Source organism: Chenopodium album, chromosome 24 (assembly GCF_948465745.1).
Source record: "Chenopodium album chromosome 24, dcCheAlbu1.1, whole genome shotgun sequence".
In the NCBI taxonomy this organism is placed as follows: domain Eukaryota; kingdom Viridiplantae; phylum Streptophyta; class Magnoliopsida; order Caryophyllales; family Amaranthaceae; genus Chenopodium; species Chenopodium album.
The window spans coordinates 29,578,514-29,650,602 of record NC_137857.1 but is presented as its reverse complement, the minus strand read 5'-3'; the positions used below and the strand labels follow the sequence as shown (position 1 = coordinate 29,650,602).

The 72,089-nt window shown below is 34.2% G+C and overlaps 2 protein-coding genes and 1 long non-coding RNA gene across 4 annotated transcripts; 1 reads left to right on the top strand and 2 right to left on the bottom strand.

Moving 5' to 3' along the window:
* The first annotated feature begins 1,093 nt into the window (after positions 1 to 1,093).
* LOC145610357 (uncharacterized) lies at positions 1,094 to 5,731 on the top strand. Of its 2 annotated transcripts, XR_014106272.1 has the most exons (5): positions 1,094 to 1,283; positions 2,349 to 2,396; positions 2,699 to 2,783; positions 3,517 to 3,660; positions 5,537 to 5,731. It is a non-coding gene; the product is annotated as an uncharacterized LOC145610357 (long non-coding RNA). The 2 variants fall into 2 exon arrangements; XR_014106273.1 differs by lacking the exon at positions 2,699 to 2,783.
* A 19,660-nt stretch (positions 5,732 to 25,391) lies between these two features.
* LOC145610787 (cysteine-rich receptor-like protein kinase 8) lies at positions 25,392 to 36,867 on the bottom strand. The gene is made up of 7 exons (XM_081666079.1): positions 36,081 to 36,867; positions 35,792 to 35,917; positions 33,742 to 33,863; positions 30,506 to 30,716; positions 29,326 to 29,563; positions 25,788 to 25,938; positions 25,392 to 25,658 (listed from the first exon to the last, which is right to left on the bottom strand). Exons 1-7 carry the CDS (start codon positions 36,865 to 36,867, stop codon positions 25,392 to 25,394), a joined length of 1,902 nt encoding a protein of 633 aa, XP_081522205.1.
* A 10,421-nt stretch (positions 36,868 to 47,288) lies between these two features.
* Positions 47,289 to 67,328, bottom strand: LOC145610354 (cysteine-rich receptor-like protein kinase 8). The gene is made up of 7 exons (XM_081665692.1): positions 66,103 to 67,328; positions 56,395 to 56,529; positions 56,177 to 56,298; positions 55,303 to 55,513; positions 51,094 to 51,331; positions 47,995 to 48,139; positions 47,289 to 47,869 (listed from the first exon to the last, which is right to left on the bottom strand). Exons 1-7 carry the CDS (start codon positions 66,911 to 66,913, stop codon positions 47,516 to 47,518), a joined length of 2,016 nt encoding a protein of 671 aa, XP_081521818.1. The 5' UTR covers positions 66,914 to 67,328; the 3' UTR covers positions 47,289 to 47,515.
* Positions 67,329 to 72,089: the final 4,761 nt, after the last annotated feature.

Sequence of the window (72,089 nt, the reverse complement as noted above, 5' to 3'; positions counted from 1 at the left end):
TTAGCCTACCTAGCCTAAGAGTCTTCATTATTTGACTCTTATCAAATAATATTTTTCCACACCGTTAGCCTTTGCAGCTTAACTTAATTAGTGTCACTTTCACACACATCACATATACATGACCAAATAGACTTCCAATTAGGAACCCTTTGTCATGAAGTCTTAACATAACGTTGAAGCATGCTTTGTCATATCACACATCACTCATCACTTATAATCATCATTGTATCAAAGTATGAAGTTCTTAGCCCCTGTGCCTAAGTTACCTAAATGCTCTCATAATCGAGTCAACTAAAATAGCTTAGGATGAATTAATACTTGCACCTTGAGGGATAGTATCAAATGCGTAGACTTGACTAAGCTCATTCAACATGCACCATCAAACACTTCGATTCTTTTTCGCGTCTTTCTTTTTCGGGAGAAATTCGGTACCCTCCACAAAAATGACGAATTTTTTTTTCTTTTTTGCATTTTCGAGTTGCACACTACACTAGTCATGTACATTGACTCATGTCGTGTCAATTCACCTTGGGTCAACCTTAAGTCACTCAGTCACATTGAGTTAACCTCAAGTCAATCATTCACCTTAGGTCAACCCTAAGAAACACATCAAGCCTTAGGTCAACCCTAAGAAAAACACAAGCAAAGTCTTTTGGCAATTCTTTTGATTTTTACAGGATACAACCATATCATCAAAGCTCTTTTGTTCAGCGACGCGTGGGCATTCTATCAAGCTCTTTTGTTCAGAGACGCGTGGACATATCATCAAAGCTCATTTGTTCAGAGACGCGTGGACATATCATCAAAGCTCTTTTGTTCAGAGACGCGTGGACATATCACTACTACAAAATGAGTCTTTTCTCGACGCTTCAGCTTCGACGCTTAGGCAAGGGCGTCAAGTGGTAAATACAATATGCGTGTTTTTTCGACGCCTATATTGAATTTCGATGCAAATAAGCGTCGAGAACTACACGTGCAGGGCTCGTGAGTTTATTTGGCTTTACTCACGGTTTCAAAGCTTCGGAAATAATAAAACCGCCCATAGTACTAAACTTGAAAACCCTCTTTACTTCTCTGAGCTCTCATATCTTAACCCTAACTATTCATCTCACCTTCATCTTACAAAATTTTGCAAAGTGATTCAGAAAATCATAGATTTCAATGTCAGATCTTCAATTCGTTCCCTTTGCACCGCTCATCTGTAATTTTGCTTAACTAATTTTCTCTTCCCGCCGGCCTTCATTGGTGTTTAATTTCGTCTTCTCTTTGCCGATAAAATTGAGGTACATCCTTTCCTTTTGGGCTTCAGTTTTTCTTCGAATCGAATCCTATAGCTTGTTTATAGAGTTTATTTTACAATAATTTCACAAAAATTTGGTCTGAAATGGGTATGATTCATGAGCAATTAATATTTTATGGTTTGTTTATACATATTATTGAGTTCGATTTAGTGCTACTGTTCAAATAAAATTTTGGAAAAATTTGGAAAAATTAGCCTTCTTTTATTCTATGTTTGAGCGAAGCACCCTTTTGAGTTGGCTGCTCACCTGCTATTACTTAAGAACACTTTTTTTTTAATTGTGTTTGAATATTTTCAGGTTCTTATTTTATAGTTTTAAGGTAAAAATCTTATTTAAATTTTTTTCTCTTTCAAAATTCTAAGAGTCTACAAATTTATATGAATTTGCATTAATTTTTTCTGATAATAATTTGAAATCAAATTGGCAATAATAAAGGGTTTTTAGTATGTTTTTGAATCATGAGAGGTTAGGGGATGACTTTGAAACAAATGCCAAATATTTCTTAGAAGTTATTTAAGCCGAGTCAGCGGATTGTGTAGAAAGTATTGTCTTGCTAAAATGCTATATAGACGTGATGAACAAGGACTTAAGGAAGAAGAATATCATAATTTCAGGCTAGTTTACTAAGCCAATTAATGTGGGAGCCTTTCATGTGGAAAAACATGAGCTTACTGTTTCTTACAAGCCAACCCAAAATTGCAACATATAGTGTGAGCCTTCTATTACATTACGGAGTATAAGATAAGGGATTCAAATATTTTTTCTCGATTAATGTAAGATGGTCTTCTCTGTGAGCAGTAAGTGGATTAAGAATTATTAAATATAGTTGTAAAGAGATGCATTAGCTTTGTTCTTAGCTAGCTCTATGTCTCGTTCTCTCCTTTTTTTTTTCTTTTATTATCTCAATTCTTATATTGATGCTGTGTGATTTATGTGTAGGATACATTGTGGCAAACTTTGTGTAGTATGCAGTTTCGTTGTTTTGATACTTGATGTAATGTTTTAGATTTTTCATTGTGCTATAGTGATGTACATTTTCTCTCATAGGTGATGATACCAAGGGGCTGCACCTCATGTGTCGTTACAAATTTGAAGGTATGTAGCTCTGCATTACTCTTTATTTTTCTTGAAATTTGAGTTCCCTTTTTTTGTGAAAATTTTGTGTAACAATATTGATAAAGGGATAGATGGAAGATATTGTTTATACATTTTTTCCCCTAAAAGTTACATTATATAGCCTCTGTATCTTAGCTTAGCTTGCATTATTAAACTTTCATTTATTGGACTTTTATTTTAGCTAGTTAATGTTTTAATAATGTAGCAACTCTATGTCACATTTTATGTAAAATACTATGAGAGGTGATTACAAGTCAAACATAACAATTTTCTTCTTAAAGCACTTGTTGGACAGTTCGTCAAGGGAATAGATCTTCATTTCTTCTAAAGAAAACATCTGAATTCTTAGAAATGGCAAACCACCAGGTAACAAAGTCGTATTTCTCTTTTTAACATGTGTTGTGTTTAGATGCTAGAGTCCCTATTTATATTTGATGAATTATAACTATGCATGGTACGTATTGAATTGAGTAATTGCTTTATTAAGCTGATGAAAAATAGACTAACCTAGAACTAAATTGAATCTTGGTTTTCTGAAATCTTTGTGGCTTTGTGCTAAAGTCATAATGAGACACAATATCTTTATAAACCATGAGCAATCTCAAACTTGCTTAAGAAACATGATATCTTTGTTCATTGGTAATATTTGTTTTCCGCATTATAATTTCCTGCACATTCATTAGAAGGTGGTTTGAGATGTGTCCTTTTATAGACATTTGCTTGTTTTGCTCTATGGATGTAAATGTTATTGTAGACAAAACTCTTATAATTGCATGGCTCATATTGATGGTTCTACCGAATCATTAAAAGCTGGTTTGAGCTGTGTCATTTTATTGACATTTGCTTACTTTGCTCTATGGTTGTAAACATTATTGTGGACCAAAAGACTTATAATTGCATGGTTCATATTGATGGCTCATTAGTTTTAATCAAATTCAACTCATCATTGGTTGTTGCTTTTACCTAGCAAATGTTACTTGTCATTTTGTTGGTTTTAATATATTTTACAATTTAATAATTAATTCTTCCTCTATATCTATGCATCAAATATAGTGTTAAAGTTCTTTTGGTTTGCTTTCTTCCATTCTTTTTTTTAAAGGCGTACTAGGGACTGTGATTAAGAGATTTTGAAGAAGTTTTTTCTTCACTTGATCTCCCTGATGCTCTTGTCTTGCTGACATAGTATAGCAGCCACATTGGCAGCGCCATGGCTGGTTGCTTGGCAACAGGTTGGGTGTTGCAGGTACATATATGCTATTGCTTTTATTATTAATTGTTGTTTTGTTTTTAGTCTTGTTTGATGTTGCTGCTGTTATTGTTTAATGCTGCTGCTGCACGCATTGAGGTGTTGTTGCAAACTCGCTACTGCCTTCCTTTGTTGACTGAGATGCTGCCCCATCTATTTTCATGGATGTGTTTATGTCCTATCTTGTTTGTGTGTGTGTGTGTGTGTATGTGTTTGTGTGTGTGTTCGTTGTTGTGATTGTGTCCTATCTTGTGTTATTTAGACTTAAATAAATAAAAGAAATCATTTTTGTGAGCTTATAAAACTACTAGGATTCTACTTTGACAAAGCTAAGTTAGTCAAGGGAATGCATCTCCATGTCTTCTAAACAAAGCATCTGAATTCTTAGGAAAGGCAAAACATCAGGTAACTGAAATCAGAGCTGAAATCCAAAACTGAATTCAAATATGAAGTTCAGAACTGAATTCAGAACTGAATCCAGAATTGAATTCAGAACTGAATTCAGAATTGATTTTTTGGAAGTTTGAATTAAGAATTAAATTCAGAACTGAATCCAAAATTGATTTCAGAACTGAATCCATTTATACTGCTTGTCTGCCCTGCTCCCCTGCTGCTTGCTGTCCTGCTCCCCTACCTAAGCTGAATGCCTGAGATGTCTACGACTTATCTTCCATCTTTTGCTGCTATATCATGCTGCTATATTTGAGTCTAAAACCATGATATAAAGCATGATGGAATGGAATATTTTTTTTTTTTGTAGTTCTATACTAATGAATGTGTGGGATTTCTTTGCTAAGGTTGAGCAATGATTGAGGCTGCTTTAGATATTGTGAGCCGCTCTGATAATGTTCATAGAATAGATCAGCAATATAATGAGATTTGGGGATTCATTTACTACATAAGAAATAGCTCTTGAGTTTTTAAGGGAGAATGAATACTTTACCTAAAGAACCTGAATCCAACATAATGGTTTTGTCCTGTTTTTTCTCAACACGTACTAGCTAACATGTCAACTTCCAATCTGTTTCCCTTTGTTTAGCTAACATGTCAGCTTCCAATATGTTAGCTAACCTGTCATCATCAGGGGGAAATCATTGATGTTTCTTTCTTGGCAGTTTGATTTTTTTAAAAATAAAACGCACATATGGTTTTCAATTAATGATTGATTATACTCTTATGATATGAGTGATTAGCATTTTCAAGTCCTATAAGGTCATCTTTGTGCACATGTTATTTGATAGTATCTTATCTCGATAGATGATTAGGATCCCCTTCTTATATTTCTTCAGGCACTAGTATAATTACTAAGCAAAAATGTGAACTTCACTTAAAATGTTGAGTGTTTTTCCTGTGTTCTGATAATAAGTGTTGAAAGCATAAGTAGCATGAGCAAATACATTATCAGGCTTATAGCAAGGCTCGCCTGCAATAAAGGGGAACAATCCTCTTGTCAATTCCATCTCTTGCAGTACAATAAGTCTGGTTTGTAGTATTATTAGACAAAACAGACCCATACTGATATAGACTGGCTTCCCATTTGCATCGAATAATCCCCAATTCTTTTTTGAGGTGGCCTCATCCTTTGGCATCCCCCTTAGACTGCCAGCCTAATGTTGTGTGTGGGTGTGCTTGTGTGTGTGTGTGTGTGTGTGTGTGTAAGATTGTTGTTATACGACTGCCATCCTGACGTTTATAAGATTCCTGTTGTAAGTATTGGCATTCTCAAAGACGTTTGTGTAATGCTTGTGTGTGAAATTCAAAAATGCTTGTGAGTGTGTATGAAATTTAGAGCTTGTATGTGTGTGTGTGTGTATAAGCCTATATTGTGTAAAGTACTAATTTATACTTTTTATTTTTTATTTTTTTTTTGAAGATTGGAAAAGGCAATGTATGTGCAACAAGAGAATAGGCCGGGACACTTGAGCATCAAAACAAGTGACTAAATCGTTTATAACACCGTCATCTATCTATTTTGGTTTTTAGTCTTAATTATATTAGTGATGTATTTATTTAGGGATCGGACAAGCTACTATAATATGCGACTTTTTTTTATTATTATTTTTATTAATTGTGTTGATGTTTTCTTTTATAAATTTGGTAATTAATTACGCACTCTTATTATTGTTTTTTTTTAATCTGATCTAGTTATATACGTAGTAGAATATTTGTTTATTTTAATTTTAATGTTATTAATTTAATTTATGATAAACTTAAATAACTATAATGTATATATGATGGTAATATTTTAATAAAAGGAAAAAATTCTTAAAAAAAATTCTAGACGCTTTTTAATGTCTACATATTTGTACATTTTCAAATTTCAAAGAGTTTCCCGCCATACCATAGGCTGACACGAATAAACGCAAGACAACAAAAAGCGTCGCTAAATTTGATTATGTGGACAGCAAATAGCGTCGCTAAAAAACTACACACATTTGGGATAATGCGCGAAATACGTAATTTTCGACGCTTCGTATATTAGTTTGGACACTAAAAAGCATCGAGAATCACGACGCTTTTTTGTGTCTTTGAATAATTTTCGACTCACGGATTTTTGACGCTTTTTTGCAGCGTCGAGAAATAATTTTTCGACGCTTTTTAGCGTCGAAAAAAGGCCTAAAAAGCGTCCAGAAAACACGTTTTTTGTAGTAGTAAAGCTCTTTTGTTCAGAGACGCGTGGACATATCATCAAAGCTCTTTTATTCAGAGACGCGTGGACATATCATCAAAGCTCTTTTGTTCAGAGACGCGTGGACATATCATCAAAGCTCCATTGTTCAGAGACGCGTGGACATATCATCAAAGCTCTTTTGTTCAGAGACGCGTGGACATACCATCAAAGCTCTTTTGTTCAGAGACGCGTGGGCATTCTATCAAGCTCTTTTGTTCAGAGACGCGTGGGAATTCTATCAAGCTCCATTGTTCAGAGACGAGTGAACATTCCTCAAAAAAGACTCCATTGTTCAGAGACGAGTGAACAATCCTCAAAAAAGAAAGCTCCATTGTTCAGAGACGAGTGAACATCAACAACAGCAAGATGACGTTCTCTAGCTTGTAGAAGGTCGTCAAAATGCAACAAAACGGTTACCCCAAAGACGTGTGCTCGACGGTGCAAGATACGCGTTTCTTAACTCTTTTATCTGTTTTAACTAATGATTAGTTTGCAGGTATCGGCGTTATAAGAAAGATTTGGAATCGCAGAACGTTCTAAATCATTCTCCGTCTCTATTGATACTTTGACTCTCGTTTTTCGAAACATAAGTTTCTTCAAACTCAGTCAAAGTGGGGGCTTCTGTAGACACCCATTTGTGTCTCCCCAAAACCAAACCCAGTGATGAATACCTGTCACGTCAAACCATAATCGAATGAGGTGAAAGTGTGGAAAAGTCAAGTGTTGCAGTTAGTTTTTATTAAATTCTCTTCTCTCTGTTTTCGAAAACCATTTCTATTTTATGAAAACGTCCAATTAAGTTTATTTTGGTCCATGATAAGGGTCCAATAATGGTGTAGTTGGATGGGTCTTTAAAATACCTTTCCAACGATATATTATAAGCCCAATTCCGATGAATAATGAGGAAGTTATGGCCAAAATACTAAACTGGGCCCAAACCGGATTTTACCTACGACCCAATGATCATGAGGAGGGTCCAAAGGTTTAATCCTTTTCCTAAACTAATTAGGATTGATTAAAATCTTCTATAAGTTTCTAAAATATCTTAATTATCCTTTTTTGAAAAGATAAGATCATGTAATTTGATTTGAAGATAAACTTTCCTTTTTTAAAACTTTCCTAATTCTATTCGGATTTAAAGATGTTCAAAGATAGTCAGATATTATTTTCGTGCCTTATATTTTTTATCCAAATTTTATATGGTTTCATAGATCTTGAAATTATCTTTCCAATGATATATTATAATATTAAATCCGAGCTATAACGAAAAAGATATTAAAGATATACGAAACTCTATCCAAAACTGACACCGTCCTAATATTTCGGACATATCTTTTTATCTACAAAAGATTTTGATCTGATTCTAATTGCATTAGAATGTAGACTTCAAGATATTTCCAAAGACATATTATATGACTTATTTGGACTTTTAGATCAAAAGATATGATTAAAACAAAATCCGCAAAAAATTGTCTTGTCGCGAAACGACAGGCTTGTCGCCTGGCGACAGACTCTGTCGCCTGGCGACAAGATAAATCTTTGGCGACAAGGTCGGTTTGATTAGACAGAGTGGAGTTTTATTCCTTATCAAATTCTATGATTTTCCGGACTGTTTTCTTATAAATAGGGTCCGAACTCTGTTTTTATTCATCAACTCTCATCATCAACAATCAATTCTCTCAATCAACTACTATCAATTCTCATCCTTAATTCTCTCTTTTCTCTCTTGAGCAATATTTGCTTTATTTCTCTCTCTCTTTCTAAACTAGCTTTTTATAAAATACAATATTCCGCATTCACTAGATTTAGAGTCTCTTAGCCAAGTTCGAAGTTGCCTTCACCCTAGACGTACAAGGTTGATATTTTCTAAGGGTTTGGTCCAAAACTAGTCAAAACTTTATTTGATTTGATTTCAATTTAATTCTTTAATTATTCTTTATTATTTTCATTGAAGTTTACTAACTTGTGTATTTTGTTATTAGAAAAAGGTACAAGGCTTCAAAGTAAGTAGATTAGCTTACTCCCTATTTTATTAACAATGTAGATTGCATGTTTATTGTTTTATTATTCCTAGTATCATGTTAGGATGTTCAATTCCTAGTATCATGTAAGGATGTTATTTTATGCTTTCTAGTATCATGTTTAGGGTGCCTTTATCCTTTCTAATATCATTTTATCATGTTAGTGCCATGATAGGTTTAAAGCTTTGATCTTTATCATTTAGTGACATGCTAGGATTTGTTATTAATCTTATTAGTATCATGCCTAGGATCTTGCTATTATTATCAAGCTTTATTATGCCTTTATCATTATTTATTGTTTATTATTGTGTTGCTTGATTATTGTTATTGCTTGATCACACCTTTTATGATTGTTAAAGGGAATTTGTACTTGAAATCACGCTTAATAAGATAATTATTAATTTGGTTTAGGCTAATGTGATTTTAACTCAAGTGATCGCCAATAATAGATTTGTTTGTGCATGAATATTCAACCAACATAGATAAACAGGGTAGGTTTAATATAATGTTTGTATGTTATTCGAAAAGCGCACATGAATACGACCAGAACAAAGTAGAGGCCTATTTTATAGGGCGGGTCCTTTCTTTTGTAGATTGGATTCGTACCCTCATCCCCGAACCCTGTTTGGTTCAAGACCTTATGGAGTAGTTGATGGTCCTTTTGGATTGTCTTTTTGGGTTTACAAGTTCCTAAAACTTGTTGGCGACTCTTTTTGCTCTTTGTCTTTCCCTTTGGAACGCCACCGTACTTTAGTGTATGATCACAGTGGGGTTCAAGTTTTGGGTTATCATAATGCTTGAAATATTTCCTACACTAGGGTGATTGTCCAACGACCGATTTATCCCTCTACCAGCATACTTTTTCTGCCACCTGAAATTCCTTATTTGTTTCGAGCTACTATCTAGCCCCAAAAAGTTTTTTAAAACCCCCAAGTCTTTCATCTTGAAACAGTTTCCCAAATATGCCTTAAAATTAAACATAGCAAACTTGCCTATATGACACTCAAATCAAATAAACTAGCACATTTAACTGGATTTTCCCTTTCGTCAAAGTAAATAGGGAATAATCAAAATATGATGTTCAAAGCCAAAATTCTTCATCGTTGCTAATTTTGCGAACCAAACAATGGGGAGCTTGTTTGAAGTCGTACAATGATTTATTCTTCCTATACACACTACTTTACAAGAATTATTTTTGTCAAAGCTAGAGGGAATTTTCATCCATACCTCTTCCTTCAAGTCGCCATGTAGAAACGCGTTGTGAACGTCCTTTGATGAACTTTCCCCTTTTTCAATGCTGTCACTAGAAAGAATGTTCGAACTCTCACCATTTTTGCCACAAAGCAAACGTTTCATTGTAGTCAAGACCTTAAACCTGATGACCACCAAATATCAATACTCTAGCTTTCAATCTCAACAAGTTTTCATGCTCATCATTTTTCTTTGTAGACCCATTTACTCCCGAGCTCCTTTTTCCTAGGTGGAAAATTTTCTAGCACCCACGTACCCTATTCTTTGAGTGCCTGAATTTCATCGGACATCGACTTTCTCCATCCCTCAAGCTTCATAGCTGCTTTAAGAAATTTCGGTTCATTGCTACCATTAATTGCTATAATATATAATATATTTTTTATGTTTCACGGCAACTAGTGAGAATAAATAAAATGTGTTATAGGGTAAACGATACCAAAGGAAAACAGTGCAGATGAACTTTGTGGCGTGGTGGACTTTTATGCGAAATGGCATATGTCACAAAATCACGAATGTTGATAGAGGGAAACTTTTGACATTTTCCTTTTCCTATAACATCAACATTTTCTGCTTGGTCGAACACATCAACATCACTTGGAGTATTATGAGCTACCCCCGCAATATTGCCTGCTTGATGCTGGTAGGAGATGGACCAGCGCCTCATTGGAAACCTAGCGGCCAGATCGGATGGGTTTGTTGTCTTGCTATAGCTGATACACGAGCTCGCACTGGATGCCCAGCGAGCATTTCTGTGTTGTTGACAATCTCTACCGCAGCCTAGTTGTGGTGTTCCTCCTCACCATACAATTAAAATATGATAATTAAATAATAAATCACAATAAGAAAATAACAGGGCCGTCTTGGAGATTTTGGAGGCCTGTTATGAAATATAATTTGTGGCCCTTGTATATCTTAAAATTCGTAGTAACATAAAATTTTTTAGGCTAAAAATGAAGATTTGAGTTAAAAAATGATATTATTTAATTATTATAGATAAATTGTTTAGCCTAATAAAAAATTAAATTAATAATTATTAGATACTTAGATGCGTTAGTACTGTATCATTGAAATTTTGATAAAAGTTAATCAAAATTTGCTTACAAAAGGAGAAATAAAAAAATTGTTACATAATTATCTTTAATCCTTTCTAGAGCTGTCAAAAACCGACCCGAATTGGTGAATCCGAACCGTTTCAAATTGTTTCGAAAAGGAACCGAACAGTTAAGAACCCAATATTTTAAAACTATAAACCAACTCGAACCGATTTTTCTAAACCTGAAACTAAACCGATCCGAATGTTTGAGAACCATTAATGAGTTATACCCATTATCAAGCCGAATTGAAATAACCCGAAACCAAGAACAACCTGAACCGAGTACTTTCGAAACCGATAGCACTACTAAAAATTGGCCAAATTGCCACTACTAGAAAAAGGCCCAATTCCGACGGAATTTTTCCGTCGAAAACACCTTGAAATCCGTCGGAAAAGGTGTTTCCGACGGAATTCCGTCGGAAAAGGTTGTCGGAAATGCCTTCGTAGGAAATACCACCTTTTCCGACGAAAATTCCGTCGAAAGACAATTTCTGGTACCTGCGAATTCCGTCGGAAACTATTTTCGGAAAATTAAAAAAAAATACGCCGTACCACCACCGGCACGGCGTATCACCACCTCCAACCACCCAAAAAGGCCTGTCAACCCCAACCAAAACAACCTTCTCAAACCCTAACTTTACCCACTGCGACCACCGCCACTACAGACCACCACCACCGCCACCCACTAACCCAGATCCAAACCCCCCAAATTCAGACCCAAACCCCCCAAACCCAGACCCGACCTAAAACACCCAAACCCCTAACCCAGATCCAAACCCCCCAAATTCAGACCCAAACCCCCCAAACCCAAACCCGACCTAAAACAACCAAACCCCTAACCCTTAGCCTTGGCGGCACCCACCACCACCTCCCTTGACCCACCCATAAACTGACCCTAAAACCACCAACGAGCCACCAGAACCACCAAATTTAAAAAAAAAAACTTTAAAACAAAATAAAGAACATTAAAAACATCAAATCATACCTTTAATTATGAAATTAGCTTCGAATTTCACCAAATTTAGGTTAATAAGGCTTAATTCGACAATAAAAACTCTAGATCTAGAGTTTTGATTGTCGAATTTAACCTTAAAAACCGTATAAAATCAAAAATACATTGCCGACGGAATTTTCCGTCGGAAAGCTTATATATTCCGACGGAATTATAATCCGTCGGAAATCTCCGACGGATCTTTATAATCCGTCGTAAATGTCCGACGGAATAAAAATCCGTCGGAATTTCCTATGTTTCTGACGGAATTAGGTGTCCGTCGGAACCAATCCGTCGGAATTAGGCCTATTTCTAGTAGTGACAGAGAGAAGAGGCTGAAAACGAGAATGGAGAAGGAAAACGAGAGAGAAGGATGGAGAAGGAGGGAGAAGAGAACAGGAGAGGAGAACAGGAGGAGAGAGGAGAGGAGAACGAGAGGAGAGAGAACGACAGAAAGGAGAACAGAGGGAGAATGAAGAGGAAAAAGGATAAGGAGAGGAGAGAGGAGGAAAAGAGGCGTAAAATGATGGTAGGGTTTTTAGAATTTGGGTTTATTTTTTTAAAAAAAAATATATATTCCGACGGAAAATTCCGTCGGAAATTTCCGACGGATTTAAAATCCGTCGAAAAATATCTTTTCCAACGGAATTTTCCGTCAGAACGCACATATATTGCGACGAATTAATATTCCGTCGGAAATTTGCGACGGATTTGCGACGAAATTGTTGAATTCGCCGGAAATTTCCGACGAATTAAAAATCCGTCGGAAATTTTGACTTTTCCGACGGAATAATGTGTCCGTCGGAACCAATCCGTCGCTATTTGCCTGTTTTCTATTAGTGTGCGACCGGCGCAAACGGTCGCAAAAAATAGTGAAAACGGTCGCAAAACATAATTGCGAGCGTCAACGGGGACGGTCGCAACATGGCGGTCGTTATTATGATGGTCGCAAAAAAAATATTTTATGACCGTTTGACGGTCGCAAATTCTTAACGGCCGTTTTGACTATTTTCAACGACCGTTAAAAAAACGGTCGCAAATATTAAAAATTGCGACCGCCTTATGAAACGGTCGCAAATATCGAATTTAGCGACCGTCATAAGCCGTCGCTAAAATTATTAAAAAACAAAAACAAAAGAAAAAGACCCACCCACCTACCTTTAGCCCAGATCCACCCAAACCAGATCCCACCCAAACCAGTAAACCACCACCACTACTCACCCTAAACAACCACTAGCCTGCGTCTACTGCCCTCTACGCACCATCACCGTCGCCCACCAATACCCAGCACCACCCACCCATCCTTAACCCAGAAAAACAGTTAAAAAAATACCAAAAAAAAAGCAAAAATAAAACATTATCAAACAATCAAACAATTTCGAACAAAAATCCAAAAACGACATAATTCGAACAAATTTATCAAAACAATTTAACCCACAAATAAAATGCACAAAAATTAAACCAAAAAAATCGCCCTATAATTCAACCCATAATTATACCCAAAAAAATAAACCCACAACAATTAAACCCACAATTTCGAACAAAAAATTCGACAAAAAAATCAAACAAAAACGAAATAAAACCCTCATAAATCGAACCTAAATTCGAGAAGTTAAAGCTCAAAATCAAACCAAAAATCTATAAAATTCGAACAAATTCGAACAGAATTAACAAAAACTCGAAATAAAACCAAAATCAAAGGAATTCGAACAGAAACGCAAACAAAAATCGATAACAAAATCAAAACAAACATGGAAATTCGAACGGAAAACGAATTCAACCACAAAATTCAAAAATAAACAAAATTTCAGAAAATTAAACATACCTTTCATAATATATCTTCCTCTTTAGGTCAATATGGTCAAATTCGACCAAGATGTGGAATTTTTTAGGTCGAATTTGACCATAAGGTGGCTGCTCTATTTCGGGTTAGTGAAGAGAGGAGATGCAAGAGAAAGAGAAAAAGATGAGGAGAAGAGGATGAGTGAGAAGAGGGGCGTTCACTGGGAGGTGGAAAGAGGAAAGAGAAGAGAGAGATAGGAGAAGGGTGTGAGAAAAAGAGAGGAGAAGAGGATGTGTGAGGAGAGAGAGAGGATAGAGGATGCGTGAGTAAAAGAGGACAGCTGCTTCTAATACTAGGGTTTGGGTGATCTTGTTTTATACCCTTTTTTTTAATTTGAAAAAGCACTTTTGCGACCGTTATGGCGGTCGTAATGTTGCGACCGTTTCTCAAACGGTCGTAATTAAAGCATTTTTGCGACCGCTACTAACGGTCGTAACAGAATTAATTTAATTTTGAATAAATTTTCACATGAATTTTATTTTTAAAATATATTTCAGTACCTTTACGACCGTTTTATAACCCAAAAACGGTCGCAAATTTGCGACCGCTATAAAAACGGTCGCAAATATCAATTTTTGCTACCGTTTTGATGACGGTCGTAGAAAAACAGTCGCAATTTGACCAAATTTTAGTAGTGTAGCAACCCGACTCATTGTAAACTGAAACCGTTTAAACCCGACAAAAACTGATAAACCCAAATTGCTTACAACCTGTAATTGGTTAGGACCGAACCATTTATAACCCGCAAAAAGTTATGAACGAACAATGTACAACCCCTAATCGGTTATTACCAAACCGTTTATAACTTATAAGTCCGTAACCCGTTATGACGGTAATGTTGATGTTGGTATTAAATATTACCAAACCGTTTTTTTTTTTCCTATTAAATATTTTCTCGATAGTAAAACAAAAGGGTTACGAAATATTTATATTGAATAGGTTTGGAATTTTGATGTCATTGAAACTCTAATGCTAAAATATTATCATCCTTTTACGAGTAATGGCTTATGGAATACTGTATTGTATTAAAAAAATAATTAAAAAATAAAAAAATAAAAAAAAAAAACTGAATCAAAAGCTAAATCTAGATTTGTTATTATTAGTTGATCTCGAAAATCATTATACAAAAAAGGGACATAAAGCTAAACAACTAATTAATCCTCCATATGATCTATTGGAATAAATAATTAAAGAATGTTAAGGATATACTAGAAGATATAAGTTAACGAATCCCATTTAAAACTGGCAAAATCAGTTGACAAACCAACTTGACCTAAATCGATTACAACCCAACCCAATTGGGACCCGATATGTTTTGACCCAAAACCCGCTTTAAACTAACAAACCCCGTTTTTAAACCGATCGAATTTTACCTGAATCGATTATGACCCGAACTAACTATAACCTGACCCGATCGATTAGAATCCGTCCCGAAAAGAAACTATGATAAAAATAAACCAAATCGAATCGAGTCGAAATTATTTAAAATCGACCCTATAATAATTCCAACCCATTAAAAGCCGACCTGTTACAAACCGAAAAACGAAAAATTGAACCCAAATCCGAACCAAAAACCCGATTGACACGCCCTAATCCTTTCATAATTCAACGAACCTTATAAAGTAGAAAAATAAAAAATTTATAAAATGTTAGATAGTTAGATGTATCGATATTGTGTCATTGTAAATCGTAAAAATTAAACAAATTTTGCCCGATAAAAGGGGAAAAAAAAAAAAGGGAAAAAAAAAGACGCAAATTTGCACTAGAGATGAAACCAACTATAAGAGTAGTATTTGTTGTCAATTGTAAATATTCTAGCCTAATATTTGTTGTCAATTGTAAAAATTCTAGCCTAATTTATAGCCTTGTTTATAGCCTTAATTAGTGGCTTATGTACATTAGGCTAATCCGTGAATATTTCATTCCATATTGCTGTGATTATATACAAGTTACTATGACATTAGGCTAATCCGTGAATATTTCATTCCATATTGCTGTGATTATATACAAGTTACAAGCTTCACATAAGCCACTAATTAAGGCTATAAACAAGGCTATAAATTAGGCTAGAATAATTATCTTAACACACCCCCTTAGTCAAAGCGGGAGGAGGACGGACGCTTAGACTATCTCTGAAATTTTCAAAAAGTACTCGTGGTAGTCCTTTCGTGAATATGTCTGCAATTTGGTGTCGGGAAGGAACATGTAGAACCCGAACTTCACCCCTAGCTACCTTTTCACGAAAAAATAGAATGTCCATCTCAATGTGCTTGGTACGCTGATGATGTACCGGATTACCCGAATGGTAAATAGCACTCACATTGTCACAATAAACCAATGTAGCCTTCTTAATTGGACAAAGTAACTCAAGCAATAAGTTTCGTAGCCAACAAGACTCCGAAACAACATTGGTAACACCCCTGTACTCTGCCTCTGCACTAGACTTTGAAAGAGTAGCCTGGCGTTTTGATGACCAGGAAATCAAATTATCACCAAATATACACAATATCCAGAGGTTGATCGTCTCGTATCGGAACACCCACCCCAATCAACATCTGTATAGGATATGAGTGTAGAAACAGAAGAAGGATAAAGATACAAACCATGATCAAGAGTACCTTGGATGTACCGGATTATCCGCTTCAGATCAGACATGTGAATATCCTTCGGATCATGCATGTGTTAGCAAACCTGTTGACCGCATATGAGATATCCGGCCTCGTAAAAGTGAGGTACTGTAGAGCCCCAGCAAGGCTACGGTACAATGTGGGGTCGGAAAAAGGAGAGCCGGAAGAGCTATCTTTCGACTTCACCTCAACAGGTGTAGCCGGGGGCTTACATAAAGACATACCTGCTCGCTCAATAATTTCCTCCACATACTTGCGTTGTGACAAAAATAATCCACCTTTATGTCTTGTCACTGCTATGCCAAGAAAATAATTAAGATGACCCGAGTCCTTCATAGCAAATTCCGAGCTAAGAATGGACATAATAGAACGCCGCAGAGTATCAGAAGAAGCAGTAAGAATAATGTCATCAACAAATAAAAGCAAATAAGCCACATATTTCCTCTGACGATAAATAAATAGGTAATTGTCACTCTTACTATTAGTGAAACCAAAAGAAGCAACGAAATATGCAAACCTCTTATACCACGCCCGAGGTGCCTGCTTAATTAAGACCATATAAAGATCCCCGCAATAAACACACATAATCAGGGTGAGATTTATCACAGTACCCAAGGGGTTGATGCATATAGACCGTCTCCTGAAGCTCACCATATAGAAAAGCGTTCTTAACATCAAGTTGATGCATCGACCAAGCTTTAGACAAAGCAAGACTAAGAACAGTATAGATAGTAGTATTTACAATTGACCAAATAATTATCTTAACAGTATTGTTGAAATTTACTATGAATTCTTAATACGTAGTTTAATACTTTTTTTGATAAAAAATATCAAAATTTTGGATTACATGTATATATATATATACATATATATATATACATATATATATGCGAAAGATTAAACTATTACTCCAAAATTTTCTTGAGATACTAAAATTTGAATTATAATTCCGTTGCTTAGTTAGATTGAACTAAATAAGGGGAAAACGATTTGAATTTCCATACGTAATTGAAGTATCTTGGAAAGGAGGGGATTTTAATTGAATTGATTGATAAAAATTTGGTAAAGAATAAAAATCCAGTGTTAAATTTAGGAAAGAACAAGGAAAATTAGGGAGCTAAAGAGGGAAAGATGAATCTGGGACAAATCAATAGCGTGTGAAACGAAGTTGAATGAAAAGTATATATATTAAAACAGTGCGTTTCTAGTGTGGCTAGGCGCACGGTGAGGCAAGGTGCCACATTAGTAACCCCCTAAGGTAACCCCTGTCTAGTAACCCCCGAAATAATCCCTGAAGTAACCCTCTAGTAATCCTTGAAGTAACCCTGTCTAATAACCCTCGAAGTAAAATATTTCAATTTCAATTAAAAACCCAAAAACTCGAGCAATAATTGACAAAATTATGAGCATAATTTACACAAACAAACACTTAGCACCTACATCATCCTCAAAATTACATTGATATGATGCTTGTAAATACAACAAAGAAAATGATACCATTATAACTTCATAATTACACAAACTCGAGGAAGACGACGAATTCGGAGTTGAAGGATCTACAACGATAACAAGACCTGCCATAATCACTTCATCTTCTTCCTCCTATTCTTCTGTACCTCCAAGCTACGAACCCTAAAAAACAAATTCAGGAAATTGGGGAATTTATTGAAGAACAAAAGAAAAGAGGAGAGAGAGAATCTGGAAATTGGGGAATTAATTGAAGAACAGAAGAAGATGGAAAACTAAAACTAAAAAAGGGAAAATCTGGAGAATTAATTTTGGTGAAAGAAACTGGAGAAATAATCGACGAAAAGGGGAGAAGAGGAGAGATAGGAGAGAACGTTATGTTGATTAAAAAAAAATATTGTGGTTGGCCACACCGTGTGGCTAGCCACATATGAAAGTTTGTGATATTAAAAGGATAGAGAGAAAGTATTAAACCGATAAGGTTGTTATATCACCAAATTTTCACAAAAAAAAGGGACAGTATAATTATTTGGGTTTTATTTTTTTTTCATGATCCCGTGCAAGGGCACATCCTGCAAACCCCCATCTACGACCATGGAAAAAATATGTGATTTTGATCTACAAATTTGATTTACACAAATTCATATGATCGAATAAATTCAAACAACATATTAGGATACATGAGCAATATATGTACAAATTATAATTTAAATATACATACTTGATTTGTGGTTGATATATTGTGAGTTATGAAATTAATTTGTAATGTTATTATTCGAGCGTAGAAATTTAAGGTGTCGATAAAAAATAATTAAAATATTAAATTTACTTAATTGAGTAGTGTAAGTATATATGTTAGCTTATATTTAAATTTTCAGTAATTTGAATCAACTTGAAAAAGATTTTAGATCGGTCACTTGACATATTATTTTTATCATGCATGTCTACTAATTTTTATAAAAATTATAGGGGTTAGATCCCTATAGCCCCAATGAAGATCATCCTCTATGACTCTTCCCGACTTTAATCTCTCAAATCTCGAGTTCCAAAAATAATTTTTTTAAAACCAAACAATGTTCGGACAATCAAGATCTTGTTTACGGCCTTGTCTTGTAGACTGTTGATGTGTTCATTTTATATATATATTTATCCCCGTCCCTTGGTCGTAATTAGTAGTGTTTTTGGCTCCTACGAGCCACTTTTATTACTAATTTGTGTTTTCTAGTGCTTTGGTAGTTTTGTAGGAATTTGCATACTTGGAGCATTTTCCCGGGTTTTTCGAGGAGCATCTACAAGCATTGGAAGACCGCGACCCAGTTCGATAGCCCAAGACCGATTGGAGGGATCAAATCGGTGATTCAGGGCTCGAGTATGAAGATCCAAGGAGGGAACTCGGATTGGGCCAAGGAAAAGAGGCCGAATCGAGGTTTTGGTGGCCCAAGCATTAGCGGCCCGGACCAGGTTCTCCGCCCGGAGGCGCGCCCGGTCGGGCGGGGCGAAGCATGAGTGCGCCCGGAGCACACGCCCGGACGGGCGCGAGAAACCCATGGAGAGGAAAAAGGCGGGCCCGGTCGGGCGGCCCCTTGCTCGACCGGGCGCGTGTAGCTCTTACGAGGATTAGTCTTCCGATTAGTTTTGTTTAGCGGAGATTTTCTTGCTTAGTATTAATGTGTTATTATTAGGCAAGATTAGGAGTACTTCATTATTATTACTTACTCTAGTTTTTATTCTCTTCCTTCTCTCTACTCAACTTTCTCTCTCTAGACTTTTATTTTCTTTCTTGTTCCTCAACTCTTTTGTAATTCCGCCGTCTTGGTACGATTTCTCTCTTAATTAATCTTAGTATTTTATTCATTCTATTTTCCTTCATGTCTTGTTTAATTATTATGTTTTGCTTAGTTTTAATTATGTCTGAGTAGTTTTCCTCCTAGGGTTTATGGGGATCTAATAAATAATATGAAGGGGTAATTTTTTGATTGTTGATTATTAATGTTTAATTGATTTCCTATTGATTGTTTAAATGCTATGCAATTAGATTTGGCCAGGTTTAATTGTATGAGTTTAGTAATATTGATTCGAGATTCGAGAGATGAGAATTGATATTTAGGCTTAGTTTCAATAGGCTGATTAATTTATAAATGGTTAGGTCGAGATTCGAAAGATGAGATTTAATACCGGTAAATTAATTCTGTGATCGTAATACGTAGCGAAAGCCCTTTATGATCTGATTAATTAATGCATTGATGATTGATTATTATGTTTTACCCTGAAATATTGTTTATTAGTGAACCTGTGCCCTAGGCTTTATTATTATTGATTTCTTCCTTAATTATTCCCTTTACTCATAATCTTCGTAGTATAGTTTATAATCACAACAAATATTGGTTACTTTAATAATTTGGATTATAATAATTAATTAGGAATAGAAAGACCAGTTTCCCTGTAGATTCGACCCTACTTCCCTACCTACTTTAGTTAGAGGACTTAGGTAATTACTTTTGATTAGGTGATACGACTTTAGCCTGTCAACTGTTGAGGTGGTATGTATTTCGACGAGTATCATAATTGTATTCAAATGGCAAGCAATTCAACCATCATATATAATATAAACGTCCAAGAGCAACGCAAGCAATATTATGGAAGGGACCTTGCATGATTCAATACTCTAACCAATCATGTTTCTCTCTTTTACAAGAACAACTTTCGCATTAAACGCAGCTACTAACAAGTCTGGTAACATGTACGACCCAAATGAGGCGTGACTTTCACCTAAGAGAACATTGTACAGTTTTGCTTAATGTACTCCAGATTTGTCTATGAGTAATTGCCTCCATTAGTGCTTCAGTAAAACAATATCTCAACTAAATGAATATTTTCAATGGGGAGGAATAATGCTAATGCCTAGTTTTACTATTCGGTATGAGATTTACCAATTTTTTCATAGTTCAAATTAATCTATAAGCATGGCTCCTCCTTTAACAATTATTTTTAGAAAAATCGAGATACCTATACTATTTGTTTTACTCGTGTCACTAGCTAGCTAGACCATGGCACATTTTTAATTTTACATACGATAACTAGCTAGACCACTGCATGAGGCTTATTGTGCACTCTTTAAGTCACGATCATGATCTACTCCCAATGTTTCAAAATAACTAACATACTCAAACTTGATACAGTGTATACACCTATTGTTAAACACAAGAATAATTGGAGAAAACGGCTTAGCTTGTATTAATATTCACAAAGATGTATATAGTATAATACAAAATGACCTAACTTGCTTAAAAATCCTAAAAAAATATACATGCCAATGGGGGCTGGAGGGTCGTGGTGGGTGGATTTAGGTTGTGGGTGGGGATGGGTTTTGGTCGTGGGTGGGGTTGGGGATGGGGATGGGTTTGGGGTGTAATTGCGATAATTTCTTTTGAATTATTATTATTTTATTTTGTAAAACAACAAGAAGGAAACGAGACCTGTCATCTAAGATAAGGCGCTTTCTATCTATATGCATATGGAATAGAGAGTTGTTAACTATAGACTCTATAGGGTACCCCTTAGAAGAATGCCTCTAAGGTGATCTCTATTCTCTATTTTAGGCGATCTAGATTCCCTATCTTGTGGTAGTGGTTGGTGCATATAGATCATGAATGCCCAACTTGCATAAAAAAACCAAAGTGTTGTCGTCCAAGAGCCTTCGTAAGATTATCTTGCAAACTGATTATTCGTCGGAAGATAAGAGATAGAAATATTACCCTTTAACAACGCATCAAGAACTAAATAACAATCTACCTTAATATGCTTCATATGATCATGAAACACTGGGTTCTTGGCGATGTGTAGAGTCGACAAACACTCACAAAACAATTGCGTAGACTTTGAATGACCAACCTCAAGAGAAAGCAACATTGCTTTTAACCACTTCAATTCACAAGTAGCAACTACCATAAAACGATATTCAGCTTTTGCCGAGTACAAGATACGATAGGTTGTTTCCTAGCCTTCTAAGAAATAAGCAAACGACCCAAAAAGACAAGATATTCTGTCAAGGAACGCCAACTCAATGGACACGCGGCCCAACCATTATCCCAAATAGCCATCAACCGCAAATTTTTCATAGGTCGTCGTAACAAAAAGCCTTGTACTAGATTACCCTTAAGATCAGATAACGCTAGACACAAAGAGTTGCATCCTAATGAAAAACATGGGGATCACTTAAGAACTGTGAAAAAACATGTACTGAATAGCTCAACTCTAGAAAAGTGATGACCCACAAATAAACCAATCATCCAACCAACCAACGATATTGATCTGGATGAGCAAACAACTCACCCTAAGCTTGTGCAAGGCGATGATTTTGCTCCGTTGGAGTATAATCGATTCGCAACCAATATACATACCTCAATCATGATATCCAAAGAGTGTTTTCATTGAGAAAGAAAACCCTCAAGACTATGTGCAACCACAATGCCTAAGAAATACTTAAGCACACCCAAATCCTTCATATAGAAGCGTTTGAACAAAAAAGATAAAACCGAACAAAGGCATTATAAAAGGACTCTTAAATCATCTAATAATTGACATACACAAGAATATGCAATGGAACACTTCTTGTACATAGCTAAACAAAGAATATTCAACATAGGAGTTCTTAAACCCAAAATCTCGTAGAGCACTAGACAATTTTAAGAATCATTTAAAGAAATCCTGTCCTTCAAAGAAATATATTATTCCGATATGGGTTTCAGAATTAATTACAAAGCTAATTATTTAGTAATTAAAGTCAAGTGATCAGAGTGCCTAGCTAGAGGTCGCTTCCGATCAGTGAGATTAATGTAATTCACAATTTTTTCACCAAATACCCCTGAGTTATAACTTAATTCACCAAATACCACCAACATTTTAAAAGAATTTCAAAGTTAATAATAAAATATTTAAGTAAATAATATAAATATATATGAACAAATTACAAGCTTCCACAAGGCACAATTAAGATTAATGACTAACTGAGTTAACTAAAAGGGCATGTGGTGATATTTTCGTGAAACTTATGGTTAGTTATAGGAAAATTTGAATTTTGGTACCTCGAATATGGGGGTAATTGAATTTTAGTACCATCTAAAATTTTATTTTAAATTAGTACCTCTAAAATGACTAAACTATAGATATCAGTACCTCCGTCCATGTTCCATTAAGTTTTCTGTTAGTGGGGCCCATTATCTAATTATTTAATAATTTAATTTATTAAAAAATACATTTTATAAAAAAAAAAAAAAAAAAAAAAAAAAAAAAAAAAAAAATTATTATAAAAAAAAAAAATCAGCCACACCGGCGCTAGCCATCCCTTCCCCAAAACCCTAGCGCAACCACCACCATCTTCCCTCCCTTCCTCGTTCCTGGCCGCGGCACCCCACCCCCTCCCTTTCCCTTTCCCTCCCTGTTTTCCCCTTCCCCTTCCTCGTTCCTGGCCTCGGCGATGTGGTGGATTTCAGATAAGGTGGGTTTCAAATTTTGGGTTTTAGGGTTCGTCGGTTGTGGGTTTTAAGGGAATCTGGGTTCGTCGGTTGTGGGGTGGTGGGTTTTAGGGGTTCTTGCGTTCGTCCGTTGTGGGGTGGTGGGTTTCTGGGTTCGTCGGTGGTGGGGTTGTGGGTTTCGGGGGTTCGTTGGTGGTGGGGTGTGGTGGGGTATGGTGGGTTTCTGGGTTCGGGTGTTCGTGGGTGGTGGGTTTATGGCACCCCTGGGTTTCCTGCCTGGCCGCGGCGGCAGCTGCTGTGGCAGGGCTTCCTGCCTAGCCGCGGCGGCAGCTGCTGTGGTTGGGCTTTGCTCCAGGGAAGGGGAAAACGGGGAGGGAAAGGGAAGGAGTGGCCGGCGCCGGTGCTAGGGGAATTCGGCCACCAACAGCCGGAAGCCGGCGCCAGCGCTGGTGTCAGTGGCTGTTTATTTATTTTTATTTAAAGTTTTTTTTTATAAAATGTTTTTTTTTAATAAATTAAATTATTAAATAATTAGATAATGGACCCCATTAACGGAAAACTTAACGGAACTAGACGGAGGTACTGAAACCTATAGTTTTGTCATTTTGAAGGTACTAATTTAAAATAAAATTTTAGATGGGTACTAAAATTCAATTACCCCCATATTCGAGGTACCAAAATCCAAATTTTCCTTAATTATATGGTGAAAATGAATTATGTTGGTGGTATTTGGTAAATTAAGTTAGTACTTAGGGATATTTGGTGAAAAACCGTATAAATAATATCACATCTTGCTATTGACTGAACCCAAGTCACATCCAATCACGTGACTAAACTAAGGCGACAAATTAAGTCCAAAGGCATAAATACACTGATAAATATATTTCAAACTCGAACGTTGGAACCCGAGCTGAGAGCATCGAAATCGAGCATTAAACGTTAAGACGATTTAAAGAATCGGATAGACGTGGAAAATCATCAAGCATGTAGGGCAAAGGGAAAGCCCATGCATTGGCCTAGCACGATGATGGTTGAGCATGCGGGGCTAGGCAGGCTATCGCAGCTAGCATGGTTAGTTGGACAGTACACTAGCACATGCTAGCATTAAGTTAAAACTAGTTCTAGGATATAAATATTAAGGATGATTTACCAATTATATTTAAGGCAAAATAAAAACTTAATGAAAAACTTTTGTATACACCCGGTTTTCAGTAATTTACTGTACATCGGGTACACTTTTGTCAGATTTAGTGTCACTTTTGTCAAATTTAGTTTCACTTTTGTCAAATTTATCAATGAAGCATAAATAACTCATATATATCAGAGTAACTTTTATGCGTTTTAATGTAACTTTTGCGTATTTTATTGTCACTTTATAACGGATGTTCGGTAATTTACTGAACATCCGTTTTATTTAAAAGTTTGTGAAACGTAATTAAATTCTTGCGTTGAAATAAAACATACAAGTAATTATTAAACTATTGTCAATGCATGGTTCGTGCAGGTGGATGCATGATCCACATAATCCATCTCTTCAAAAAAAAAAAAAAAAAAAAAAAAAAAAAAAAAAAAAAAGTGGAAAGAACATTGCATTGAAATATAAAAAACATTTAGTTTAAGTGAAAAGAACATATTATAGAATTGTAACAAACATTGTATAAAAATGTAAAGAACATTCAGTTAAAGTGCAAAGAACATGTTATAAAATTGTAAAGAATATAACGTGCAGTTAAATAATGTTCTTTATCTTCATGTTCTTTGATTGTCAAAATAATATACTTTTATTTGTGACATATATTAATTATATATTTTGAAATTTTTTTGAAGTTTGTTAGATTATGGTGGTTGAATAAAAATAATGTACATTACATTATATTATCATTAGAGATGATAAAAAATTCGGGTCGGGCTGGACCTTAACATAATATCTCGTGTCCAAAAAACCCAAAAAAAGTAGTGGGCTTTTCGGGTTTTTTTCGGGCAGAGTTTGGATTTTTAACTAAAAATGCATTTTTAGGCTTGTCTAAACCCGACCTATTTTTGGGTCGGACAACCGAAGAGGAGAAATTTTTCACTTCACCCAAAAAAAAAAACACAATTAAAAAAAAAAAAAAAAATATGCAAACGAAAAAAACAAATCCAACAAGTGACCAGCTATTGGAGTTGATTAACTACATCTTATGTCTAACTAATCGTGTCTTCATTAATTATGGCTTCAAATCTTCTATAGCCTTACATATTACCTGGGATGCATCTCACTAATCGTGATTTGATTTTCAGATGATGATTTTTACTCACTGGTATTGCTCGTTAACGTCGTTGATTGTAGACTATTATAAAAACTTCGAGGGTGTGGCGGTGTTGGCATTGAGTTGATGGTTGTATCGTTGTTGAGCAAATGAACAACGGTTGACATGGTCGGTCTCCCATTTGTGTTATTTTGTGCACACCATAATCCTAGATGAATGCATTTCAAGACTTCAACACTCGAGTAAGTATCGTTCAATGTCGGCTCCATAAAATCCAAGGGTTTTTCTTCAATCAAACTTCTCCAAGCCTATTACATTTAAATTAAGGTCATATTAGGACAATTTAAATAATCTTTTCCTAGGAATTAATAATTTATCTATGAACTACATTGAACTTGGTAAACATGATTTTATCATATTCAGTTATTCATACTTACATATGTCAAGAGGTCTTCATCTCCATATTGGTGGAATTTTGTACTAATCTTCTTGCCACTAACAATCTCTAGAACCAATACACCAAAGCTGTATACATCCGATTTTACAGAAAATTGCCCATGCATTACATATTCCGGAGCCATATAGCCACTACAAGGCATTGAATTCAGTTACAAATTAAAAAGTAAAAGATGATAAAAAAATCATAAAGAGTTGCATTGTAACATTATGCTCTTAGAAGCTTAAAAAAAAATAAAAAAATAAAAAGAGTTGCATTGTTACATATTCCTTTGTTTGGTTCATTTAACATTAGCTTGCTCTAGATTCCTTTGTTTTTTATTTTAAAAATTAAATGAGATTTGATATGAAATAAAAGGAAAGCGTCCTTCACAAAATCTTCCGTTTTCTTTCTTTTCAAAATTGAAGGAATTCAGGAGGAAAGAGAAAAAATTTAATATTTCAAGTTTAAAATTAATTTTTTTCTTCTCTTCTCTTCCATTATACAGTGGCGGAGCCAAGGGGGGTTGGCGCCTGGCGTGGGCCATGGCCTCCCCCTTGGCTGTAAATATTTACTAATATTAAGGTAGCAACAAATTATAGTTACAATGTTCCATTTGTCTCTCTCGTCTTCAGTTCGAACCCTGTGCCATGCAACTTTTTTGGTTTATTTTGCTTTACTGCCTTCATCGCTTGTAGTACATAAGTAGATGTATTCAACTAAATTTTTTTAGTTTTAATAAAAATAATTGGGTTCACTCATTTAATTTAGATTATACTTTTTAGGATTGGAAATTATTACATACTACGTAGTATATTATGACAAAGTATATATCGAATTGTATCTGTGTATGAATGCGATATAAGTACATACAAATAAGATTTGGCCCCCCTAACCAATAATTTCTGGCTCCGCCACTGCCATTATAAATATTATACCATATAATAGATTCATCTTCTTTTCCTTCCCTTACTAATATCAAATTTATCATTAGATGATGTAGTTTTTTCCTTTCTTTTCCCTTCCATTCCTCCCTTTCTTTCCTTTACTAATATTTAATCAAACAAAGCCTAAAATATACTTAAAGGTCCCACAAATATTCTCAATATCATTTAGATTTTTCCTCCATGTTCAAAAATAGCACAAAACTTTTTTTTTTTTTAAATTTTTTTTTTTTGAGAAAAATATTGTACGGAGTACATAACTAGTTAACTTAAATATGAAATAAAGTTGTGTTTTTGTACAACTTAGATTCTTAGCTTAAAATAGGCCTAGACTTACCATTGAGGCAATCATCAATAATCAATCAATCAATTAATTGTTAAACGCGGGCCTGGGCCGCACCCGCAAACTAAGAGAGAGAGTCCGCTTCACAAGATCAAAGGAGGTTCCATCCCAAAACCATATGACAATAGGAGGAGTAGCCCCTTAGCCTCATAAAGTGTTTAACTCTCTCTTCTTTAATCAATGTGGGACTCTTACATGTGTTACTTGGTGGGATTTACTGCAACACTCCCCCTCACATGTAAGGTCTCTTTTAACTCAAGGATCACTTGATCCAATTCAATTTGGCCCAGAATACTTATGTCATTAAAGGTCCCAAATTTGGGCATGACAATATACTCAAGCCATTAGAGGTCCTAAACCGTGGGCCTGGCTCTAATACCATGTTAAACGCGGGCTTGGGCCCCACCCGCAAACCAAGAGAGAGAGTCCGCTTCATAAGATCAAAGGAAGTTCCATCCCAAAATCATATGGCAATAGGAGGAGTAGCCCCTTAGCCTTATAAAGTGTTTAACTCTCTCTTCTTTAATCAATGTGGGACTCTTACACGTGTTACTTGGTGAGATTTACTTCAACACTCCCCCTCACATGTAAGGTCCCTTTTAACTCAAGGATCACTTTATCCAATTCAATTTGGCCCAAAATACTTATGTCATTAAAGGTCCAAAACTTGGGAATGACAATATACTCAAGCCATTAGAGGTCCCTGACCGTGAGCCTGGCTCTGATACCATGTTAAACGCGGGCCTGGGCCGCACCCGCAAACCAAGAGAGAGAGTCCGGTTCACAAGATCAAAGGAAATTCCATCCCAAAATCATATGGCAATAGGAGGAGTAGCCCTTTAGCCTCAAAAAGTGTTTAACTCTCTCTTCTTTAATCAATGTGGGACTCTTATATATGTTACTTGGTGGGATTTACTTCAACAATAATATATATAGTAAAAGACACACCATCAAATAACACATATCATCTTCTTCTTTTTTTTTTTTTAAATAAAAGTTTTATTAAAGAAACATATCTTATACAAACATAATTCACTAATCTTATACAATCTAATTACTTAAAATAGAAATGATTTGACATATCTTTAACACAAATTTTTATATAAGCTATAAAAATGTTCTTAACATAATTATCATCATTTTATATCTAACATACCCTTCGTAATCCTTTTTTTGATACACATTTGCCAATGTTAATTTTAGAATTTTTTTTTTTATAAAAAAACTAATTATAATGATAGTTTAATAATGATTATTGAAAATTAAATTACCGCTCATGACATGAGAAGTAACCTAGTGAATAATGACAAATCGAGTATAGTGCCGAACCACTTTTAAATTCAAGTGAGATTTTATCTTAAAATCAATTACTAGTAGAGCTTAACAAATGGCAAGATTGACAGCCATTTCATCTCTTCAACATGTGACCCTCTTTTCTGAACAAAGGAAAAAACATTCTCCATACTATAATTTTAAAAATATTTTTTGGTTTTTGTAACAATATACAAAATTAGATTAAGCAAACAATTTAATAATATTTAAAATAAGAAAAATTTGAAAATTACCACCTACGATTGTTGTTGTTTTAGCACTTATCACCTACAGTTTTTTTTATTTTTTATTTTTTTTTGAATTTTACCTCCTATTCTTTTTTAAGACATCAAAACTTCCCACCTACTTGCTCTAAACTGAAGTTTGATGTCATATGGAGCCCACTAACTTCTGTCTCACCTTATTTCTCTCGTTTTCTTTCATTCTCTCAATTTCTCATTCTCCTATATTGTACTCCTCTCAAAATTGGGGAAAATCCAAATTAAATTACATATTCATGTTAATTATTTCATAAATTGAAGTTTTTCTCCAATTTTGAGAGGTGTACAATATAGGGGAATGAGAAATCGAGTGAGAAAGAAATAAAAGGAGGGAAAAGGTAATTAATGGACTCCACATGACGTCACATTTGAGTTGAGAGCCAAGTAAGTGGGAAGTTATGGTGTTTTAAAAAATAGCAGGTAGTAAATTTAAAAAAAAAAAAAAAAAGTTGGTAATTACTAAAATAACAACAATAATAAGTGGTAATTGTCAAATTTTCCTAAAATTTAACATGAGTATGTATTTCTTGTCAAAAAAAAAAAAAACATGAGTATGTATTTATCATAAATAATTAAATATGGTTAAAAGTAAATACATGTAGCATAAAATTAAAATTAAGGTCAAATTGATGGAGGAAGACATGGAAAACATAAACTTACTATGTTCCAACTACTCTGCTAGTGTCATCCACTGATTGTTCAGCTTTGAAGATTCTTGCTAAACCAAAATCTGCAATTTTTGGATTCATATTTGCATCGAGCAAAATATTTCCAGATTTAAGGTCGCGGTGTATGATTCTTGGCCGCGAGTCTTCATGAAGGTACAGTAGTCCCCTTGCAATGCCTCTTATAACTTCATACCGTGTAAACCAATTCAATTCTCCTTGCTTTCGTGCATCTACAAGAATATTTTATAATTAATACGTAGTATGTATGTATGAGGAAAATATATATGTATGTTGTATGTATGTATGTATGAACCCACTTTCTACTAAATAACTCTTTTATATTCTCACTACAATTGTTTTTTACCACCAAACTTTAAAAAGATTTATTTTACCACCGCCTAAAAATTAAAAAATTGTTTTTCACCACCTGTTTCCAAAATAATCATTAAATCTAACGGAAATAAAAAAGACTTCTTCGATTTCCGTGTGAAAAACATGTTCTTTAATGTTTTTGGGGTCAATTTGGTCCTTTGGATTCGATTTGAGGTTATTGACAAAAAGTTATTGTAAATACCTCATTTTGCCTACTAAAAATACCTCGATTTGCGTGACCCACACGAAACGAGACATTTTTGATAATTTTTAGTCAATTCTGACCTCAAATCGGAGCAAAGGAATAAAATGACACCTGAAATCACTAAAGAACATGTTTATGGTATGAATATCGAATATTTTTTTGAAAACCGTATAATTTAACGGTTCCTTTGACGGCTGGTGGTTAAAAACAATTTTTTGTTTTTTAGTTGGTGGAAAAATAAAACTTTTAAATGTTTGGTGGTAAAAACAATTTCGTGTTTTTTCTTGACCGTAAAAGGCCCTGTTTGATTCACCTTAATTTTGCTGAACTGAAATTATTTTTACTGAATTGAACTTATTTTTACTGAACTAAACTTAATTTTACTGAACTGAAATTATTTTTACTGAATTGAAATTATTTTTACTGATTTTCTATTATAATTCTTCTTTAAGAAAACTGAATTTTACTGAATTGAAATTATTTTTATTTAATATTATTTTTTTAAGGTGAATCAAACAGGGCCAAAATCAGAAAAACCAAAAAAAATATGGATGAAATAATTGAGGAAACAAAATTTGTCCAAGAGTGATAATACCAAATAGGAAATAGTTGAGGCTTTTGTTAGGAACATATTCGTACACAAGTAACTTCTCTTCTCCCGCCAAACAATATCCCAATAGTTTTACCAGATTTTTGTGCTGAAGATTGGCTATTAATACCACCTCGTTCTTAAATTCTTCAACCCCTTGGCCTGAAATCTTTGATAGCCGTTTAACTGCTATTTCTTGTCCATTTGCCAGAGTTCCCTATGATACAGGCAATTATTAATTATTCTCTCCGTTTTTTTTATGCATTCTATCATACAAAGTCTTAGGAAAGTGGGTTGAATGTAGCAATTTACTAGTATAATGTCCATATGATGTATAATTTGTATATATAAATCATTTTCATCTTGCACAAAAATTATAATCATGAGTTTGATTAGTAAAGTCTGACCCATATAAATTTGTGATAGAATTCAACAAGAACACCAACAAATATAATATCGATAAATTGAAATATATTCTATAAGCCTCCTATATCCCCGAATTTAATACATTTGAAGTATCAACACACCCAACATTTTCGAAGTACAATCGTACCCCGTTAACCTTTTTTTTTTTTTTGTTTTTTTTTTTTTTATAAGAATTGATTGTACCCGTCAACTTTAAAATGCAATTAATACTTGCAACATATTAACTTTTACACTATTCATGTATCTCACTTTGATTAGTTTTAGCTATTGATACTTAAGTAAAAATGTAGTCATGTGGATCTTGTTAGATTTGTCTCGATTTATACAATTTTAATACCTAAGATTTACAATTTTTACATATTGGTAATCAAAGAAATTAACGATTGAAAACATGCATCAGCAGGCGTGAAAAGAGAAGTGTTGCAACTATTAAAAAAAACAGAGGAAATATTTTTTTTCTAAATAACACGGCTCTGAAATGTTTTTTTTTTTATATATATATTGGATAGATATGTAGAACGATTTCCCACAATAATGCTAATACTAAAATAAATTCCTTTATTGCGTCGGTGTAAAAATAAATTCCCATAGTATTGTCCATGTAGTATCGGACTTGAATCTCTTTTTTTTTTTTTAACAGCTTAAAACTGTTAACGACGGGTTCGTTTGGCATCGTTGTGGTTTTCTGTTTTTTGGTGTTTTGTTTTTTAAAAGGATATTATATCTGCCACATAATGAATCAAAAAATATTTAAATTTATTAAAATTATGATAATTTTGAAAACTGACAACTGAAAAGTGAAAACATCTTTTTCTTGTTTTTTGTTTTTGGTTTTTAGTTTTCAAAAAAACAAAAAACTGAAAACAAAAAATGATGTCAAACAAGCCCGACGTTAGCGGTTTTTTATAAAATATGCAAAGCTCAAAGAGAACAGTCATTCGTATAACCAGGTCTCTTTTCTTACTCACTAAATGACAAACTCACAAGTCACAAGCACGTAAGTGAAGGTACTGAGGGCAATAGCAATAGAACAAACCTCTAAGAGGTTTGTTCACCTGCCACATCATCATTACATAAACCTCTCCCCTAACAAACCTCTCACCAACAATAGATGAACCTATTTACAGGTTTATGTAGGGGACCCATATCAATACTATTCATTAAATTCATCCAAACTAAAAAAAAAAAAATAAGAAAAAAGCCCCAAAATTTTGCCAACTCACATGATCAAACCGGTTTGTATTTACAAACCTCTAAAATACAAACCTTTACCCACAACAAGAGGTTTGTTGACAAACCTCTAAAAAGTTCCAACAAACCTCACACAAACCCCACCATTGCTATTGCCCTGAGTAGGTAAACGCTAGAATTTAGCAAAGAGACCTGACTATTATTTAACACGTCTCTTTACTTTCTTTGTAGTATAAGAACACATCACTGAGAAAAAATCCTTTATTATCGATCCCATGTGGACAATATTAGGGAATTTGTTTTATAATCGACGCAAAATGGGAATTAATTTCCGTTATATCAATATGAATGGAAATTTTTCCAGATATGTATTTTGCTAATCTGTTTGAATCTTTTCTATTATAAACGTGTATAATAGAGATGTATACATCTATTCTTATTCTTCAAAAACTTTTGTATACACCCGGTTTACACTAATATTAGTGTACATCGAGCAGTATAAGGGTAACTTTTAGTTAATTTTAGGGTAACTTTTTGCCTTTTTTTTGGGTAACTTTAAACATAATACAATTTTTATATAAATAGACAACAAGAAAAGTTTTATAAAGGTAATTTAATTACATTCAATCACTAACAATTGATATTTAGTCATTTAAAATGTGATTCTTTACTAATAAAGCGTATATATTTTTCATTTGTATTGGGTTACTTTTATGCATATTGGGGTAACTTTTATTCATTTTAAGGGTAACTTTTGATCACTTTAGGCTATCTTTATAATAGATGTACAATAATTACTGTACACCCGATTTTTTTAAAAGTTTGTGCTTACTCTTTCCCATCCTCTATTATAGATGCAATATTCAAAAACTTTCTTACCCTTCCACTAAATTGGCTATCCATACTCACCTAATACTCACTTAATTTACTCACAAAACCATTTTCTTTTGCGATTTTCCTTTATTTATATAATGATTCATATTTGCTATATTATTAATGATATATACATTTTTTTGTGTGTGTATATTTCAAATAATAGGCCTTCGATATTAGGTATTATATAGTTTAATTGTATATACATTTTGATAAGTTTATATTTTTTTCATATTAACAAAATTTACAAATGCGGTCATTATATTTTGAAAATTTAGACTTTGGAATTTTGAATAAGATAGCTAAAGAATAAGTTAATTCCCGTCATATGTGTATTGAGTCACTTTATATTATATACACATATTTATTTACATGTGAAATATTATTTTTCCTACTGTAAATAAGTAGATAGAACAAAATATCCATGAAAATAGTATCATACCTACAATTCGATAATATTATTAGAACTAAATCGATAATTTTTTATTTTATAACATTTAAGTTTATAAAAAAAAATAACATATCTCATTCATGCACGTATTGTACATTCTTTTATTATAATATGTAGATTATAAATTAAACTGTATATTCTAATAGCAATATTATTATATATAGAACAATGGAACTTAAATTTAAATTATTACATATAATTGTTATACACTTCGTATTTAGTATAGCATGTATGAATTAAAAACCATGCATCACACGGGCTTAAATTTTGTTTAATTTAAAGGAAAGTTATAATTGATTACCTTATAGACCCTACCAAAGCCCCCTTGACCAAGTATATGGTTATCCGAAAAGTTGTCCGTGGCAGCTTCAAGTGTCTTTAGTTCATACACCAAGGACTCCACCGTCGTCAAATCACCAAGCACTATATCACCACAATCCACCACATAAGTCACTTAAATCATGATAATATAATAAATTAATGCATTTTATTATTTCTCCTAAAACTATGTGTTCATAGAAAATTAGAAATAGGGCATGTAATAAAATACGAAAGGAGCAATACAAGTTGTTATTAAAAAAAAAAAAAAGGAAAATTTATCAAGAATAAGCCAATCTTTATTCATTTAGCTCAAAATAACCCAACCTTTTAATTAACTAAGAATAAACTAACTTTCAATATCTATTTTCTTTGAATAGGTTAAAAGACCTACAACCTACCAAATAGGTCATGTTTTAATTAAAATTATTTTTTCAATTACGTAATAAAACCTCTTTTTTTTTTTTTTAAAAAAAAAAAAAGAAAATCCCACACCAAGACACCAGACACCATTACTGAACAACTGCACCTCGCTTGCCACTACATGGACCATTTCTCTCTCACAGCCAAGCCTCCACCCTTTACGCCTTTCTCTTCCCCTCCTGGAACACCGGGCGACCTCTACTCTCCTCTACCTAACCCCTTTCTCTTCCCCCTCCCTGACTTCGTCGGCCGAAATCAACGCAAACCACCCGTAAACCCACCTCAATTCCTAGTGGCGGATCTAGCCTTGGTCCTGCTGGGTCACGTGACCTAGCAGGAAAAAAAAAAAAAAAAATTTTGTTTTTTTTTAAATGGCACCTATTGGAAAATAAGATATAAACATTATTTTTGGTTATAAGTTAGCAATACAATCTTGTAGCTTAGTGGTTGGAGGGATTGGGACAAAGCCCAATTAGCAAGGCCCTAGCCACACAAGTCTTGAGTTCGAGCCTTATTGCTTGTAATTTTTGTATTCCTTTTATCTTTTTGTTTTTTTTTTTTGTTTTTTTTTTTTTTGGAATTCGTTTTGTTTTTTGTTTTTTTTTTTTTTCCTTCCTATGTTATGGTTATGTGATTTATTGATTTTCATGTAATTATTTCAATTTTTTCCTTCTTTTTTCATTTAATTCATTGTAGTAGCATTAGCTAGAAATAGAATATTTTTTTTTGGTTTTCCTTTTGAAATGATAATGAACTTATGATATTTGATTATCATGTGATTAATTTGATTATCCTTCAATGCTGTTATGTTTTGTGTTGTTGAGACATTACATTAAGTGGTTTTTCTAATTTGTGTTGTATATATTATGTTTGTATAATTAAATTGGGTATTGTGATTTAATTGGCTATAATATTCTAAAAACCACTTGGGTATAGAATAGATAAGTTGCAAAAAGATTGAATTAATCTATTTTTGACAATATTGGATTTTGTAATTAAATTGAAATTGTGACTTAATTTTCATAAAAAACATATGATATAACAAGTTTCTTTAGTTCCAAGCATCCTCCTCCACAAACTCATCGTCTATCACAAAATTCATCCACCTCCGGTATGTGGTCGATGAGTGATGATCGATATAGGTGACAGTGACCCAGCACCTTAAAAATCCTGGATCCGCCACTGTCAATTCCCCACCTTAACCACCAAAATATCATCATATCTATCCCAAAACCCGATCCTAACTACCGAAACACACCCGAAAATCCACCACGAAAAACCCATTACCCAACCGAAAAAAGCCCCACTCCACAAATTAGCAAAAAATAAAAAAAGAAAAAAAAATTAGGGAGAGGGAAGGAGCAGAGGCGGTGGTGGGAGGAGAGCAAGAGAAAGGAACGGTGGGTGGACTGATGAATGTTTCGCTGGTGGGATGTGGCTGACGGGGGCTGTGTTCTTCATAGAGGGGAGGTGGATTATTTTTTAAAAATATATATATAAGATTTTTTTTTTTTTTTTTTTTGTTAAAGCAAAATATAAGAAAATTAATTTTGAGCTGATCACACAAAAGTTGACTTATGACAAATTTTCCAAAAAAAATAAAGACTTACCTATTTTAACATCCCGAGAAGAGTGCTTCTTTGTTTTCTTTTTAGAGAAACAAATGCTGATAATTAGCATTCCTAAGACAACAATTGGCACAATGATTGCAACCACTACTTTGGTCGTTTTCTTTCCTACATAGAACCATGGTAAATGAAAAAATCATACTCCAACAATTTTGGAAAGTTTAACTTGGCAATCATAAGTCTGTTACAACTGCGATTAACAAGCTTAAAATAAATTAGAACACGAACACAAGTGCACAATACAGTTAAGTATAATTAAACTAGTACATACCTCGAAATTGTCTCAGATTCTTTGGAGGAGCCATGCTTGTTGGCGACTTTAAAGTATGAAAAAACTTATAAACTTCGTACCTAAGAGTACAACTAGGCATTAGCATTATGGCTCCCCAATTATATTTTCCAATAAATTGAGAAACAGCCGCAGTTAAACACTGGAAGCAAATCTCCTTTGACAAATCGGGAGTACATTGAGCCAAAGTGTACACATTTCTATCCAGAGGTGAAAGCGGTACTTCATCAGTGGCGTACATGTTACCAGACTTGTTAGAAGCTGCTTTGAATGTTACCTCATTAAATGAAGTCTGGAGCGCAGTAATCCAATCATCCTTTAGGTCTGTGATGTTATTTGAATTGTACAATGATTGTGAAGGTTGCTCTTGTAGATGAGAGAAAAACGAGTAGTTAGAGTATCGAATCATGCAGGGTTCCTTCCATAATATTGCTTGGGTTGCCCTTGGACACAAACTTTTTATCTGGTTGCTTGCCATTTGAATACAATCATGACACTCGTCAGGATACAAATCTCCTCGACACAAAGCAAGGCCGTAAACAGGATCTTGATTGTCTAAACCTTGCCTGTGTTTAAGGAAACTGTTTTTGGCACTCGAAATTTGAGAGACCAAAGTTGAGAGGAGATGATTGAAATTGGTTTCGAAAGTGCTATTATGAGCGTATGATGATGAATTATAGCAATTGGATACATTATAGTTTACTGTTACTGGAAAAGAAGCAGTTGAGGTACCAAGCAAAGATAATAGCATAAACAAGATGAGCAACATGACGGTGAGTTGGGAAAAAAAAGAAAAAAATGGATCACGAATTCAGTTACTTGTATTATTCTTGGATATCTTCAATCTATTGACGTTGAATTTATAAAGAATGCTAGCAGCGGTAATGACTTTTCTTACCACCCAGCAAGTCAGTGGTAGTGGCTAAAGGATTGGTCCCACATTTGCCAATTTGGCACTAATGTCTAAAAGTTAAAAGTTTGACTAGGTCATTAGTCTCATTTTTCTTATCATTTGACTTTTTAATCATTAAAATGATTCTTAAAACATGTACCAGTATACTTTTTCAGTTTTTCTACGCAAAATACTAACAAAAGCTTAAAATTAATAAAATATATAATGTATGTGACGAATTCTATAAGCTTAAAACTAGAGTAATAAAATATATAATGTGGCGAATTCAACAAGATCCAACATGATTTTATTAAAATACTTAAATTAGAATTTACATACGATGGTCAAAGTAATTAATATTTATCCAAATATACTCTACCGAGGGATTATATACTTTATGATACAAAGTGAAGGGCAAGTGATTTAATTAATTTTAGTACAATACGATGCATGTGGGGTCATCGGGACTGTTGTACCCTCGAAATTGAGATTATTTTACAATAACCAAAAGTTGGAATTATTTTTTAAAAAAAATTGTCTAAAGTTGAAATTATTAAATTCAAATTTTCCTATATCAAGTTGGAATTATTAATATCAAGTTTTAATAATTTTTTTCATGCATGCAAAAATAGATAAACTTCTTCCTCCACTTTCTTTTTGCGGCAATACTTTATTACTTGATTTTTTAAAACTTGTAATGATCTATAACTAATACTAAGATAGCAATCGCTGACATCATTCTTGTTAGAATATATTAGAAATGTATTCTTTGACTTTGTATTATTGTATATAATCAGTTTAGCAAGTGTATATCTTGAGCCTAATCCTAGCCTAGAAGATAGCCTAGAATATAGCCTAGAACATAGCTAACAGTTGCTGAGCGCGGGGAAATTAGGTCGTTGACTAACCTCCTCACGGCCAAACAAAATTTATTATAATCCTAAACTAACCCCTAAACAAGTCTAGTGTTAAGTTTGGAGTCGAACCACAAGGAACGGTAATGTTGGATTGTTCTCGATCTAATGCTTAAGCTACGCCGAAGTCGGTTTATGGATAGTGGACACTACAACTACACTAGCACACATATAAAGATCAAGATACTATAAAGTCTACTAGGGGCAAAGGTCCACTTTGAACAATTAACAAGTTAATGGGAATTGATTTGATAATCAATCATGCAAAGAAAGAATTAATATCAATACTTTCATCTCCAGGTGCCGGAGCGGGCGTGCAAAAGGTCGGAAAGCCCGCTCCAAATCTGGAGGAAGCAATTTATTTTTTATTTTGGATTTCTTGTGTGGAGCGGGCGTGCAGATTTTGGAGCGCCAGCTCCTCTCGGACTGGGCAAACTGCTCAACTTCAATTGAGCATATCTCCCACGTTTTACATTGGAATTGAGCATATGACCTGTCGTTGGAAAGCTCTCAAGATAAGCTTTCATCTCCAATTAGAATCGCCCAAAAATGTTCTATAGATCAAAAGATATAGGCGTTTGAAGTATGATCTTTGCAAATCAAGTGCACATTTCTTCATTACATGTTCTTTTATGTTTTATATTTCTTCAATCTTGAGCAATGGACTTATCCAAGTGTTCCTAAACATAAGATTAAACCAATAAAGTTTAATCTAATGTCATAAGCCACCAAAATATGCAAGAAAAGCCAAAATTGAGCAATAACGACATTTCACACATAAACATGACAAATGTAGTAAAACGTTATTAAAACCAAGTAAAAAGATAGAAAAACTATCTAGAAAACTCCTAAAAATAGCGACATAAATGACACTTATCAGTTGCCGAGTTTAATCTAGATAGTTTGTATATTTATACTCCTAGCTAATCAATGAAATGGCAACGATCATTCTCTTTCATGGTATCAGATTAGGGTCCTGATCCTAGTCATGGTAGCACTAATTTGCCTTCCCCATACCCCCCTTTCACCCTAAACAACGTTTTGCATGCTCCGAAATTAATAAAGAACCTAATATCAGTTCGTAAATTTACCACCGATAATAAGGTTTCCATTTCCCTTGACCCTCATGGATTTTCTGTGCATGATTTACAGACGGGACTCAAACTAATGAGATGTGACAATACCGGTGACTTATATCCTCTATTTATTTCCTCAAACTCAAGCCAACTCCTTAGAAAATCAATCAAATTTCACTGCTCTTTCCTCCGATCTCTGGCATAGGCGCCTCGGACATCCTGGAAATGCCGTCCTTAGGTCCTTAAGTAGTAAAAAATTTATTGATTGTAATAAGGCTTGTAACTCTTTTTGTTCTTCTTGTCCTCTAGGAAAATTATCAAAATTTCCCTTTACTAATTCTATGTCGCATACTACTTTTCCATTTGATATCATTCACAGTGATTTGTGGACCTCCCTCATTACTAGTTCTTTTGGTCATCGTTATTATCTATTATTGCTTGATGATTACAGTAAATTTTTATGGACATATCCTATTGCTAAGAAATCCTAAGTCAAACACATTTTTCAATCTTTTCATAAGATAGTCCAAACACAATTTGAACGTAACATTAAGACCTTTCAATGTGATAATGGCACCGAGTATGTCAATGGAACTCTAAAAGATTTTTTTGAGAATCAAGGCATGCTCTTTCGTCTCTCTTGTCCTCACACCTCTCCTCAAAATGGAAAAGTTGAACACCACATAAAATCAGTTAATAACATTATTCGGACCCTTCTTGCTCATGCTTCCTTACCACATTCTTTTTGGCATCATGCCTTAGAAATGGCTACCTATCTCTTAAACATTCTTCCAACCAAAGTCTTAGGTTTTAAAGCTCCAACTCAAGTTTTATATATACCACCGTGATCCAATATATTCGGACTTACGTGTCTTCGGTTGTTTATGCTTTCCTCTTTTCCCACCCACTTCTATTCATAAGTTGCAAGAACGGTCCACCCCTTGTGTTTACCTTGGCCCAGCTCATAGGCACCGAGAATCTAAGTGTTATGACTTGTCAAATGGTAAAATCATTATTTGTCGCCATGTGAAGTTTATCGAAAATGAATTTCCGTTTTCTAAAATTTATATGCCAACTGCCAATGATTATGATTTTTTGGATGATACTCCATTTAATCCCCAACCCCATTTGCATAACACGCATTCTACCCAGCCCAGCCCACTTCACAAGTGCGTTCTACTCCCTCCTCAGCCACAACTGGGCCTTCTGTTCTCGGCCCAGGTTCACCCTCCTTCCCCTCAGGTGCTGTCACAGCCCGTTCGGAAATCAGGACTCCCCCCTTTTTGGGCCGCGTCTCCATGACAGCCCACCAGACACTCCCTCAAGGAGTGCTGTACACTCATCCCCTACCTAATCCACTCCTAGCCCACACCCCGACAGCCACGACACTCCGACTCTCCACCACAACCAGATAGATCACCCGGCCACTCACCAAATGACCACCTGTGCCAAGGATGGCATTATTAAGCCAAACCCCAAATATTTTTCCAACCTAAACACGATGACCACTACCTCCATTTCTCCTATTCCAAAGGACCCTGTTAGTGTTATTCGTGACCCAAATTGGAAAAATGCTATGTTAGACGAATTTTATGCTCTTATTGATAATCATACATGGGATTTGTTCCTCGGCCTCCTAATGTGAATGTTATTCGATCTATGTGGATATTTCGTCATAAAAAGAATTCTGATGGTTCTTTTGAGCGGTATAAGGCTCGTCTTGTAGCTGATGGTAAGACTCGGCAGCATGGTGTTGATTGTGATGAGACTTTCAGTCTGGTTGTCAAACCGGCTACTATTCGTACTGTTCAAAGCATTGCTATTTCACACTCTTGGCCGATCCATCAGTTCGATGTCAAGAATGCTTTTCTACATGGTAATCTCAATGAAACAGTTTATATGCATCAACCTATGGGGTTCCGCGACAAAAGTCACCCTGATCATTTGTGTCTATTGAGAGGATCTTTTTATGGTCTAAAACAGGCTCCTCGGGCCAGGTATATCAGCGGTTTGCTGATTTTGTCACCTCTATTGGGTTTACTAACAGTAAATCTGATAATTCCTTGTTCATTTATAGGCAAAGAACTGATACTGCTTATATTCTGTTATATGTTGATGATGTCATTCTTACAACATCTTCTTACCATCTACGGAAACATATTATAGACAGTTTGAGCTCAGAATTTGCTATGAAGGATTTAGGTCCTTTGAGTTTCTTTTTAGGCATTGCTGTAACTTGTGATGATAATGGCATGTTCTTGTCCCAAAAACATTATGCTTCTTCTATCATTGACAGGGCCGGTATGTCCAACTGCAGTCTTTGTCCTACCCCTGTTGACACAAAATCTAAACTTAGTGCTACTCATGATACTCCATATGAGGATCCCACTAAGTACAGGAGTCTTGCAGGTGCTCTTCAGTATATGACCTTTACTAGACCTGACATTTCATATGCTGTCCAGCAGGTTTGTCTTCACATGCATGATCCGCGCAATGCGCATATGGGTGCCTTGAAGCGTATTTTACGCTACTTCCAGGTTACTTTGTGTTATGGTTTGCATCTGTATATGTCCTCTATTGACAGGCTTGTTTCTTATACTGATGCGGATTGGGGGCGATGCCCCGACACCAGGCGATCTACTTCCCGTTATTGTGTATTTTTAGGGGATAATCTGATTTCCTGGTCTTTTAAAAGGCAACCGACACTGTCTAAATCCAGCGCAAAGGCCGAATATCGTGGGGTTGCTAATGTGGTATCTGATTCTTGTTGGATAAGAAATTTGTTGCTTGAGCTTTACTTGCCTATTTGTAAAGAAACTATTGTGTATTGTGATAATGTGAGTGTCATCTACCTCTCCGGAATTCCTGTGCAACATCAACGTACGAAACACATTGAGATCGATGGATATTCATTTTGTGCGTGAAAAAGTCGCTAAGGGTAAGGTACGAGTCCTACATGTTCCTTCCCGTTATCAAATTGCAGATATTTTTATGAAGGGTCTTCCACGGGTTTTGTTTGATGACTTTTGTTTCAGTCTTAGTATCCGTGATGCTCCCGCTACGACTGCGGGGGAGTGTTAGAATATATTAGAAATATATTATTTGACTTTGTATTATTGTATATAATCAGTTTAGCAAGTGTATATCTTGAGCCTAATCCTAGCCTAGAAGATAGCCTAGAACATAACTAACAGTTGCCGAGTTTAATCTCGATAGTTTGTATATTTATACTCCAAGCTAATCAATGAAATGGCAACGATCATTCTCTTTCAATTCTATTAAAATTAAACAGATGCATGCCATGTTGTCTTTATAAGTTTTTTCTTGCAAAACTAATAATGATGTCATCAATTTAGGATTTTAATTTTATTTTATTAAAATCCTACTCAGCTATACTATTATTAGTATCAATTTCCGGAATACAATATAAATCTAACAATTTAATATTTCTTCTTCAGGTACCCTTTTCAACATTCAATTTTTTTTATGAGCTCTATTTTTTTTAATACTTTTTTTTTTTGGTAATTTGTGTTTTTAATTTTGGTATGAAAAAAATAAACAAATTAAAAGACACATATTTTTATTTGCGGCATGCTGTACCGTACGACATGGTAATCGAGTTTCTCGATCAGGGATCACTCAAGTTTCCGGGGTTACTCGAGTTTCTCAGTCTGGAGTTACCCGAGTTTCTCAGTCAGGGGTTACTTGGTCTGGGGTTATTCGAGTTGCCGGGGTTACTAGAGTTTCTCGGTCAGGGATTACTCAAGTTGTCGGGGTTACTCAAGTTACTCAGTTAAGAGTTACTTGAGTTACTCTTGACCGAGTGACCCCTCAAGTAGCTCCTGAGTGAGTAATAGAGATGGCAATGGATCGGATTCAGATTGGATGGAGCTTCACCCGCATCCATCCATTACTCTAATCGCTCCATCCACATCCATCTGTCATCCACTTCACCCATCATCCATATTCGTCCGTCCACCATCCGCAAATGAAACGGGTGGAGTGGATGACTAATGGATGAATATTAAAGTGGAAAAAAACTCACATAAACTCTAATATTCAATTATTTAATTTGTACAATAATTTTATTTTATTAATAAAAATAAAACATTAACAATATATTGTTTGAAAAATTAATTTAATTTGCAACAAAAAAATAAGTAATTTTCTTGCACATTTCATATTTTATTATTAATACTCTAAGATTTTAAAATCTAATATATGTTAAATTGGTGGGTGGATGGTTAGCGGGTGAAAAAGTATCATCCACATCCGATCCGATCCATCACCTGCTTCATCCGTCACCCGCATCTCATCCAATTTATTTGGGTTTTTGTTCATTTATTTATAGTGGATTTCGTCCACTTAATATTGCTATCCCTAGTGAGTAACCCCTCAAGTAACACATGACTAAACCCTCAAGTAACCCTTAATCGAATAACCCCTACCAAACACGTTAAGTAACCCTTGATCGAATTACTCGAATAACCCCTGACCGAACTCCTTAAATAACCCTTGACCAAGTAACTCAAATAACCCATGACCAAGTAACCCCTAACCGAGTAACTCGAGTAACCCTTGATCGAGTGAACCCCTCGAGTAACTCCTGCATTAGCCCCTCAAGTAACCCTTGATCGAGTAGCTCGAGTAACCCATGACAAAAAAAAACTCGAGTAACCCCTGACAAAAAAAAAATCGAGTAACCCTTGATAAAATAAACTCGGGTAACCCCACCGCATGGTGTGGCTTGCAGCACCAAAAAGTTGTTGATTAAAAAAATTATTTGTTTGAACCGTGTATTGCACAAGACTAATCTAGTATTTTACTATTTTTCTCACCACTAGTTGTCCCCTCATATCATATACTAATATTTTATTATATGCTCTCTTTTCCCCACTTATACTTACTTTTGTTTTTTTTAGAATTTCTTTTTAATCTTCAACCAAGCTCACTTCTATCATAAAATAATACTTTCGGCTATTCATCCTTAAACTTCGTGTATGGAGGAATGAAGCAAGTGCTAATATACGGAGGGTATTTTCGTTTTAAGACACGTTTTGGTAATCGTGAAAAATTAAATAAGGCAAAAAAAAAATAGAGATAGTGGGAATAGTTATTAAGGTTTTTTTTTTATTCTTTATAATGCATATTTTAGTAATATTAACCTTTTGTAATATATTTATTGAACATTGGATATTTTAAGTTAAAATATGTAATGTTCAATAAATATATTACAAAAGGTTAATATTACTCCCTCCGTCCCTAAATTACATTTCTCTTTGGAAATTTACACGGGAATTAAGAAGGGAAGAATAAGACAAATAACAATAATTAGATAATGCAATGAGAAGTACAAAGATAGATTAGTTATTATTCATGACATGTCATCAATCCTTGCAAAAAAAAAGGACCAATCACATGCTCCTAATTAAAAATTTTTAACCAATCATATTCATTGTAATTTGGCACAAGGATTATGAGTGAGATTAGGTAGGGATGAGTGAGAAAGCATTAAATATAAAATAGAAAAAAAGAGTTGATTTAATAAAAAAACTTACCAAAAATAGAAAAGAGGAATGTAATTTTGGAATATCAAAAATAGAAAGGAGAAATGTAATTTAGGGACAGAGGGAGTACTAAAATATGCATGGACAAATGTAATACAGAAATATATGTGAACTAAAAAAGGAAGAGTATCATATTATAGTCAATTTTCTCAAAAATAAATAAATAAATAAATAAATAAAGTCAATTAAATACGTAAATTTAAAAGTCAATTTATGTGTAAAACCCAAAATAAACGAAATTTAAAAGTCAATATATGTGTAAAACCCAAAATAAACGAAATTTAAAAGTCAATCTATGTGTAAAACCCGAAATAAACGAATGAAGTATTTTATTATCACTTGACTGAAAAAATTCTGACCTAAGAAAAATCTGCAGGACTAATTATTCATCATATTCTAGTCTTAATCTCTAACTTCTAAAAGAAAACTATTGCGAGCACTAATTTTGCAAATTGCTCTACTCTTAGTGAATACCTCAAATAATTTTCATACGAGTATGAATTTAGTCCTTTAAAACAGCATCAATGTAATCATTGAGTGAAAACTTTTGCGATCGATAAAAGAAGATGGTGAAATGACTAAAGGTTTATTCATGTGGATTAAATTAGAAAAAAATTAGTAGAATGAGCAATATAGAAATGAGGGTTTAATTTTGTTAATGGTTAGAATGAGTTATAATATATCTAACTATTAATAACAAAAAAAACCGCTGACATAATGTCCTTTCTCAAACTGAAAATAGTATAGTGCACCCTGGTGCACCATGCTCATGGTGCACCCGGAAAGAATATTAGACATATTTTAAAGAACATGCTAGTGTTTGAAAAAGAACATATCTGTGTTTGACAAAAGAACATGTTTGTGTTTGACAAGAACATGACATTACAAAGAACATAGAGTATATATAAAAAGAACATGTTATTTTTCATGATTACTTGGGTGGTTGAACGTGTTTGAAAAAGAACATAATATTTGACAAAAAAAGAACATGCTTGCATTTGACAAAGATAGAGGTAATCATTTGGCGGGTCGGGCCAAAGTTAAAAAATCAGATCACTTCTCGTGTCGGGACAAGTTTTGGGCCAAATTTTTTGTGCCCAAACCCACCCAAAATAGTCCGGCCATGCGGGTTTTTCGGGTCGAGTAAAAGAATCAACTAAAATGCATAAAAACACATTCCCAAACCCGCTTAAAACATCAAATTTACGGGCCGGGTCCAACCCGATGTGGGGGCGAAAAAATTCTGCCCAAAAACCATCCAAAATCGGGCCGGGTCGGGCCGGTCTAACTTTGATCACTTCTAGCCAAAGAACATAAAGTCTTTACAAAAAGTGAACATGATAATACATTAAAGAACATGTTCTTTTTCCTGGTTACTCGGAATTTTTTTTTTTTTTTTTTAATACTTTAAAAAACATATTGAATATTGTAAAGAACATATATTTCAAACTCAAAGAACACACATATTAATCAAACTTAAAGAACATATTAGCTCACGTTCTTTATAAATATCTATAATGTTCTTTTTTTTCCCCATGTTCTTTTAAATATACCTAATGTTCTTTTCCGGGTGCACCATGCGCATGGTGCACCCGGGTGCACCAACCATACATTATTCTCAAACTGACATGTGTCGGCTTTTCCATAATTTTTTTTCCGCATAAACTTTTTTTTCCTTCTTCCATATTTTTTTCGGAAAAGCTTTTAGTATTTTTTCATTGAAAAATCTTTTGAGAACCCTTATCCAATGAAATACAATTAGTGATTCGTGGAGACGGATGTACCATGCGCATGGTCCATCCGTTCCATAAAAATTGGCAGAAAGAACATTGTATAGAAATCTAAAGAACATTTAGTTAAAGTGAAAACAACATGTTATAGAATAGCAAAGAACATAACATGCTGTTAAATAATATTTTTTTATTCGCACTTTTATTTGTGACATAATGTTAATTGTTTTCTTTTAATTTAATTTTTAGATTATGGTGGCTGAATAAAGATAATGTTTATTACATTATATTATTGTGTTCTTTATTAATATTATGGATGTAGTTTAGATATATATAAAGAACATAAAACTAGATGTTTTTTGTAAAATAACTATATGTTGTACGTTTTTTTTACAAAATAACTATATGTTCATTACAAGCAAAAATTTTATTGGTTGAAGGCTGCAATTATGAGCTTGCCTTGAATCCTTTGACTGAATTTTTTGGAGCAAGGGACTGGTTTATATGGTTTGAAAATTTTATTGAGGTATTGTCAGTTTTTCCCTAACTAGCAGTTTAGGCTTTTTTTTATTTTTTATTATAATTTTTTTTTTTAATTTGTTTTTTTACGACTATTCGTTGGATTTTCAATTAAAACCATGTCAGCATTAGATCAATTTGGCTGAGTTCAGATTTCTAGCCAATAAGATTTAATTTGGTCAAATTTTGATTAATCCCTTTTGACCTTTGACTTTAACAAAGTACCAAACAAATTTCTTTTAAACTTGGCACTACTTTGAATCAAATGTCCAACATATAATTAGTTAAATACGTTTCAATATGTTTGAATGTGCATGAAAAGACCGAGTAATATTGAAGCAAGGACAAAAAGGTTGTGTAAACTTGATTCTCATTCATTTATTATTACTCCCTAAAGAGATTGATATTGAGTTTAAAACTTAACCGTTCTCTAAAGTTATAGTATTATAAATAGCACATGTAGTCTAGGCCTTCAATTTCAAAGTGTTTGCGCTAAAGGGCATCAATATTATACAAATAATACAGAACACACAATATTTATTCGTTACAAAACAAAGCTTACAAGATACAAACAAATATTGTCGTTAATATAACTACAATATACGAACATTAGACAATACACAATACAGGCCTTGGAAAATATTTACACAAGGGTAAATATTTACACTAGCTTAGAAATCAACTTTTGAATATTTTTCTTCAATAACAGAGTTACGCAATTACCTTGGATGCAACTCAGTAATTGTAACTTGATTTTCAGATAACATAGTTGGCTCATTATTAGCACTGCTTGATGTCGTCGTTGAAGGCTGACTTAACCTCGATACAAGATATGATTCATTACTACTTTGATAAAATGATCGAGGGCATTGAGGTATAGGCATTGTGTCGATGGCAGAATCGGTATTGAGCATGACGACAACTTTGCACATGGTTGGCCTCGCTTCTATGTTCTCTTGCGCGCACCACAAGCCTAAATGAATGGATCTCAATACTTCAGCGCTCGAGTATGAATCTTTCAAAGTTGGGTCCATGAATTCCAAGGGTTTTTCCTCGGTTAAACATCTCCAAGCCTAAGAAAATTGTAGTCATAAAAGAGAATAAATTAGATTTTTGATCTCCCAATTAGCTTGAAACTTAATCAAATACGATCATATGGAGTACCATATATATGATTGATAAAATAACTTATACTCACATATGTTAAGAGGTCTCCATGCGGCAGGAATCCAGCACTAATTTTCTTACCGCAAACAATCTCCAAAACCAACACGCCAAAACTATAAACATCTGATTTTACAGAAAATTGTCCATGCATTGCATATTCTGGAGCCATGTAACCGCTACAATAAACAAATACTTCGCTCAAAGTAAATAAAAGAAAAACAACACAGAACTGTAAATTTCATGTCTTGTACTACCTCCGTTAATATTTAGTTGCAATTTTGGAATATTTTATGTCTCTCGAAAAATATCCCAAAGTTGCAACTAAATGTTAACGAAAGTAGTATATAAAGAGTTGCTTCCTTAAATTGCAACTCTAAAAGGGTTGGTTTCGCAGAGTTGATAAATTTTTATACTTGTATTTAATATAATATGTTTAATCAACCAAAATACGAAAACAAATCCATACATGATTTAGGTTAGACGAACTACCCAACCATCTTAGAATCTTCTATGGGTCAACACGACTCACCTTAGTGAGCTAGATACTTTGAGAGTAGGTGAAGGTAAACCGAATTTTCATTGTCAAAGTGTCCTTCAGAGAAAAGTGTGCTAGTTTGGCTGCTTGGAGATAGGAAGTCTTTTTTTGGTCACTAATTTTTATTTTCTTGTGTTGAATTGAATTTTAATTTAGCTATTCAATAATAATTTAAAAATAAATAAATAAATAAATAAATAAATAAATCTCAATGACTAACAAATCAAATTTGCTTCAAATAATACTGTGAAACATGACACTGCCATTGACAAAGATGTGGAGACCAATCAATTATAAGCTCATTTAAGTTGATCCAAAAAATCCAAACAAAATTTATAATAACTCCTTATTTTGATCATAATTTTCTATAGGAAATTTTGACATTTGCTACCACCTAAAATACCTCGCTTCAGATTTGCTACCTATTAATTTTTTTTTTTTTTTTTTTTTTTTTTTTTTGGCTACCACCTAAATCATAGTTTGTTAAAAACCACTACAACTTGTACTGTCTTACACCGTTAGTATTTCCGTTACCACCACCCAACCACCGTCCAACCACCACTCTTACCCACCCACCACTCCTTCCCACCCATTGCCTAATCCACCGCCACTATTGAACATCAAACTCATTGCAACCACCATCTAACCACCGCCTAGCCACCACTCCTTCCCCACCCACCAGCTGTCCAATCCCTTGCCCGTGACTCCAGCCACCCAAACAACTTCCCTGCTCCTTCCAAGACTCACAATACCACCATCATAACCAGCCACAATTAACCACCACTTCACACAACCGCTCTAACCACCACAACAACCACCAATCAGCAGCAGAACCACATCGAACCACCATCAATTACCAACCCTTTTGCTGCCCCTTTCCCATGTTCCCTCGCATCACCACCAATCGGCACCAACACCCAATCACAGCCACCGCACATAGCAGCAACACTGCCCAAATTCACAACCCCCAACGACAAATTCGCAACCCCAAATTCGAAAATTACAATTATCAATTTCAAGACATTTTCGTTAATTTTTTGACAATTTCAAGTTCAATTTATTTCCATAAAGAATGAAAATCACCGCTAAAACCTTAACCGAAAAATTACTATCACAAAAAAGTAAGGACACGCAAACTGAGACATTGTTTCACACGCACATGAGACATTTGCGTTATTTTTTTGACAATTCTAAGGTTTGGATTCGTGAGAACTAAAATGACTTCCAAAACTTTAGCCAAACAATTTTTGACACGCAAATTGAAACATTAAATGTTTAAAAGGGGTACTATAGTCTTTTACTTAATTATTTTAACTTAGTGAAATAGTTTTTAACGGTGTTAGTCACAGTTTGCAAAAGTCCAAACCACGGGTGTACCGTTGGGAAGGAAAAATTTTAAGAGTGTATCAATAGGAAAAGTCAAAACCACGGGTGTACCAATGAGAATTTCCCTGTATATTACTTCCTCCGTTTTTTTTAGTTGACACCATTTGACTTTTACACTATTCACACAACACGCTCCGACTCGCTTTTGTGGTTTATAGATACGATAAAACATACTCATGTGGGATCTTGTTTGAATCGTCTATATGTATATTTTATTAATATTCACTTTTTATAATTTTATAATATTGATAATTAAAGTTAAAAACATGCGTTGGAAAGCGTGATAATAGAATGATGTCAACTAAAAAAAAAAACAGAGGAAGTATTTAACAGTAGAATTTATTAACATTTTTAAAAAAAATCCCCTCCTTACCATTCACCAACTCAACCAGCTAAAGTAGATGCGTTGAGGCCAGGGACTATGTTCTATACTCTATTACCTTGACCTCAACCCTGACCCTCTTCTCCAATTTACTCTAACCCTCTAATCCGCCCACCACTACCTAGTCTCTCTCTCTCTCTCTCTCTCTCTTCCCTTATACTGCCACACTCTTGCACATTCAGGCTAGTTTAAGGCCAGGGTGGATGTGGGCATGGGTTCCGATGGCTAAGGGTAGGTTTCGGGATGGGTGTGATGATTTCTAAGAAGGTGTGATGGCTAGGATGCTTGGGGTTTTGAAGAGGGTGCAGGCCAATGCTGGTGTAAGGGAAAGGAAAAGGGATGTTTAGTGATTGCCGGTGGGGAAGGGGGTGGTTCTGTAAGACCAACAAGGGATAGTGGTGATCTACTAGCGGGGAAGGGGCGGGAATGGACTGTTGTGGTTGTTTGGGGAAGGGGTTTGGTTGGAACAATGGGGGAAGTGGGTATTTTAACTAAAGAGATAGTTTTTAATAATTTTTTTTAATATTTAACCAATCATAATATGACAAGTGTATTAAACGTGTCACATTTTATTTTGAGCAAATGATCAAATAGGTCGTTTCATTACTTTGGAATAATCCAAAGATCGTTATTAATTTAGAAGACTGATTAAATGTCTTATTATTCTTGTGACAATTTTTCCTAACCATTTTTCATCTTATACAATATAAAATAACTCAAAATATGAAAACTAATAATTTGACTTAAAAGTATGTGAAAAAAGTGTTTTGTGAAAGAAAAAACAAAAGTTTACCTTAACAAAAATAAAAATAAAATAAAAATCTTACTATGTTCCAACAATTCTGGTGGTGGCATTCACACTTTGATCAACTTCGGAGATTCTTGCCAAACCAAAATCAGCAATCTTTGGGTTCATGTTTGCATCAAGTAAAATATTTGCAGACTTAAGATCACGATGGATGATCCTTGGTTGAGAGTCTTGATGAAGGTAAAGTAATCCCCTAGCAATGCCTTTAATAATTTCGTAACGCATACTCCATTTCAACTCTCCTTGCTTCCGTGCCTCTACGAGGTTTGATGTTACATACGGAGTAATTAAAATCAGTAAGGTCAATCAATTTCAAAATTGCCAATTTGCCATAGAGTATTGAAATTTTTAATAGAGGCGTACGTACAATTAATGCTTTATTTATTTTTTTTTTAAAAAAAATAGTTGAAAGAACATATAACTATTTTGTAAAAAGTATATAGCTATTTTGTAAAGAACATGCAACTTTATGCTCTTTTTGTAAATCTAAAGAACTTCTTTAAAAATAATTTTAAAAAATATGTAATATTATGTAATGAACATTCCCTATTTATATTTACCCACTATAATTTAAAGACAAAATTCAAAAAACATTTAACAATAAACAATGAACATATTACAAATAAAAGTACATTACACTAACAATCTATCAAAGAACATGAACATTTACAATAGTTTATCAATATATTTAATAGACATTATTATCTGATATAATAATGAATATATGAAAAGAACATAGTATTAATAATTAGATGTACATAATAAACAAATATGAAGTACATCATGTTTTCTGATAAAGAACATTATTTAACAGTATGTTTATTTCACTCTAGGTATATGTTCATTACATTTTAAGAGAAAATAGTATGTATTTTCACTGTAGCGATATGTTCATTATTACTATTTCTATGACATGTTATTTCCATTTTGTTTTTATTCAAACGTATGTACCATGCAAGCACCTCTACTAATAAGATATTGGAAATTTGGTAGAGCACACACACGATCATGAACCTCATTCTGATAATGTAATACTCGTGTGAACTTTAATATTTATTGTGAATCTAAAATACGTCGTTATTTTGAACATAGTGACCCTAATTTTAATACAGTGACAGTTACTATCATTGACTAGTATATTAAAATTTCATTAAACAAATATAAAGAAGGTATTGTGTCAGTCCAGACTAAAGAAACGTTTCGTCAGTGCGGATTGACAAAATGCGGATTTTTGATATTCTCAATTAGCGGAATGATATCCTTTATTGGCTGGATGATATCTTCTATTGACTAGATTATATCCTTTACTAAGTAGATGATATCTTTTATTGGCTATATGATATCCTTTAATGGCAAGATGATATTTGTACTGGCTAGATGATATCCTTTATTAGGTGGATGATATCCTCTATTGGCTGGATGATATCCTCTACTAACTGGATGATATTCTTTACTAGATGAAGCCCGTGCGATGCACGGGTCGATCTATTTTTTTTTTTTTTTTAAAAATATTCTTCATATTTATGACTTTATGTGATTACATTTGTTATTTTATTAGTTGTATGTAATATATCATTTTCTTCGTATTTGTTTTAAAATAGTAGATAAAATTTCTAATTTCAAAAGATAACATTACGTATTTAATTAATGTAAGTATGTAACCATTAAAATCTCATTGGTTAATTATACTTATGTGGCACTTGAATTATTTATTAGATATAACTATAAATTATAATCCTACGTGGCACGTTAACTAATCTTAGGTGGTATAATTCTATTGTAGTGTTTTAAAAATATTAATGTGGCGCTCTTATAATTTTTTAAAAATAAAAATCCTACGTGGCGCTCTAAAATCTCGGGAAAAAACTCCCCTTTATATATATATATATATATATATATTAGATTGGATATATGATATCTTGTATTAATTGGCTATATGATATCCTCTATTGGCTGAATGATAAACTCTATTAGGTGGATATCATCCAATAAACTAATAAAGGATATCATCCAGCTTACAAATGATATCATATAGCCAATAAAAGATATAATCTAGGCAATAGATGATATCATCCAGCTTATAGATGATATCATAGAACCAATAGAGGATATCATCCAAAGTATAGATAATATCATGAAACCTATATAATAGAACATATCATTGCACTAATAGAGGATATCATGAAACTAATACAAGATATCATATGGACAATGGATGAAGGATAGCATCCAACTTATTATAGATGATATAGTCAAGAAAATAGAATTTATTTTATAAATATAATTAAAAGGTTAACAATGGTGGAATCACCATTAAAGGTCCCATACTAAGCTCATGGGTATAACATAACATGCTCATTTTTCAACCAAAATACATGCATTTGTTATCAAAACGCTCACAATTCAACATACAATCATATAGAACAATCGATTTCGACAATTATACATCACACAAGAAAGCTCCAAATCGATTTTTCGCCTATTTTCGAAAAATTCGAGAATCTCAATCAATTATCAAGCCAATTCAAGCATAAATCATGAACAAATATAATCAATATTTTTTTTCACTTTCCTTACCATCCTCTTCAAAATTTCAATTCAAGCATGAATTATGAACAAATAAAATAAAGTAATTTAGCAGGAAGTTGAGGAGAAAGAAAATAGGGGTGGATTAAAGGTGAGGGAGGAGAGAGAAAGTGAAATAGGATTGAGTGGGAGTATTGTTGGTGGTGGTAAGTAAAAAATAAGGGTGTGAGAAGTTTGTAATATCTTACAAAAAATAATAGATTTACTGACAAACTATTTGGTCAGGCTGGACTGACCCAATAGTTTGTGAAAAATATAAATTAACCTCTTATGACCTTCATAATAACACAATGGTATTTATTTTAACATAGTGACCTTTTTTTCTATTAATAAAACGACTACAGTGTCTCTAATATTAGTAGGCCACAATAAATTAATTTTTTTTTTTTAAATCATAAATTAATGTTAATTAACCAATAAGAGTTTGTACCGATTGGAACGTTATGTAAACACAGGGTTTTGATAAAATTAGGTCTATAATTGCATCCATTGTAAAGCTGCTTTAAGTAATCTAAAATTACCCCAAAATAAATAAATAAAACCAAATTTCCGGAAAATAAATATATTATTATCCTTCTACAAACTTATTACATTATATTTTTTTACATTAATTAAACTGGTTATACATTACGAAGTATAATTTTTGCAAAATAAAACTATTAATAATTAAGTTGTTGTTGGTATATTATTGGAATTTCAAGCTCTTTCTATTTTTACGAATACATAATTGTTCAGGGGTGGAACCAAAATGATGATCATGGGCCAACCCTAAGCATCTCAGTTAATCAGAGCACAAGAGAGTAAGAGAAATAGAAGGAATAAAGAAAGTGGGAGAGAGAGTCATACAATGTGACTTGGTATTTATAATACTTTGTAATGTTCTTACTCGTACAATTTATTTGTTAACAATTTTCTTTTGTAAAAAGTTTAATACCTAGTGTTAGAAATTGAATTTGCATGGTTGAATATTTTTATGAATCACAATATAAATTTTTAATATAGGTTGATGACTTGAAATGAGACTCTATTTTTTTTTTTTTTTTTTTTTTAATATAAGTTGATGATATGGAATATTAAACATTAAATAAAAAAGAACGCCATGTAGTACAAGAACATTTTTATGAAATTTGTTTTACTCTATAGTATACATTTTAAGTTTTACATCTGTTTTTATTTTATTTATTTATTAATTTATTTTTTTGTATGAAATTTGATGTTTTTAGTCATTATGCTCAATAATAAAGTTAAAGTACAATTTTGAAGAAATTTTTTTAAAAAATTTCTAATTTATTTGCTAAATTAGGGCCCCAATTAATATTTTTGCCCATAGGCCATAGGCCACCATAATACTAGGAACGGCCCTGTAGGCTTGGGCTAGTGTACTTTTATTAACTTGCATGGTTTATTGGTATATTGAAGGCTTTTTATATAAAGTAATGAGTTGAGTCATTATATATCCCATACAGTAGTAAATAACATTTCTAACAACATATTCATGATAAAATATGGGGAATTTATTGCATTAAATAAAACTATATTCAATGTTAATACTCTGTGTATTTTGATAGTGAAAATAGTCTATTGTATCAATTATCTGGGACCGATGGAGTATTATAAGATTAGAGTTTGTTACGGAACATACCAAATAGAAAGTAGTCGAGGCTTTTGTTTGGAACAAATTCAAACACGAGTGACTTCTCTTCTCCTGCTAAGCAAAATCCCAATAGCTTAACCAAATTTCTATGTTGAAGATTGGCTATTAATACAACCTCATTCTTGAATTCTTCTGCTCCTTGGCTAGATACCTTTGATAGTCTTTTAACTGCTATCTCTTGTCCATTTGCCAAAGTTCCCTATGATACGAAGAAATTCTATTACGAGGTTACGAAAAATAAATTAACTTAAGTAAATATTACAATTATTATTATTACTCTACAAAATTCTTATATTTAATTGGCCATACGGTATATGAGTTTATTTCGTTTGGGTGTTATAGGGGTTACTTGGTCAATGTTACAGGAGTTATTATTTTTTGTCAGCATTATAAGTGTTATTCTATCAATGCTATAAGGGTTACCCAATCAACACAACAAGCGCTACTCGATCAATGTTTAACAGCCACTTAGCTTACAACGGCCATATAATGTGGTCAGCCGCATACAAAATCGCCCATTTTTGCTTGAACAATAACAATACTACAAACTTACTATATTTGCAAGTGATCCATTTGAATAGAAACTAACAGAGTATCTTCGTTCAAGCTACTATATATTGTTTTTTGGTATTCCATCCGTTTCACCCTTTGACCTAATCCGGATTCAGGGATTAGTTCTAGGTGGTTAGGTTTCAATCCCCTCCCGATAGTTGTTGCGGGAGATCGAACATGAGTCCTCTCTACCAAGTGTAGTCTCAATCACCACTACATAAACATCAAATTGGTAGCTACTATATATTGTGAATACGTGATAGCTAATTCAATATTCGAATTCGTAGGAGGATCTTGACCCATTGGTTACCTTATAAACAGTGCCAAATCCGCCTTGGCCAAGCTTGTTGTCATCAGAAAAGTTGTTCGTGGCAGCTTCGAGTGTTTTCAAATCGAACATCAATGACTCCGCAGTTATCAAATCATCAAGCACTATATATAGCAACATGTGAGACATTTGCTAACTTCATTGTATATATTATTCAAAGTTAAATAGAAATTCACACTGTATATGATTTGGATAAATACCATTTTTAACGTCTGGAGAAGGGTACTTTTTTGCTTTCTTTCGAAAGGCACAAATGCCTGTTATTAACAATCCCATAACCGCTAACAGCACAATGGTCGCCACAGCTATTTTCTTTGCAGTCGCCTTCTTCTTTCCTGAAGAATTATATAGTGGTTTAATTATCTAAATGTCATTGAAAGTGTAGGTATCCTATCCTTTACCTTAAAATTTTCGAAAATTGTGAAAGACTTGATAATTAAGTAAATTTTTTTAATTGTCCAGCGTTCCTTTGGAATATGACTAAGATATTATTTGGAATGTGACTAATATATTATTCTAATGATAAACATGCAATAAGTCTTGTGTAAGGTAAGTGTACGTTAATTTTATTGTAATATAAAGCGAGTCTAAGGGCCTGTTTACATTTACTTAATTTCAGTTCAGTTCAGTTCAGTTCAGTTCCAATCAGTTCAGTTCAGTTCAGTTCCAATCAGTTCAGTTCAGTTCAGTTCAGTTCCAATCAGTTCAGTTCAGTTCAGTTCAGTTCAGCTCTTAATTTCCCTCTCATATAAAATATTTATTTCAGCTCAATTCAGTTCAGTTCAGTTCCAATCAGTTCAGTTCAGTTCAGTTCCAATCAGTTCAGTTCAGTTCAGTTCAGTTCCAATCAGTTCAGTTCAGTTCAGTTCAGCTCAGTTCAGTAAATATGAACAGGCCCTAAGGGTAACTTTAATTGTTTTTGTGGTAACTTTAAACACTAGGGAACTTTTAGAACATATCCGTAATAATTGGTTCATTTTCACATTATAATATGGACACAATTAGTCTTATAATATTTACAATGCAAATATATATAATTTTTGATAATTTTAATCCAACATAAACAAATATTTTTCAAGAAACCAAAAAATAATGATAATGAGTTAAAACTAAAAATTTGGTAAATAAAAAAATGTTGACAATTCTACTTTAAGTAAAATAATGGATTTTTTGCCAGAAACTACTTAATTAAATAAATTTTGTAAGAAACTACCTAAAAAAAATATATTGTAAAAAACTAACTTATAAAATGTATAATGTTGTAAGATACAACATTTGGCCGAATTCTACCGTTGGCCTAATTATACGACATTGACCCGCATCAAAATACCCCAAAACCACCATAGGGGTTTGTTTTTAAGGGAGTAAGGTATTTTGGGGTGGTTGGGGTTTTTTTCAAGTTAGGTAGTTTCTTGATTCGAAATGGTGGTTTTTAGGGTCAGAGGTGGTGGTTACGGGGTTAAAGTGTGGTTTCGGCATGGTGAAGGTAATTTTAAGCAAGTAGTTTTAGATATGGGGAAGAAAGATAGAGGTTATTTCGGGGGTATTTTTAGGTGGGTCAATGGTGGAAATCCGGCAAAGCTAATATTTTATAATATTTTACCCTTTATTTGGTAATTTTTTGCAACAATATTTTATCTTTTATCAGCTAGTTTCTTACAACATCTTTTAATTAGGTAGTTTTTCACATAATCTGAGTTTTATTAGGTATTTCTGATAAAAAAAAATCCTATAAAATTTATTCCTTCGAAAAAATGTCAATTATGAACTATATATATAATCATTAAAATATTACAATTGTTATATTTCAAATGATCAATATAAAATATTCATGTCCCTTTAACTTTAAAATTTACAAGAAATATGAATCAAGTAATGATTTAAGTAAGAGAAGGTTTTGGGTAGAACGGACTCATGTGAGACCGGGCTCAGCAACAAAAATCGATAATATTGTCTTATTTCTTGAAAAAAATTATCTTATTCCTGACTAAAATAGTTTTTTTTCCGATAAAAAATATGTTATTCCTGACTAAATTAGTCTTATTTCTGATAAAAAATTATCTTATTCCTAACTAAAATAGTCTTATTTCTGATAAAAATTATCTTATTCCTGACTAAAAATTTATAATTCCTGACAAATATTAAACCAATTAATATTTATCTAATACCTGACCATACTAATCTAAAACCTGACAATGAACGTCCAATACCTTGCCCATCTGATTCAATTCACACCGCATATTGTCAGTGTTCTATTCATCCCCTTGTTCTCCAGTGATGTATGTATGTGTTTCTGTGGATTTGACACTATTCTATTCCGGTGTAGAAGGCGGCTAATGGACCTAAATACGCTCCAGAAATCGTCTTCGAAATCGTCGGCGTCATGCCGTCAACAGAAGACGCCATTGAAATTGAGGTCTCTGAAGTTTTATATGGGCTGATGAAGCAATCTCAAGCCCCATCGAAGCAAGAGGTGGGATAATAATTAAATGTTTTAGCTAAATTGGATTCTAGATCTGTTCATGATTCTAAATCAATGGAATTTGTGATGAATTCTCCCTCTTTTTCGGACCAAATTGATGGAATTTGGGATGAATTTCTCCCAAATTCGAAACAGGACAGAGATAATGAAAGTTTCGAAGGTGCGTAAATGAATCGACCCAAAGGTTGAGGATGAAGAACCAGCATTGTTATCAAGTCCGGACTCACGTGAGTCCGTTCTACACAAAAGTTTTACTTTAAGTAAATATGCCAATAGTTTTCAAGTACAGTGTTGAAACTTGAAAGAAATGGTGTAATAATGGACAAAACTAGCGACGTACGTAGTGATAGTATACATGAGGAACACGATAAATTATTTTTATGCAATTTGTTAAGTATTATTGGGTGGAGAAGGTATTGTGTCTGTCTAGACTAACGAAATATTTTGTCAATCCGGACCGACAAAATGCGGATTTTTGATATCCTTAATTAGTGAGATGATATCCTCTATTAGCGGGATGCACTACTAAAATTCGGCCATTTTGCGACCGTTTTTCTACGACCGTCATGGAAACGGTCGCAAAAAATGATATTTGCGATCGATTTTCACACAGTCGCACATTTGCGACCGTTTTTAAAGCGCTCGCAAATTTGCGACCATTTTTGGGTTATAAAACGATCGCAAAGGTATTTTAATATATTTTAAAAATAAAATACATATAAAAAATAATTCAAAATTAAATTAATTTGGTTGCGACCGTTTGTAGCGGTCGCAAAATGCAACAATTACGACCGTTTCTTAAACGGTCGCAAAATTACAACCGCTATTACCGGTCGCAAAGGTGCTTTTTTTATTTATTTAAAAAAAGGTATAAAAAAGGTCCACTCCTAACCCTAATCAGTTGATAGCCGCTCACTCTTTCTTTCCTCTCTCTCTCCTCACGCCTCTCTCCTCTCTCTTTCCTCCTCTCTTCTTCTTCTCTTTCCTATATCCTTTTCCTGATCTGTTTCCTCTTCTCCTTCTTCTCTTCGTCTTATCCCCGATCTCTTTCCTCTTTTCCTTCTTCTTATTCTTATGTGTTTATGCTTCATTAAACGGCGTTTGCATCACCATTTCCTCCATATTTGTTCTCTTTTTCTACATTTTTTTTCTTTATTTTCGATTTCGAATTTTTGCAACAAACAATTTGGGTGTTCGGATTTTCGTTTACAACTGAATAATTTTGGTGTTCATGGTCGAATTCGAGCAAGAAAATTTCAGATCTGGAGTTTTCATGGTCGAATTTGACCATATAAACCCAAAGAGGATGAAATATTTGTTAAGGTATGTTGATTTTTTTGGAAATTTTGGGTTTTTTTTTTCGAATTTCCATGTTTGGTTTTGTTTGATTTTCGTTAATTTTAGTTATCATTCATTTTTATGATTTTTATTTTGCTTTTGTTTGAATCGATAGTTTAGAATGCTTTTCGTTAGTTTTTGTTTGATTTATAATGATTAAGTTTTGTTCATTTTGGTTTTGATGTTCATGATAAATTTGTTTAATTTTTGTGATTTTGATTCATTCGTTTTTTTTATTAAATTCGTTAATTTGATATTCATATGAATTTTTGGTTTTATGTTTAATTTTACAATTTTGTAGGTTTAGTTTTGTGGGTCTTTTTTTGTTATATATTTATTTTTGTGGGTAAAAATTAGGGTGGCTGGTGGCTGGTGCCTGGTGGTGGTGGGTGAAGGATGTTTAAGGCGTGCGGTGGTGGTGGGTGGAGTTAGTTCGTTTGGGTAGGAATTTTCGGTGGGGGCTGGGTAGAATATGCAGACAGTTAGTGGTGGTGGGTGGAGTTCGCTTGGGTGGGACCTAACGGTGGTGGAGTTGGTTTGGGGGGGAGTGGTGGTGACGCTGCTGCCTGAGAAGTACAGGCAGTGATCCACTTTTTTTTTGTTTTTTTTTAAAACGATTAGCGACCGCCATAAGCCGTCGCTAAATTCAAGATTTGCGACCGGTACATATGGCAGTCGCAATTATGAATATTTGCGACCGTTTATAGGTTGGTCGTTGAAAATAGTAAAAACGGTCGCAAAAAATCTGCGACCGTCAAACGGTCGCAAAATTGTTTTTTGCGACCACGAGAATAACGACCACCATGTTACGTCCGTTGACGGACGCAATTATGTTTTGCGACCGTTTTTGCTATTTTCAGCGACCGTTTGAGGAGGTCGCAATTTGGCCGAATTTTAGTAGTGATGATATCCTGGATGATATCTTTTATTGGATATATGATATCCTTTATTGACAGGATGATATTTCAATTGGTGGATGATATCCTCTATTGGTTGGATGATATTCTCTATTGGCTGGATGATATCCTCTACTAACTGGATGATATCTTTTATTGGCTATATGATATCCTCTATTGGTTGGATGCACTACTAGAAAACATGTTATTTCCGACGAAACGGTTCCGACGGACACTAAAATCTGTCGGAAAGTACGAAATTTCTGACGGATTCGATTTCCATTATTTCCGACAGAATTTTAACGCATGGGAAATTTTCGACGGAATTTTAATCCGTCAGAAATCTCTTTATTTTTGACGGGAAATCCGTCGAAAATATTATATTTTACGACGGATATAAAATTCCGTCGGAAATTTTTCCGACGGATTTTAATTCCTTTCCGATGCGATTTCCGACGGATTTTAATTTTATGACGGATATAAAATTCCGTCGGAAATTTTTCCGACGGATTTTAATTTCTTTCTGACGGAATTTCCGACGGATTTTAATTCCTTTCCGACGGAATTTTAGTTAAAAAAAAAAAAAACTAAACCCTAATTAAAACGGCTCACCCCCACCTACCCCTCTTACATTTCTCCGCCTCTCTCTTCTTTCTTCCTCTCATCTTCTCTTTCTCTCTCCTCTCCTCTTCCCTTTTTCTCTCCTCTCATCTCCTCTTCCATCTTCTCTTCTCTTCTCTTCTCTTCTCTTCTTCTTTTCGTTCTCTAACGGTAATGGTTGTTTATGGTCATGGTTTAAAACAAATTAATGGGTTTTAAGGTCAAATTCGACCACGAAAATGCTAGATCTAGATTTTTCATGGTCGAATTTGGCCTTATTAAACCAAGTTTGATGTGAAATTCGAAGCTTAAATTTTTTTATTTTTGTTTTTGATTTTTAATTTAATTTATGGGCTGTGTTGGTTGGTTTGACCGTGTTGATGGTTTTAGGTGGGTGGGTTTGGGTGCAAGTTCGGTCAGGGTTTGGGTGTTTTAGGGTGCTGGATTTGGGATTGGGATAAGGGTTCGTTCAAGGTTTTGGTGGATCTGGGTTTGGTGGGGTTTTGGATATGAATTCCATGGATCTGGTTTTAATGGGATTTTGGATAAGGGTTCAGTCGATCTTTGGGTGGATATGTGTCTGGTGGGGTGGTGGTTGTGGTGGGCGGTGCAGATTTTTGGGTTGTGGTGGTGGATGGGATGTGCTGATTTGTGGGTTAGGTGGGGTGGTGGTGGTGTGACGGGTGACGCTGGGTTTATTGTTGTGTCTCATGGCTCAGGTTGGTTTAAATTGGAGGTGATGATTCGCCGTGCCGGTGGTGGCACGACGTATTTTTTTTTTTATTTCGCAAAAGAATTTTCCGACGGAAATTCCGTCGGAGATTTCTAATGGAAGTGTATCCGTCGGAAATTTACAATGGACTTTTCTGGTACCGAAAAAACCTCTTTTAACAGAAATTTCGTCGGAAAAATTTTTCCGACGGAAAAGTTTAATTTTCCTACAAACACGTTTTCGACAGCAGTTCTGACGGAAAAGTGTTTTTCGACGGATTTCAAGGTGTTTCCGACGGAAATGACCTGTTTTCTAGTAGTGATGATATCTTTTATTAGTTAGATATCATCCAACAAACTAATAGAGGATATCATCCAGCCTACAAATGATATTATATAGCTATTAGAGGATATATATCATCCAGCCTACAAATGATATTATATAGCTATTAGAGGATATATATCATCCAGCCTATAAATGATATAATCTAGGCAATTGATGATATCATCTTATATCATAGAACCAATAGAGGATATCATTCAAACTATAAATAAAATTATGAAACCTATATAATAGATGACGATATCATTGAACTAATAGAGGATATCATGGAACTAATACAGGATATCATTTGGACAATGAATGATATCATCCAACTTATAGAGGATATCATCGATATAATCAAGAATATAGAACTTATTGTTTGATAAAAATAATTAAAAGGTCAGCAATGGTGGAATCACCATTGGAGATCCCGTCCTAAGCTCATGGGTATAACATAACCTGCTCATTTCTCAACCAAAATACATGCATTTGTTATCAAAACGCTCACAATTCAACATACAATCATATAGAAGAATCAATTTCAACAATCATACATCACACAAGAAAGCCCCAAAGCGATTTTTTGGGCTATTTCGAAAAATCCAAAAATCTCAATCAATTATCAAGCCCATTTAAGTATAAATCATGGACAAACATAATCAACAATATTTATTTTCACTATCCTTACCATCCTCTTTAATTCAAGCATGAATTATGAACAAATAAAAATTAGTAATTTAGCAGAAAGTTGAGGAGGGAGAAAATAGGGGTGAGTTAAAGGTGAGGGAGGAGAGAGAAAGTGAAGTAGGATTGAGTGGGAGTATTGTTGGTGGTGGTGGGTGGAAATGAGGGTGTAAGAAGTTTGTAATGTCGCACAAAAAACAATAGCTGGACTAACAAACTAAGTGGTCAGGCTGGATTGACTCAATAGTTTTTGTATACTCCCTCCGTTTCAAGTTACTTGCAACAAAGGAGGGAATTGCGGACTTGTAGGCAAAAGATCATAAGCTTGATTATTGAAAAATTAGGGATACACTTAAGTGTTGATCCAACCCAAAACCAACACCTAGCACCACCACCAACACCTTGCACCACCACTAGTCCACCACCGAGCACCACGAAACCATCCACCACCATGAAACTAGCAAACACTAAACCCACTACAACCCACCACCACCCACAACCCTAAACCGACCCACGAATCCGCCACCACCCACGAATCCAGCAAACACCGAACCCACTACAACCCACCACCAACCATTACAACCGACGAATCCTAAACCCAGAATCCAAAATCCGCCACCACGAATTCATAACCCATCATCTTCACGAATCCACTACCCATCACGATCCACGAATCTGCCACCACCCACGAATCCATAACCCATCACCACCCACGAACCCAAAATTCGAACCCCAAAACCCATGAACTCAGATATTGAACACCAAAACCCACAACCCAGATTTCGAACCCAAAACCCACAAGCGAGGGGACAACCGACAGCGACGTGACTTCCGGCGAGGTGTTGCGGTCGAATTGAGGGTAGATCAGTGAAGAAAGAGAGAGAAATTTTGGGTATGGTGGTGGTGGTGGTAGTGGTGGTGATGCTATTGGTGGTGGTTGGCAATTGAAAGTGATGATGAATTTAATTGGGAGGGAATGATTTTGGTGGAAATGATTACGTTAATCAATTTAGAGTTTAAGTTAATGAAATAAAATAAGGAGTTTAATTAAGGTGTTTAAAAACTAAAGTAAGGGTAATTTTATAAAATCACACTAAAAACTTAATATAAAAGGGAAAAAAAAAACTTGTTGCAAGTAATGTGAAACGACCATTTTTTGTAATTGTTGATAGTAACTTGAAACGGAGGGAGTAACTAATTTATATGAATTAACGTGGAAATTGTAACTAATGATGGGGAATAAATGGACGAAGAGAAATGGAAATAAAGGAATGAAAAGTAAAAGAAAGTAATCCTTATCCATTGTGTTTGGCTCAAAAGTTAAAATTCGATTTGATGGAAAAGTAAAGTAGTGATGAGTACTGATGACTTGATGAGTGATGACGGATGAGAAGCCCATTTCATAAAATTTTTACTTTCTTCCCTTCTTTTAAATTTGCGAGGAAAGAGAAAAACAATAATGGGTTGCATATTCATTTATTAAAGAAAAGTACATTAAAAAAAAAGCTATATTATTAATAATATTTTAAATAGCTATTTTAACTTGTAACTATATCAAAGTTTTAAGTTTTTTCAAAAAAAAAAAAAAAAAAAAAACATAGTTTTTTAGTAATATGTTAGGATTTTTTATTTTCTAAGTCTATTATAATTCTTGGTTATATTTTGCTAGCCTATAAATACATTATTATGCTAATAAAAGGTAGAATTAGAGTTTGATGTAAGGTTTGTTTTTCTTATTATTACTCAATAAATCCACGTCATCAATTCATACACTATCTATTATTTTTTTAGTTGGCACATTTTTACTTTGTACATTATTCGCATAACTTTCTTTGACTTGAAAATATGATTTATTGTCAGGAAAATACATAGGTCATAAATTCGTATTAATATTTATTTTTTGAAAATCAAATTTTTAGTCTTTGCTGATATGCAATGAAAGATATGCACATTTAAAATATATATGCGTTGCCGCGTTGCCAAACAATGCTTGGATTACAAAGGGAAAGACCCCTAATTCAGACGACATTGCGAGTCTTCCATTAAAACTTGCAGCAAGTTCTTGGAGGAAAAATGAGAAGCTGAAGACGAGGGGCGATCAGGTTTGTTGTCCCAAACCTTCCTGATTCATGGTCACCTCCTAATCAGGCGTGGGTTAAAATAAAAGTTGATGGAGTAATATTTAATTTCGTCATGTCATCTTTCAACTATGAGCATATTCTAATAAAAATGTCTATTATGAGATTCAAACTCACAACTACAATAATATGCATTAGGTGTCTTACCACTCATCCATATATTAATCATGTTTTCAATACTCGGCTCATAAATATTAAGTATATGGATTGGATGGAGATCTGAACATTTAATAACTGCAATTCCTAAAAAAAAAAAAAAATCGATCCAATTATTTGCTAATTATGATAATCGAGATAATACATACAAGCAAGAAAAATTAGCTATCGTAATAAATTTTAGCTATTTAATTATTTTGATATTAATTATGTCTTTATTTTCATCATTTTATAAATTATATACAAAGGATATGTCTATAATTTTTGTACAAGAACATGTTTATATAATTAGTCAATAGTTGTTTCATAAATAATTATTCAAAGGTTTAATGGGAAACTATTATAAATTATAAACAAATATTGAATAAATAAATAATAAAGAATAAACGTATTTATTCCTTACAAGTGGTAAGAAAAATAATCCGGAGCATCGCTCGGGCTACGCACTAGTTATTACATTAAATTCAAACTATTACATTAAAAATCGTGATTAAATTAATTATGTCAATTATGTTGAAATGGATCGATAGATAGTGGTAATATAAAAAATTTTCTAAAGCAAAACTTAATTTACATACCTGGAATAATTGTTGCAGCATCTGTAGGAGAAGGCGCTATGCTTGATATTGGTGAGCTTGATGGCGGCTTCAATTTTGTTAAGTTAAAAAATTCATATAATTCATACCTTAGATTACAACTAGGCGTTAGCACAATTCCCCCTCGACGCAAAAGGCTACTAAAAAGGGTTTTAGCTACACCGAAGCACTCGGTACAATCTTCCCTTGTCAAGTTTGGAGTACATTGAGCCAAAGCGTACAAATTCTGATTTAACGGTGAAAACCATGCCTTTGTAGTAGCAAACTTGTTACCGGACTTGACCGAAGCTGCCTTAGACGTTACGATTCTCAACGTGTCGTTGAGCAACTTAGTCCAATCTTCGACATGATCCGTGATAAAATCGTTGTTTTGAAGCCCTGTGTTGGGTTCTAGTTGTAGGAGATTAAAAAAAGAATAGTTTGAAAAACGAAGGATGCAATTTTCCATCCAAATTATTCCTTCCCAAGTTTGACACACCCTTTTTAACAATTCGCCAGCCTTGTTAACACATTCTTTACAATCATCGCGATCAAGGTCACCTCGGCACAAGGCAAGGCCATAAGCAGGTTCTTCATTTTCTAAGCCTTGCTTTTTTGTAACAAAACCATCATTGGCGGTAGATATTTCGGAGGCCAAATTAGAAAGCAGTTGGTTGCGATTGTTGTCAAACAAGCCTTGAAGAAGGTAACTTCTTGACGAGTCATGGGAACAATTAAATTCTGAGTAATCTAGGTAACGCGAATTTGAGACATTAATTTGCAAAAACACTAGTATTAAGATGATGGGCACCATAATGATTTTTTATAAACACACTAATTAGTGATTACCCATTTTGTGTTTTTAGTTTTCGGCTTGTTTGACATTAGAACATTTATCTTAATATTTTAACATTCATAATGGAATGTGGCTAAGCTACTTTTTAAAGTCACTACCCTACTGAAAAAGGAGTTACTTCTTCACTTTTAAAAGAAAAGTGTCTCCACCATAAATATGCTATCTTCCGAGTTCATACAATGCATAGTCCGTACAATGATTATCTAAATTTGTCAAAATAAAAAAAAACAATAAACAATAAAAAATAAAAACCCTCCCACCACATGATTCCAATCTACTATCTCACTTTCACAATACTTTAAACACATTTTTTTTTCAACAGTGATTAAAAATTGCTTTTTAACCGGTCTTTTTAGGAAAAGGACTAAGTACTGACTTTAATGTATCTCTCTTTCTACTATACTAAATAATGGGTCAATCCTATCTATTTCACTATTGGATTTATCAATGGGTCTTAATTAGCAACATACTTATGCAGCTAGAATAGCTCCAACAAGGGGAGACCTAAAATGCGCAGCCCAAATCAAATAATTCAGACGACATACTCGCTCAAATCAATACCACACTCTATCAAATGAACATTTAGTTAATATAGACATGAAAAAAATGAACTTTTAATACTAAAAAATGTTATTAAAAAATGATCATTTATTAAAAATGAACGTCGTTATCATATAATCATATATTTGCTAACCACGGCCTTAAAATGAACACATAAAAAAATAAAAATAAATAAAATAAATAACACGTAAAAAAATTAACACGAAAAAAAATGAACATATAAAAAAAGTTAACATGTAAAAAATGACCAATTAGTAATAAAAAGTGAACATGTCAAAAAAAGAAATGAATATTTAATGTATTAGAAATGAACATTTATCATACAACCATAAAATAGCTGGACCACACCAATAATTAAATGAACATTTCATAAAAATATATGAACACATTAAATAAATGAACATTAAGTATAAAAAAAAACACGTAAAAAATGAACACATAAAAAAAAGTATGAACATTTAGTATATTGAAAAGGAAAATTTGTCAAGAATAAATTTTTTCTAGTAGTGTTTTGACTGCTCAAAACGCTAACCTGCACCTCAAACGCTACCACTAAACAGGACCTAAATCAACCTTTCATAATATGGTTAAATAAGCCAAGATTTTAATTAACTCAAAATAAGTCGACTTTTAAAGGGTATTTAATTAAAATGAGTAAAAACCTGTTAAAGTAGAAGGTAATCGGTTGATAAGGTAACATATAACACGTGTCATTATGTGGTTGGTCCTTAAATAATTAAAAGATATTTTTAAAGTGATTATTGAAATAAAAAAATAAAATTTACAATTAAATAATTATATTAAAATAATTAAATAAACAAAAAAAAATATTCCCAGCCCACCACTCACTGTCAACCCCCACCCCCTTTCCGTTCCAGCAGCCGATGACAATCGATCCTTCCTTCGTCGTCGGCAACCTCATGCCATCCCCTCCCTTTCCCTAACCCCGTCTTTAAACCCAATTCATGTCCCTTCGTGAAGCGCAACATGGATGTTGCGAAAAGGCGGGAAAACGAGTGTCGGAGAGCTAGATAAAGGACGACGTGGGTGTAAAGCCAGACGGTGACATTGGAGCGATTTGCGGCGACGAGGAACGAAACACAGGAGCATGAGAAGGCTCCAATGAGATTGGGTCGATTCAAGGTCAATTAGGGATGCCGTTTCCGATTAGGGGGAACACTACTAAAAAACAGCCTATTTCCAACGGAAAAATTATGTCGGAAACACCCTGAAATCCGTCGGAAAACCCGTTTCCGACGGGAATTTCGTCGGAACTAGTTGTCAAAAATGTTTTGGTAAGACACTACTAGAAAACAGACAAATTCCAACGGATTGGTTACGACGGACCCGAAATTCCGTCTGAAAAAGTAAAATTTCCGACGGATTTCTGTTCTGTTGGATACTTCTGACGAATTTTAAAAAAATCCGTCGGAAATTTCTTACGTAAATAAATTCCGTCAGAGTACATGTGCTTTCTGACGGAATTTTCCTTCGTAATTTACAATTTTCGACGGATTTATAGTCCGTCAGAAAATTTTTGAAAAAAAGTTAGAATTGTTTTTTTTTTCCCATTTAAACCCTAAAATGAAGGCCTTCCCCCTTTTCTTATTTCCGCCTCTCTTTCGATCTCATCTTCTCTCCTTCTCTGTCCTTTTTCCTCTTCTTCGTTCTCCCCTCTTCCTTCTCCTTCTCTTTTCTTCTTCTTCGTTCTCCCCTGCTCCTTCGTTCTCCTTTTCACTCTTCCTCTTTCCTCTTCTTCTACTTCTCGTTCTCCTTCTCGCTCCTCTTTTTCTTTCCTCCTTCTCTTTCTTGTTCCTTCGCCGACAGTAACTCCCGCCGCCACAAGAACACCGACGTGAACAACAACGTACACCAACACACTTTAACACCAAAGGTGGAAACGAAGGTTTTTAGGTCAAATTCGACCATGAAAACTCTAGATCTAGAGTTTTCATGTTCGAATTTGGCCTTGTAAACCCAATTTCGTGGTTTTGTGTGGTCAAAATTAAATAAGGTATGTATCCATTTTTTTTCTTAATTTTAATTTTATTTGTTTTTTCAAATTGTGTTTGACAAGTTTGTAGTGGTGGTTGATAAATCTGGGTTAAAGTTGGATTTTTTATGTATTTTTTTGGTCGGAATTTTTGGATGCTTTGGTAAGGGTTTGAGTGGGTGGAGCCGAGTTCGGGTTTGGGTTAAGGGTACGTGGATCTGGGTTGTGGTGGTGGGTCGTTGAAGTTAGGGGTTGGGGGGATTTTCGGTGGTGGTGGGTCGTTGAAGTTAAGGGTTGTGGGGATTTTCGGTGGTGGTGGGTCGTTTAAGTTAGGGGTTGTGGGGATTTTCGGTGGTGGTTGTCATTTGGGTTAGGTGGGTCTGGTTTTGTGTTAGGTGGTGGATGACGTTAGTGGTGGTGGTTGTTTTGCTGATGGTGGTCTGATATAGGGGATAGTGACAGTGGTTAGGGTTTGTTGAGGTGGTGATACGCCGCATCGGTGGTGGTGCGGCATGTTTTTTTATTTTTTATATTTTTAAAAGAAATTTCCGACGGAAATTCTATCGGAAATTTTCGACGGATTCTGAATTCGTCTGAAATTTACGACGGAATTTTCCGGTGCCTAAAAATTGGCTATGACGGAATTTTTTGTCGGAATTCCGTCGAAAAAGTGATTCCGACGAAATTTCCCTTGGAAAAGGTCGTTTTTCCTACGAACCCTTTTGTGACAACCATTTCCGATGGAATTTATCGAAAACGGGATTTTCGACGGAATTTAGGGTGTTTCCGACATAAATTTCCCGTCGGAAATAGCATGTTTTCTTGTAGTGGAAAAACTGTCCCTTTCGACATAATTCATTTGTAGGAAGAGATTTTCAGGCCACGAAAAAATCCGTCGAAAATTTGAGGGAAATTCCATCTTAAAAATTAATTAAAAAAAACGCCTACCACCAATCCACACCACCAGCCACCACCCTACACCTCCAGCCTCTCTAACCCGTACCCAGCCACCAGAACCCCTAGCTACGTAATCGAACCAGACCCAACCCCTACAATCCTGCTAAGCTAGCACTCAAGCTTGCAACACAAGGCTCTTCCGATTTCCTTGGCCCGCAAGCAATGGGGCCCGCCAGTGTACGTGTGTGTATATGTGGGGTCCACGTGGCGTGTGATGATGATTAATTGAATACTAATCCTATTCCTTCTAGGTTTATATTTTTAAGGTGGTGTTTTTTTGTTAATTATAAATACCAATGAATCACTTAGATGATCATACAATTAATTAGAGGATTCATATTGCCTCCTAAAAATGAGAAATTGGATCTAAACACATACCCTGAGAGATCTTGTTCAATATTCTATTTTAAGCCAAAACACTCAAGGCAGCTTTGATCGTGTGTGTATTGACTGTCAATAGAGGGATTTGCACTGACAATCCTTGGCTCCCTTCGTATTTACAATTAAGTTTCAAAGGTATAAACTTTAGAGTAGATTGTGTGTTCTAATTAACTTTTTGAATTATACATGGATTCGGCCATATAGTTGTTTCCGCGCTCATAATTAAATTAGAGTAAAATCCTACGATTTCTTGATTGAGAGTGTATAATTTTGAAACTAAATGGTTGTTTCAAAGAAAAAAAAAGTTAAAAGGTTCTTTTTTTGGTCAAAAAACTGATCTCCAGGTTCGACCTGGGTTGCGACAACTACAGCTAGATAGCAAGGATGAAATCGGCTAAGATATGATCAATCGAAAAAGGGGGAGAAGACACACGAAATGGTGACGCAGAAAACCCCAAGAACAAGGGTAAAAACTGCGGGTGGCTATGAGTCCACCAATCCACTAGGTATTCAAGGTTTACAAGTTACAATGGTAATAGTAATTTAATCAGATGGATAACAATTTGCGTACAATGCTTAATAACTATAGCTCTATTCATTGTGTTGATCCCTCTAAGATAATCCCCTCTTCTTTATATGCTATTTCCGCCTTCTAAGTTCTCTTCAACGGCACCCTTGGATTACTCCTGGAATCCCGGGGTTGAGGGCTGGAGTGGTTCCTCCTTTTTCTCCATCTCTCCTGGTCAAAGGCTTCTTCAATTTGAACTGGTCTTCTCCAACGGCTAGTTCGTAGAAGGTGGCTCCTATTTACTCGGGCAGAGACTTGGTTCAAAGATTCTGGGGAATATTCTTCGAGGCTGCTTCTAGCTTACTTAGCTGCTGGACGTCAGCTTCATAGCTATAGAGGACCTGTGCTTCATTTGACCTGTAACCTGCAACTTGACTACCTGTAGAACATATGAATTTACAGGTGAAAATTCTAGCATAACTGTTTGCCCCAGCTTGTCTCTTAGATGTTCCAGTGCCTTCTATGAGGCAAGCTCCAAAGAATTTGCATTTTTATAAAAAACAAAAATTCGATTTATTATTTCGAGGATAATCTTCAATCTGTTTCAAAAGATAAAAACTCTTTGAAAAGATAAATTCAAGCCGTTAGACTCATTAATGCATTATAAATAGATAAACAAGAATCTTCCAACCACTTTTATTCTTGCGATAAACACAATCTCAGAAAATCTAGGG

Excerpts from the sequence above, each read along its gene's own strand:
- LOC145610787 (XM_081666079.1), bottom strand. The coding sequence starts at position 36,867 with ATGTTGCTCATCTTGTTTATGCTATTATCTTTGCTTGGTACCTCAACT. Across the intron at positions 35,918-36,080 it reads GAATCTGAGACAATTTCGAG|GAAAGAAAACGACCAAAGTA; the intron begins GTATGTACTAGT and ends GGTTCTATGTAG. Across the intron at positions 25,659-25,787 it reads ATGAAGACCTCTTGACATAT|GCTTGGAGAAGTTTGATTGA; the intron begins GTAAGTATGAAT and ends TAAATGTAATAG.
- LOC145610354 (XM_081665692.1), bottom strand. The coding sequence starts at position 66,913 with ATGGTGCCCATCATCTTAATACTAGTGTTTTTGCAAATTAATGTCTCA. Across the intron at positions 56,299-56,394 it reads TTCTCCAGACGTTAAAAATG|TGCTTGATGATTTGATAACT; the intron begins GTATTTATCCAA and ends TGCTATATATAG. Across the intron at positions 47,870-47,994 it reads ATGGAGACCTCTTAACATAT|GCTTGGAGATGTTTAACCGA; the intron begins GTGAGTATAAGT and ends CAATTTTCTTAG.